Source organism: Ceratotherium simum, chromosome 31 (genome assembly GCF_057802395.1).
Source record: "Ceratotherium simum simum isolate JZ-2026a chromosome 31, ASM5780239v1, whole genome shotgun sequence".
Taxonomy (NCBI): domain Eukaryota; kingdom Metazoa; phylum Chordata; class Mammalia; order Perissodactyla; family Rhinocerotidae; genus Ceratotherium; species Ceratotherium simum.
Genome location: NC_141930.1, coordinates 6,756,836 through 6,828,924, shown reverse-complemented (window position 1 = coordinate 6,828,924; position 72,089 = coordinate 6,756,836). Strand labels below are relative to the sequence as shown.

The following is a 72,089-nucleotide window of genomic DNA, read 5'->3' as shown; positions in this document are numbered from 1 at the left end:
AGCCAGGCCAACAAGGCTGCATGCTGTATGATTCCATTTATATGATATTCTAGGAAAAGAAAAACTATAGACAGAAAGTAGAGTACTTGCTGTAGGGAGCTGAGGAGCTGGGAAAGGGAGACGGAGGAAGGGACTTGTTTGCACAAGGGCATGTGTAACCTTTGGAGTCATGAGAAATATTCACAATCATGGTGGTGCAAACACAACAGTACACGTTTGTCAAAGCTCATCAAAGTATACACTTAAAACTGGTGAATTTTATTTTATATTAATAATATCTCAATAAAGCTGATGTTATATATATATATCCCTATAAATACTCTGGAATCTGATGCAAAAATTAGTATTTCTTCCTTTTAAAGAAGAAGGGGAGAAGGAGGAAGAAGATAGACTTTTTGTTCCTATTTAAAAGAATGGCCTCTGGGGCATGCTCTAGCGAAATGACAATGAGTGACATACTTTCTGGTTCACTCAACATGGCTCTGAATGGTTCTTCTCATTTCATTTTGGAATTACAAATTCTTCTTTGTGTTCTTCAGTGACATGTTTTCTGGCTAGGATTTTTTTTTTTTTCATTTAAATAGGGTTGGGGGATGGTCAGGGGCCATGAGAGGGGAAGTGAGCTGCTGCAGGGTTATGCTGTTTCTATGAAATGGGAAATGGAGAGTCAAGGATTGTCATGGTTTGTGTGGTTAAGTCGTGAATGGAACTTACGTGCCTTGGCCTGATGTGTCCCTTACACGTTTAGAGTGTCCCCATCATGAATCCTTCATTTTCACAAAAGTCCCAGTATATGGTGATTTGGGTAGGAAACTGTGTTTTATCCCAAGGATTGTAGGTGAGTCCCTTTGGTCTATTCACACTCATAAGTTGGGCGGGAAATCCTTCTAAGAGTGAATCTCCTTAAAGTCAGTGCTATTAGTAGATATAATCATTTTAGGTCTTTGAGTAAAGTTTGCTTGTGTTTTGGCTTCAACCTGACTAAAGAACTGAATAACAGATGACAGACGACAAAATCAGGTTCTGCCTCTTAAATTTATTTTTTGGGTGATATTTCTCTTTAATTATCCCTGTTAAATATTTGTACCTATTTAACCTAAGTTAAGTAGTTGAAAATCTGACAGGGTGAAGGAAAATGTAAAAGTCAACCCAGGGTAGATGTGTGGTGGCTAAGTCAGACCTTCTCTGGGGTATTAAGTTCCTCTCTCAGCCCTTGTGGGTATTTATTCCCTAAGACAAGGTGTACCACCCTAGAGTTAACGGTAGCAGATAAGGGTATGGCCACTTGAAACCAGATATATCTTCAGCTAAATTAGCCAGGCTTACGGTAGCCCCCTCTTCTGTGAAGGAAGCAACGAGAAGACTTGTATCCTCTTTAGTCTTCTTTTGTAGCTTACACATATCCATATATGTGGAAATTATTTTGATTATGTTTGTGATTCTCATTTGAAAAATGATCAATTTTCCTCTTAAGCCTTAACTACATAGGGAGGAATGTTATTCCAATCGCAGTCTGCTTAATTTGAAGGGAAACAGCTATTTCTAACCATTGCTAAATCCCATAACTGGCTTCCAAGATTGGACTGCACCCAGTCCAAACTCTACCCAAGCTGGGCCCGTTCTGCCATCTAGTGACCTCCTTCCTGAACTACACTGGTAGGGCATTACCTTGTTTGGTCTGCTCAAGCCGGAGAATTAATTTTAATTTAATGAGTCATGTGATCAGTTTTGGCCTTCACATCCTTTCATTCCTACCTACTATCTGTGTGACCTTGGTAAAATTATTTACTATTTCTGCAACTCAGTTTATTTATCTGTAGAATGGGGATAAGGACCTACCTCCTGTGATTTTCATGAGGCTCAAGTGAGATAACATATGGAAAATGCTTAGCAGAGTGCCTGGCACAGGTAAATCTTCAATAAAGATTTGATGTTGTTATTATATTTATAATAATAACTATAATTATGCAAGTTCAGAACTGAAAACAAAAGTAGGCCAAAGCATGGGAAATCAAGTAGTGGATATATGAGGATTTCAGAATAAGTTAAGTATATAACATTTAAAGCTTGAAAGAGGATTACGTTTATGTAGGCTTTTTGTGTGCGCTGCCAACAAATGCATTATTGCAATTATGCTTGCCTCATTCCAAGTCTTTCTCCACTTCATACTGAATATTCCCATCACAGCAGACAACTCATTACTCCACATGCATTTTAATGCCTTTCTTCCTCTTTCTGGAATATTCTGCCTCACATTTTTACACTTCACAATCCTTAACTCCCAACTCAAATGTCAGCTTCCCGCACACACTTCTCTAGTTCTGTCAAGCGGAGTTAAATCCCATGTAGCCCTTGCTCTCATCTCTATTAGAACGTTTGACACAGACAGGCTGCCCTGGAGAGAATCGGGAATCGGGGAGCTGCATAACTAGAGCATGAAATGCCCGCTGTGAGATAGTGTGTATTATCTTTGTATCTTCTCTCTCCCGACCCCATGACTAACACAAAGACTTCACACAGTAGATGCTCCATTGAAGCTTGCTGAGTTGAAACAAAAGCTTAGCTAATATCGTAGAGCTACTTTTTAAGAAGGCTGAGTGACTCATAGAGGCTTCTAATGTACATTGGACTAAATTGGCCTAACGGTTTGAGTTGGCAGGGTTAATCCATCAAAATATGCTTGTGGATTAAAAAAATTAAGTAATATTTTTATAATAATAATAGATTTCATTAAAGAACATTTAGAAATTACTAAAAAATGAAAAAAAATTTATGGTTCGACTACCCAGAAATTATTAATATTTGATGTATTTTTTACAGTGTTTTGTCTGTACATTATTTTTATTACATGGTTGTGATCCTTATCTATTTGCAGTTATATACCTTGATTTTAAAATTTAATATATTGTAAGTATTTTCCCATTATACTATATGCACATTAAAAACATAATTTGAAAAAGAAGAATCCCACTGAATAAATGTGCCATAGGGTATTTAACATCATTATATTTTAGGCATTTAGCTTGTTTGTAATTTTTTTTGTGGTTATATGTAATAACACAAAGTAAATCTTTGAGCATAAAGGTTTTCCTTTGTCTAGGATTATTTGCTTTTATGAGTCCCACAAGTATAATCCCTATTGACTTTCTTATTATAGTAAGCTCTGATGGACCGAGAATTGGAGTATTTGTAATAAACTGAATGTCTTCTCAATAGAAAGGTAACCAGAAAATGGGTTTTGACTTGTAATAGGTCCAGGTCACCATCATGACCTTTGACGGCCCAGATCTTATTAAAGATGTGAAGAAAGGCTTTAGAAGATTGGACTGAGCAAGCACAGAAAACATACTATTTTCTAAAACGATTCCCTGATGTTAAATTATTTCCTTTATTTTTTATTGTTTGTTTCTTTATGCATCCATGTGTGTATGTGTGTGTGTATTTTGCCATTTCATTTTATAAGTGAAATACTTGGGCCCAATGTGTGTTCGCTGACTTCATATTCTTCCACAAAGAATGATTCCTGGATTTATTCATTTATACATTTATTAATTCACTTTACAAATATTTATGGAATTTTACTCTATGCCAGTCACTTCCACTAGTGTTATCTAACCAGACATTAATGAGACACATTCTTAAAAGGATGTTATAACTTAATGAGAAAAAGACAAATAAGCAATGTCATTGCCATATGAAACTTACCTTAACAGAAGTAAGAATAGCATGGCTTTGGGAGCAAATGGAGGACTTAAGTCTGTCTGGGGTAATAAGAAGAACTCACAAAGGAACTTATACTTCAGTCTTGAATGAGGTAGGAGTTTAACAGGTGGGCTTCAGCAGAATTTGAGTCAGAGAGGCCAACAAATTCATAGACGTGAAAGGGAATGTCACGGAAAAATTGAAAAATTCTTTGTGCCTGAAGGGAGGGCTTACATAGAAGGAAGGAGCAGGAAATCATGCTGTAAAGATAGAATGAGGCTAGATTATGAAAGGTTTTATATTCCAAGCCAAGAAGTGTGTATTTTTATTGTAACCTATTAGGAGCCATTTAAAATTTTCTTCTTGTTTTTTTTGTTTTAAAGCAAAGGAATGATATTAAAATGATAGCATTCAGTAATTCATCCCAGGCATATTACTTGAGAAGCTTACATGAGAAATTTTCACAACAATGCTATGAGACAGTATAGTTGTTTTCTTAAATAATATGGAAGTCGAAAATGAGGCTTGGAGAAGTTAAGTAATTTGTCCAAAGTCACACAGCTAGTAAGTGGCCAAACTGAGATACAGACCTGAGTATTGTTGACTGCAGAGCCCGGCCTCTTAACCAATGCGGTCTATTGCCTATTCAGAGTAATATTTTAGAAAGATCACTTTATATTCTTGAGGGAAGTGGTTTGCAGTAGAGAGAGCGAGCCCATTTGTGCAGTTAATGCAAGAATACAGGACGGAGGTGATGAGGGCCAGAACTTGGAGGGAATAGTAGGGGCTGAGAGATTAGAAAAGTAACAGCTATAGGAATGAGGCTTGGATAAACAGAAAGTCACTGCAATCACTTCCGGAAAAAATGGACAAATTTCACCAAAAAAACTGAAAATTTCCCCATTTATGGCACCTGTCTTTTGGGGACTGTCTATCATAATGTTCTAGAACAAAGTTATTCATCTCTGATTGGTCTTGGATAGTGATATGTCTTCCCAAAATCTGGCATAATTTAGTTTTTAACCACAGGATTGTCTTTAATAAACAGAAGAATTGTGTTCAATGAAGGTTATTTATTCAGCCATCTATTCAACACATTGCTGGATTCTGGGGCACACAAAGATGGACAGACTAAAATCCTTCCCCCCAAAACCTCCCCAACAAGAAGGGTTGGTGAGAGTAGCACAAAATGATCACAACGCTGACAAAACGTACCCAGTGTCCCCAGAGGTGTGGACAAGGCATCCTGCGAGTCCCCAGGGAGGGGAGCGCGCTTCTGGTTGTGGCCTGTGGGCGAAGTCCTGAGACAGTTTCGTGGAGGAAGTTTGTGTTTAACTTGGACAAGGGTTTGAGGTGAATGAGAGTGATGAGTTCCAGGTAGAAAGACGAGAATCATCAAAGAAGCCAAAGAAGGCAAGTGTGGGTGTGTTGGGGGGAAGGGGTGTGATCCAGCTTGGCAGGGGGCAGAAGGCACATGTCTCTGAGGAGGGGGAGGCAAGGCCAGAGAGGGGCGAGGAGCAGCATGCCGAAGCAAGCCATCACAAATCGTAGAGCAGGCTATACGATTGGCACTGTTCTTGTTAAAATATTAACTTAGAAGGACTGTGAAAGTGAATTCTCTAGATGGAGGGACATTTTTTTTTATTGAGAATCACTGGGTTATAAACCTGTCACACCTCAAATATCCATTCAGTCTCAATGGCACTGGGCACATTACAGATGTGCAGTAAATGTTTGTTGAATGAATGAATGACTTCCATCCTTCCCTGTATGTGTATAATAGAGAAGGAGACCTGACCTGCTTATCAGCAAGTACAGGTCTCCCGGAGAAGTGGCCCAGAGTCAGGGCTACGCATGAACTCTGCAGTCAGGAGCGGCTCGATGACTCACTGAGGACAAATGGTCAAGCCTCTCTCTTGGGGCCCCATTTCCTCATTTTAAATTGGGAACAAAATTAGGACCTACCTAGTAAAGTTGTGACATTTGAAAAGCCTGGCATATAAAGCACTACACAAAAGTCAGCTATTATCCGCGAGATGTTAGAATTCTCCTTTAGCAACCAGAGCTGTTTTCTTAGGCTTCTGGCACCCATAAACCTCCCGAAAGATTATTCCACCTTATCCTCACATCTGCCCTCCTGCCATTTTATTTCACTCCTGGAAATGCATCAAGCAAAGACTCAGAAACATAAAAATCATCACTTTTCCTTGCCCTAAGTGATGGAAACCCTTCTCACACGGCAGGCTTCCGCGGGCACCTTCTCTGGCTGCCTGCTGGCTCCTGTCAGCTCTTCTAGCATGCTGCCCAGGCCATCTGCTCTGCGCCACAGCGGGCCATATGGAATGTAGCCCCCACTTCTTTGGAACTGCCTAGCTTTTTTCTTCTGTGGGTTTTTTTCTTGGCTGTACTTCCCAGGTCTGTGGAATGCAACGGCTGCAATAACAATTCCGTTATCTTCCATCCTTGAAAGGAGAGCCAATGACTTAAATTTTATTAGGAGACTGTGCCTCTTAACACTCATGTTAAGTAATAACCAAAAACCTCACTAAAAGCACTGTGACATTTGTGACACAGGATAAATAATTCAGAAATCACGGTTATATAAATCTTTCCTACAATGGTCCCTGTTCTCTACAAAGGGAATAATAATACATCTTCTTTCCTTCTTTCCTCTGATACTTTAAGCTGCAATTACCTTCTGCCAAGCTTCGCACAGCAGGCACAGCCATGCCGGGATGATTAGCTCTTAACCGTTTCAGGTTATTAGCTGTGCAGAAAATTATATGCAAACCAAGATATGGTTTGGCTCCTACTGTGTGACAGTCTCAATGAGATTTACAAATATCAAGGAGATTTCTAAGCTCTCTGCAAAACTCATAGCAAAAATGCTTGTCTGTTAAAAGTAGGGCTTAAATTAAACCTTAATCGGTTTTCAAAAATAACATTTGAGGATTTTGTCTAAGTAAATAAACGTGTAGGATTGCTTATTTAAAGATTTTTTTTTAAAGGAACAGATTTTTCTTAAAATGGAGTAAAGGTGAACGGATGCAATCTTAGCTGATTTTCAGCAAAATCATGACATGAGACAAGTAAGTTTTCAGCTGCCATAACGTCCTTTTCACCCTTCTCTGTTTTTGTTCCCACTTGTAAAGCATATTTTTCTACCATAAGAAAAAGTATATTAAAACACTAGGACATTGGTATAAATTAATTTAAAAATGTCAGGCCTCCGAAGATAAAAGAATTACACGCTTTACAAAAGCATCCCAGAGGAAGAAATAAGCAATTAACCTTCATTCTCACCATGGGATAATTTCCTCCTTCCCTTCCTTTTCTCTTAGGCAGTGATTCTACTTCCATAAGAAACAAAAGCTCTTTTCCCTCCAGTCCCTTCCAGAACAACAGAGTCAGCATACTTACATTCCTATCAGCCTTGTCTTTCCCAAAGCACTTACCATACATTGCGCACAGTATAGTTGCTTGGCTCCTGCTTAATGAGCTCGGATAGAAAGCTCACGTAACTGCATCTTGTTCTTTGCATGCTCAGTTGGAAGCACCTTGCCTGGACCTACGAGGTGGGTGAAAATGAATTTGTGTTGAAGGATCGTGTAAAGTCCATCATTTACTACAGAACAGAGAACCTTGTATGAACGAAGCCATCTCTGGAGTTAATTGCTCCAAAGTTAGATCTTACATTTGAACTCAAAATAGTTTCCTTACAGTTTTGTGTTTACACACACTTTAACATTCTTAAACTTTTGGTGGCACATTTTAAGGGATTAACAAAACAAAACAAGCTAAACAATTCAGCAACAAGTACAACCTATAGCTAATGTTTTGCAGCAAGGTGTCAAGGGGTCAGGGCAGACTCCCCAAGATGGCATGGGCAAGGAGGTGCTTTACCCCACCCCACGGGCCACAGAGTCTTCGTCAGCAACCCCCTTGCTGCAAGCCACCCCAAGTAACGTACAGTTTAAATAAAAGCTGGATCTAGCTATGCAGACTCAGTTTACATGTCTCCTACCTTCACCTTTCAAGCGGATAACCAACCTACGTAGAAATTCAGTAGTCACCACCAGTCAAGTTGGGATCCACTAACACCTGTCTCATAATGCCTTAGCATTATGTCGTTCTGCCTTGCCCAGGCTCTTTTATATGCTCAAGAGGCATCCTCACATTTGACTAAACACTCTCTTTCTTTGGCACTAATCACTATGCTTGCCTTTTACCTGCGGCCACCTGTACTCTTATTCCGTACACACTGCGCCCTCAGTTCAGTGTTCTGGCAGACAGCCGTTGCTGTAACTGCATGAATAGCTGTAGTAAATAAGAGGGGAAAGGTGGGTACGCTGTGACAGGTCCACAGCACTCCGTGACCTGACAGGCCATGGAAGCTTGGTCAGCAACCGTGAGGAGAAGTCAGTGGCACCTGAGACCCCCTCAGAATGGAGGCCCCTCAATTTCTTTCTCTTGATCCTTCATATCTCCCCAACCCAGGGGCAGATCCAGATTTGGGGGGCTTGAAATTTATACAATCTGGGAGTTCTTATTTATACAAAATAATAAAAATAATAAATACAGAATTAGCTATGAAAATGAATCTTTATTTCAATTGAGGAAAAAACACAACAAATTACACATTTTAAAAAGCTGACATATACCCCCCAGCATCACAAAATCCACAAAAAAATATAATTATTCAAATTAATTAACTGCCAGATGCAACTCTATAATAATACTTTCCTAGCATTTTTGGCTGCATACTCTTTGAATACTTTTTTGTTGTTAAACTGAGGTACAATTGATATACACCATTATACTACTTTTAGGTGTACAACATAATGATTTGATATTTATATATACTGTAAAATGATCACCATAATAAGTCTAGTTAACATCTGCCACCATATATAGTTACTAAAATTTTTTTTTCTTGTGATGAGGACTTTTTGTTTTATGTGAGGAAGATCAGCCCTGAGCTAACATCCATGCCAATCCTCCTCTTTTTGCTGAGGAAGACCGGCCCTGAGCTAACATCTATTGCCAATCCTCCTTTTCTTCCCCAAAGCCCCAGTAGATAGTTGTACGTCACAGCTGCACATCCTTCTAGTTGCTGTATGTGGGTCGCAGCCTCAGCATGGCCGGAGAAGCTGTGCGTCAGTGGGCGCCTGGGATCTGAACCCGGGCCGCCAGTAGCGGAGCTCGAGCACTTAACCGCTAAGCCACAGGGCCGGCCCCTGATGAGGACTTTTAAGATTTACTTTCTTAGCAACTTTCAAATATGCAATACAGTATTATTAACTATAGTCACCATGCTGTACATTACATCTCCATGACTTATTTATTTTGTAACTGTAAGTTTGTACCTTTTGATCCCCTTCACCCATTTCACCCCCTCACCCCTCAGCTCTGGCAATCACCAATCTGTTCTCTGTGTCTATGAGCTTGGGTTTTGTTTTGTTTTGTTTTGTTTTAATTCCATATAGAAGTGAGATCCTATAGTATTTTTCTTTCTCTGTCTTAGTTCACTTAGCATAATGCCCTCAAGGTCCATCCATGTTGTTTCAAACGGCAAGATTTCACTCTTTTTTATGGCTGAAAAATATTCTGTTGTATATATATATATATACACCACATCTTTATCCATTCATCCATCAATGGACATTTGAGTTGTTTCCATGTCTTGGCTATTGTAAATAATGCTGCAATGAACAAGGGGGTGCATATAGCTTTTCAAGTTAGTGTTTTGTTTTCTTCAAATACCCAGAAGTGGAATTACTGGATCATATGGTAGTTATATTTTTAATTTTTTGAGGAACTTCCATTCTGTTTTCCATATTGGCTGCACCAATTTACATTCCCACCAGCAGTGGACAAGGATTCCCTTTTCTCCACATCCTTCCAACACTTATTATTTTTTGTCTTTTTGATAATAGCCATTCTAAAGGTGCGAGGTGATATCTTATCATGGTTTTGATTTTCATTTCTCTGATGATTAGTGATGCTGAGCATCTTTTCATGTACCTGCTGGCCACCTATGTCTTTGGAAAAATGTGTATTCAGATCCTCTGCCCATTGTTTAATTGGATTGTTTGTTTTTTTGCTATTGAGTTGTTTATAATATTTTAGATATTAACCCCTTATCAGATATATGATTTGCAAATATATTCTCCCATTTAGTAGGTTGCCTTTTCATTTTGTTGATGATCTCCTTTGCTGTGTAGAAGATTTTTAGTTTGATGTAGTCTTACTTGTTTATTTTGCTTTAGTTGCTTTTGCTTTTGGAGTCAGATCCCAAAAATCGTTGCCAAGACTGATGTCAAGGAGCTTACTGCCAATGCTTCCTTCTAGGAGTTTTATGGTTTCAGGTCTTACATTCAAGTCTTTAATCCATTTTGAATTAATTTTTCTGTTTGGTGTAAAATAGTAGTCCAGTTTCGTTCTTTTGTATGTGGCCGTCCAGTTTTCCCAACACCAGTTATTGAAGAGACATTCCTTTTCCCGCTGTATATTCTTGGCTCTTTTGGTTACTTCTTTATATGACAAATGGTAAGATTTCTGGGCATTTCCATTTTACTCAAGTAGTGACCAATTTCAAATACTCTTGCATTGACAACACTCATTACCTAGTTTGCTATCAGTACCCCCTTTGTAGTAGCATATTATGAATCTTATGTTGGTATAAAATCAATGTTGGTATTTCCTATCAAATCAGCAAGAAATTTATATCTTTTTTCAGTGTGTTGATATAATTTACTTCTCTTTACTAATTTGATTATCAAATAATCCAAAAGCTTATTCATTATTTCTTTTCAAAATTTATCTCTTCATTTTAATTAATTGTGGCTCTTGGTATGATCTGAAATTTTAAAATATTATAATTAGCTTCCAGATGTCAGAATAATTTCTCATCTTTATTGCCTTTGTTTCATATTCTGTTAATTTTTATCTGAATTTTCACTATATTTATTAATAAATGTAAGATAATAAAATAAAGTATTCTTCATATTGATCTAATTCAGGAGTCTGTAATTTCTTACTATTTTATTGAAACCTGTTTCCAAATTACAGTTAAAATGGCATACGTAAACTTTATCAACTTTTTGAATAAACTTATTGTGTTGAAGTTAATTTTTAGTCTTCAAAATGTATGTTAGATTCTTGAACTATTATTATTCCCATGTTCTAAGTCTTGAATAACTTTATAATGAGCATATTATCTTATATCTAGAATTGTTAAAGAAACATACATGTTGTTAAAGAAAAATCCAAGTGACATGTCTTTAAAATGCTCCATCTGCAAGAGTATAAACACAACAAAACAATGCTGCAAAATTTAAAATAGTCAACAATTTCAGGTACTGCAAAGGCCTTTTTTTTTTCTGTCTACCACAGGAGATTAAGTGAATGAGCTGCAGTCTGCACACATTCTCCCATTTATTAATATTTTAAAGAGTGCTTACAGCCATTTGTCTTCACCATTGTCATATGCTAATCACTAGTAAGTAGTTTATGTGCATTACTTCTTTTTATTTCCACAACTATCCTATTAGTTGCGGATATTATGACTATTATTATCTCCATTTTACAGATGAAACAGTGAGGCTTGAACGTGTATGTAGCTGGCAAATGATTGAGCCAGAAGTCAAGCTCAGAAACTCTAAATCTGGGGTTCAGGCTCCTGACTGCTACAAGATTCTGCCTTCTTTGATGGCTGTATTAATATAAGTGAAAAGAAGATTTAGAAGGAGGAAATGTTTGCCCTGAAGTACCTGAAATATTTGCATAGCCTTAGCTGGGGTTTTTTTGTGGCAAGAAAAACACATTTTGCAAAGCTGGAAGGGTCCCTATTTTTCCCCAGTACCTGTTGTAACGAGTGATTGGATTGTAGCAGCTCTTTTTAGCCCTGAGACCTGCAGAGGGCGCACATGGGCTTTCAGCTCTTACACTGTTTTGATGGCTACTCCAGACACAGCTATAGGTTATTGGAGGGCCCGTGGTATCTTGGATCCTGCCCCTGACTGACTGTGCCCTCTGTTGAATTATATCACCAGACTGGGCCACAGGCTTGTCATCTATAAAATGAGAGAGCTACACTAAATGGTCTCTGAGGTCTCTTCCAGCTCTAAAATTCTGTAAACCTCAACTGCAGTGCCAGTTGAAGTAGGAACATGGGGTGTACCTTGTACCAAAGAAGTTTATTCATCTTTAGTTGCTGAAGTCATACTGTTTAGATATGGAGTCATAGTTCAAGGCAGAATACATAGTAAAAGACAAATCAAACTATCCTCTCTTCTCAAATATTCCGATTTATTAATTATCCACAAAATTAAAATGAAGGGGCTGTGAGATTAATATGCTTTGTTGTATATGAGTAAAGATATTATGGGAGATACTCAATATCACTGATGAAAAAATAACAATAATGATGTTCTCACTTTCATTCATATTGGTTTATTGCAACGAGATATATAACTTCTGTAAATCCAATTTAAAAAGTCAGTCATTATGCAGGCATGTTTACAAATAAATGTTCCTGACTAAGAATTATAAATGACCAATAAGCGCATGAAAACAATATCACCAAGAATAAAAGAAGTGAAATTTAAAGCAGAGAAATACAATTTTCTAGCCCTCAAACTGATAAAGATTGAATGGAAGTGTAATTTGGCAAAACTTTCTAAGGGAAAATATATATTTAGAATTTTGTATACTCTTTAACCCAATGTATTCTATCTTCAGAAATTTATCCTAAACAAATAATCACACTGAAAACTACAAAACATTGCTCAAAAATTTTTTTTAAAGACCTAAATAAATGGAGAGACATCCTGTGTTCATGGATTGGAAGACTTAATGTTGTTAAGATATCTATACCACCCAAAGAGATCTACAGATTCAATGTAATACTTATCAAAATTGCAATGGTATTTTTTGCAGAAATAGAAAAGCAGATTTTCAAATTCACTGGATCTCCAAATAGCCAAAATAATCTATAAAAAGAACAAAGTTGGAGGACTCACACTTCCTAAATTCAAAACTTAACTATAAAGCTACCACAACCAAAACAGTGTGGTAATGGCATAAGGACAGACATATAGACCAGTAAAATAGAATCAAGAGTCCAGAAATAAATTCATACATCTATGGCCAATTTTTTTAAACAACGGTTCCAAGACCATTTAAGGGGGTGTCTTGACATGAGTACAGCCGTGTTTGGCCGTTCCATTGACCTACAGCCACCAGCACAAAAAGAAATATAAAAGCTGCTTTCTGCGTGGTGGGAACTGGCCCTTCTCCCACGGAGAGAGTTGCAAGTTGTAACATTTCAAGGCTCTTGGAGCGTCGCAGCACGGGATGGACTGGCCATCTGTGCTGGGCTAGGATGATAACCAAAGAGAACAATGCACGTACACAACTACTGGGCTGGGACGTTAGCCAAGGGGCTCAGTGCACGTACACCACTGATAACCATTTGTGCTTGGGAACACTAGATGCTTCCTCTGCAAACTCTGTGACTGCTTATATAAACTGCTGGAGACTGAGACCTGGTGAGAGTTCCACCTGTGGAAGGGACGCTTTGCCCAGGACGTGTGATTCCCCCCCAGCCGTGTCCATTGACAGGACTCTCCCGGCAGTGGGGCGCGGATGTTGTGAGTAATTGATTTACTGTAAAGTAACTGATTTGATGTGTTCTCTTTTCGGTGAACCTGGTGTTTCTCTTTCCGGTTGATTTGTGTCATTTCCCTTCAGTCGATCTGGCGTTTCCCTTTCCGATCGATTTGATGCTTTTCCCTCTTATTATATGACCTATTTGGATCTGCTGCTATCTCAGCCCATGTGGGTGTTTTCCCTTTCCAGTCGAGCTGGTGTTTTTTCCCTCTTATTATTTGACCTATTCGGATCTGTTTGCGGACTATCGCCTTTACTATCCTCTATATAATAAAATATACCTTCAGTCCATTTGTTTGGAGTGGAAAGTGTCTTTTACATCTCCGATCGAATCCCCAAACCTCTCATAACAGGGGGGAACAATAGTCTCTTCAGAAATGGCTCTGGGACAACTGGATATCCACATGCTAATGAATGGATTTGGACCCCTACTTCCCAGCATATACAAAAATGAACTCAAAATGTATCAACAACCTAAATATGAGCTAAAACCATAAAACTCTTGGAAAAAAAGTAGGAGTAAATTTTCATGACCTTGGATTGGGAAATGGATTCTTAGATATGACCCCTAAAAGCATAAGCGACACAAGAAAAAATAGACGCTTCGGACTTCATCAAAATTAAAGACTTTTGTGCACTAAAGGACATTATCAAGAAAGTGAAAAGACAATCTACAGAATGTGAGAAAATATTTCCAAATCATATATCTGATAAGCGTCTAGTATCCAGAATACGTAAAGAAATGTTACAACTCAACAACAAAAAGATAATCCATTTAAAAAACGAGGAAAGGACATGAATAAACACTTCTCCAAAGAAGATAATACAAATGACTAACAAACACATTGAGAGATGTTCAACATTATCAGTCACTAGGGAAATACAAATCAAAACCACAGTTAAGTATCACTTCACACCCACAAGGATGGCTATAATTTTAAAAAATGCAAAAAAATAAGTGTTGACAAGGATGTGGAGAAATTAGAATGCTTGTACATTGCTGGTGGAAATGCAAAATGGTTCAGCCACTACAGAAAACAGTTTGGCAGTTCCTCAAAAAGTTAAACATAGAATTGCCATATGACCCAGCAATCTGTTGCTAGATATATACCCAAAAGAATTGAAAACAGGTACTCAAACAAGTACATGCATATGGTGTTCATTGCAGCATTATTCACAATAGCCAAAAGGAGGAAACAGTTAAATGTCAATCAATGAATAAATGTATAAACAAATGTGGAATATTTATACACTGGAATATTATTGAGTCATGAAAAGGAATTAAGTAGTGATGCATGCAATAACATGCATGAACCTCACAAACATGCTGAGTGAAAGAAGCCAGACACACAAGGTCACATATTGTATGATTCCATTTATAGGAAATATCCAGAATAGATAAACCCAGACACAGAACACAGATTGGTGATTGTCAGGGGCTGTGGAGACAGGGAATGAGGAGAATGCTTCATGGGCAAGAGGTCTTACTTTGGAGTGATGGAAATGTTTTAGAACTAAATAGAGGTGGTGTTTGCACAATACTGTGAATGTATTAAACACCACTGAATCTTTCACTTTAAAATGGTTAATTTTATGTTATATGAATGTCACCTCAAATTATTATTTTTTTAAGTTAGTAGAGACTATCTTTGGCTAGTGGTGTTATACATGACTTCTTTTGTTGTTTATCTGATTTAAAAATTTTAACAATAAAAAGTATTGTTTTAATAATTAGGAAAGAATTATAAAAAAAAAATTAATCCTCAACGACCTCACAATTTAAAACTACACTTTAAGCCAGCTGGAAAAAATGGCTAAGAAAAATCTAGACATGTTTTTACATACTTTGAGAAAAACACATCTTTAAAAAATATATTAAAAACACAATGTTTGTAATTTTCATATCTGTTCATTAAAAATTAAATTTCTTTCCATGTATTGCTTCCCAGAACTCGTTTTTTTTTTTTTTTTGGTTTAAACAACACACATTTATTTCTCACAGTCCTGGAGGCTGGGAGTTTGAGATCAAGGTGCTGGCAGATTCAGTGTCTCGTGAGGGTCTGCTTCCTGGTTCATGGATGGCCGGCTTTTCATGGTGTCCTCACAGGGCAGAGAGCAAGTAGGGTCTAGTCTCTTCCTCTTTTAATAAGGGCACTAATTCCATCATGGGGCTCCATCCTGTGAGGTCATCTAAACCTAATTAAATACCAGAGGCCCCACCCAACACCATCGCATTGGGCATTAGGTCTTCAACATAGGAATTTTGGGGGACACCAACATTCAGTCTATAGCTCGAAGGTTCTTAAGCAGGAGCTGGACTCCTCAGCTTGGGCCTAGTAATTCCCATATCTGGAGCCGTTACTCATCTGGGTCTAGTACTGCTGTTTCTTTCTTTTATTGTGGTAACATTGCTTTATAACATTATATAAATTTCGGGTGTACATCATTATATTTTGATTTGTGTGTAGATTACATCAAGTTCACCACTCAAACTAATTACAGTCCATCACCATGCACATGTGCCCTGTCACGCTTTTCGCTCTCCTCCCTCCCCCCTTCCCCTCGGGTAACCACCAACCCAATCTCTGTCTCTATGTGATTGTTTGTTGTTGTTTTTATCTTCCACTTGTGAGTGAGATCACACGGTATTTGACCTTCTCCCTCAGTCTTACTTTGCTTAGCATAATACCCTCAATGTCCATCCATGTTGTCACAAATGGCAAGGTTTCATCTGTTTTTATGGCTGAGTAGTATTCCATTGTGTATATATACCACATCTTCTTTATCCATTCGTCCCTCAGTGGGCACCTGGGTTGCTTCCAAGTCTTGGCTATTGTGAATAATGCTGCAATGAACATAAGGGTTCATATATCTTTACACCTTCATGTTTTCATGTTCTTTGGATAAACAACCAGCAGTGGAATAGCTGGATCGTATGGTAGTTCTATTCTTAATTTTTTGGGGAATCTCCCTACTGTTTTCCACTGTGGCTGCACCAGTTTGCACCCCCTCCAGCGGTGTATGAGAGTTCCCTTCTCTCCACATCCTCTCCAACACTTGTCTTTTCCTGTCTTGTTAAATATAGGCATTCTGATGGGCAGGAGGTGATACCTCATTGTAGTTTTGATTTGCGTTTCCCTGATAAGTAGCGACATTGAACGTCTTTTCATGAGCCTGTTGGCCATCTGTATATCTTCTTTGGAGAAATGTCTGTTTAGATCTTTTGCCCATTTTTTAACTGGGTTCTTAGTTTTTTTGTGGTTGAGATGTATAATTCTTTATAAATTTTGAATATTAACCTCTGATCTGATATACGGTTTGCAAATATCTTCTCCCAATTCTTAGGTTGTCTTTTTGTCTTGTTGATGGTTTCCTTTGCTGTGCAGAAGCTTTTTAGTTTGATGTAGTTCTGTTTGTTTATTTTTTCCATTGTTTCCCTTGCCCGGTCAGACATGGTGCTTGGAAATATGCTGCTAAGATCGATGTCAAAGAGCGTACTGCCAATGGTTTCTTCTAGAAGTTTCACGGTTTCTGATCTTACATTCAAGTCTTTAATTCATTTTGAGTTAATTTTTGTGTATGGTGTAGGATAATGCCCAGAACTCTGTTAAGCCAAATAAGAAGAATGGCAACAGAAAAGTTCATAGACTTATTACAGAGCTAGTGCTTCTGGGCGGAAAGGAGAGTTGGTGAGAAAGGATAGGTTATTAAGACATAAAATGTCAACTCAAATCTACTTTTATAAAAGAAGCAACTAGCCATTTAGAGAATGAGAACAAAGTCCATTTCACAGCTGTCTTTGTTTTCCTCCCTTTCTCTGCTTGATATAGAATTGAGAGCAAGTAAATGCACAATACTGTTTTTTGGCTTTAATCATAAAACTATTCCCTGAGGACTTTAGCTGTAGCAGTTGAGTTCTAGTTTGAAAAAATTAGAGCAGCAATAAAGGAGAAGGATCTGCACTTCTCATTGCTTCTAATTTTCTTCTGCAATGAGTTTCCTGCTTAAATGTGCATGCAGTGTGCCCTCTTTCCTTATGGGAAAATGTGTGCAGCAGCAACACTTCCAGGAGCCCAGCTTCCTTACGGTGTTCAGTTTGCTCTGTTGGGGAAACATACATCTAATTTGTACCAGCCCAACCCTAGTGTGGCCAACATTTGGAAGAACACGGAAGAGTGCTGTTGAAAAGATGAATAGATCAGAGAGTTTTATTTTTCTTTTTACGAGCTATTTAAAAGAAAACCATAAATATCTAATAAAATAATTCGATATTGCAAAGGAAAATGATGGGTGAAAGTGTTTCCCAAAGTATGATTTGCTGACCACCTGAATCAAAATTTCCTCAGGTGTTTGTTGAAAATACAAATAGCAGGTCCAACCCTAGAACTACTGGAACAGACTCTGTGGGAAGTGAAACTACATTTAAAAAATAAAATACAACATAACCCACAAACACACACATTCTAAGCCAGAAGTTGATGAACTAGGACCAGGGGACCAAATCCAGCCCACTGTCTGTTTTTGTAAATAAAGTTTTATTGGCACACATTCACACTCAGTCTATGGCTGCTTTTGTGCTAAGATGGTGAAGTTCAGTAGTTGTGGCAGAGACTCTATGCCCGTAAGTCTTAAAATGTTTACTATCTAGCCCGTTACCGAAAAAGTTTGCCACCCCTGACCTAAGCCAATGCCTCTCAAACTTGAATGTGCATACGAATCACTCAGGAATCATTAGAGAAAGTAGGTCTGGGGTGGGCCTGAGATTCTGTGTGGCTCAAATCTCTCAGGTGCTGCTGCTGCTGCTACTGTCTTGTAGATCACATTTAGTAGCAACAGTCTAGAGTTGTGGTTCTCAGAATATGAGAAATGCAAATTCTTAGCTCCAACACAAACTTACCGGATCAGAAATGCTGCGGGTTGGGGCTGGCCCAGTGGCGCAAGCGGTTAAGTGCGGGCGGCGGCCCGGGGTTCGCTGGTTCAGATCCCGGGTGCGCACCGACACACTGCTTGGCAGGCCAAGCAGTGCTGTGGCGGCGTCCCATATAAAGTGGAGGAAGATGGGCACGGATGTTAGCTCAGGGCCGGTCTTCTTCAGCAAAAAAAAAAAAAGAAAGAAAGAAAGAAATGCTGTGGGTTGGACCCAGCAATCCATGTCTTATCAGGCCCTGCAGGTGATTTCTGTTGCATGCCAAAGCTGGAGAAGCACTTGTCCAGATTATCCCGATGCAGGCTAAAACTCAATAACCACGGTCTTTGGAGAGCCTGAAATTATATGCTTATGTTAGATTTCATTATCTTTGAATCTCCTAAACACAGTATATGTTTGTTGATCCTAATAATCGACAGAGAAGGAGACACTCTATGAAATTGCCACTTAATATCATATTATTGATTTCCTTCTTATATATTCAGAATGACAGTCTCAAATAGATAAAATTTCAGGGCCGGCCCTGTGGCTTAGTGGTTAAGTGTGCGCGCTACGCTGCTGGCGGCCCGGGTTCGGATCCCGGGCACGCACCGACGCACCGCTTCTCCGGCCATGCTGAGGCCGCGTCCCATATACAGCAACTAGAAGGATGTGCAACTGTGACATACAACTATCTACTGGGGCTTTGGGGGAAAAATAAATAAATAAAAATTAAAAAAAAAATTTCAAATGTATCTTCATTGGCTTGTTCCAGTTTAATTAACATTTTACTGTTGAGGGGGTCTTCTATTTTGTAAAATAGCTTCAAGTGCCATGTCATTTCTAAAATGATCAACAGAGGGAGCTGATGTTATAATCCTAACCCTTAAAGATAAGGGTAATTTTTCCTCCTTATTGGCTGAATCAAAGAAGGAATGGCCTCTTGACTCATCCTTTAGAAAATACTATTGTTTGGATGTATAGTTTCTACTGTCCATGTTATATACAGCTATATACAACGTCAAACAGCTTTATATGTTCACAATGAGTGTAACCTGTAAGCAATTCTATTCAATTACTTTCAACATGCACAGACACCCTAATATGTTCAAACAATGTTGAAGGTACAAGATATTACTAACATACAGATCCTGTTCTCATTAAACATAAGCTTCTGGGGAGAGGGGTGTTAACAGAAGCATGTAAATAAATCTAATAATACAGAATACAATCCCTTACCAAGATCAGAGGGGAACTGAGACCAACATGTAGATGCTTTGGCGTTTCCTAGAAGTGGCCATTTGGGTACACAACATGTGTAGTCACAGGAGGAACTGAGTCGTGTAGCTCTGAGCTGAATGATGTCCTTTACCATAGCACTAGAAGAAGTACAAACTGTCAACTGTAATTGTCCAGGACAATTGCGAGCAGGACATAATGTTTACAAAACACAATGGAACATATTCTCAGGGGTAAAGGACCAATACGCAGATGGCGAGTGAAGTATATTAGATCCCTGCCTTTAGCTTCAGGAAGATATAAATGGCTTTTGACTGGCACGGATTCAAGATGTGGCTTTGCTTATCCAGTCCTACAAACTAATGTTAATAATATAGTTGAAGGATTGAAACAAAGATAATGTATCAATTTGTCTTAGCAAGTGACATTTTTCCTGATCAAGGAAACTATTTTATGGCACATTCTGTACTATATGAGCCAAGTACCTAGTACAGTGGAGACTCAATAAACCTTTGCTGATGTATAAAGAGATGGATGGAGAACTGAATGGCTGACTGGATTGACAGAATAAAGAGATAGCTGAGGTCTGATGAGGATGTTATCAGTGGGAATGAAAGAAAAAGACAAACCGGAGAAACACTGTCTAGGTAGATTCTCGGGGTTTGATAATTATTTGGATTTTGGGATATAGAAGTCAGTGGATACAAAAATGACTGATGACAAAGGGATAATAATGACTTGAACAGAAATAAAAGAATCAGAAAGCTAATTGAGCTTGGGGGTTGCGTGTCCAGAGATGAGTTTTACTTTAGACTGTGAGAGTTGGAGATGCTACACCATCCAGGATGTGAGAAACAAGAGGCTGTTGGTATTGCAACTTTAAGGTTTGGAGAGAGGTTTGGAATAGAAATAGAGATTGGAGTTATCTTCAGAGAGATCTCAGGATAGTTTAGATACATGATAAAAAGAATATATTCAATCACAAATGTACTAATCCATTCAATAGGATTTATCAAAGACCTAATATGTTCCAGGCACTGGGCTACAGGCTGAGAACAATGGCCAACATTTTTGGAGTCCTTATTACATGACAGGCAATGCCTGGTGCTGGGCTCGGAGCAACGAACTCAGAGGAAATTTAGATCCTAGTGGGGAGAGACAGAATATAAAAGTAAAATGTATACTGTTAGATGGTGAGAGGAGAAAAGTAAGCCTAGAAAGAAGCCAGAGAATGTTAGAGTTAGGGGTTTCAATTTTAAACAGGGTGATCAGGGAAGGACTCACTGAGAAAATAACTTTTGCACAAAGACCAGATGCAGGTAAAGGAACAAGGGTATACGGAGAACAAATGTTCCAGGCAGAGCAGCAAGGAACACTAAGTGCAAAGGTCCCGGGGTGGGAACATGCCTAGAGCACTGGAAGAATGGCAAGAAGGCTGGTGTTTCTGCAACAGACTAAGCGGGGGTAGAGGAGAAGGAAAGGAGGTCGGGGTAACAGGGACCAGCTGGGTAGGATTTGTAGGCTGGTGACGTGACTTTGGCTTCCACTAAGAGGGAGATGAGATCCTACTGGAGGGATTTTAGTGGAGGTGTGACAAGATATGACAAATTCTAATAGTATCACTCAGGCTTCCACTGGGAAAAATAAAGTAGCCAGAATAGAAGCAGTTACAAGTCTAGTTCAGATAAGAAATGAGGGTGACTTGGGCCGGGTTAATGGCAGCGGAAGTGGAGAGCAATGGAATGGTTGCCTTCTGGACATATTTAGAAAGCAGAGCCAACAGGACTTGTTGACTGATTGTGGTGCATGAAAGAAAAGGGAAATAGAAGATGACTCGACGTTTTTGCTCTGAGCAGTTGGAAGCCTGGTGTCATCACTGTCTGGGATGGAGAAGCCTGAGATGGACGTTGTTGGGAAGGAGGAAGGACCAGGAATTTTGTTTGGACACGTTAACCATGAGATACCCCTTAGACAGCCAACTGAAGTCATAGAGGAGGCTGTTTTATGTACGAGTCTGGAGGTCAGGACAGAATTTTAAGCAGGAGATATAAATGTGGGAGTTGTCCTGTACAGATGGTGTTTGCAGCCTGAAGTGGATGAAATCATCAAGACAATGGGTGTGGATAGATAGAAAAAGAGCTTAAAGGCTTTAACTTTGGAACTTTCAACATTTAGGGTCAGAAAAAATTACAGGAACTGGTGAAGGAGAGGCCTTCAAGAAGTTGATACTAAAGGAAGACACATATGGGAATAAGTGTTAAGTATGTTTGTACTCATTATAGAGGGGGTTCAAAGGAGACAACGAGGTCAAGTCTATCAAAGTAGTGAAGGGTCAAGAAAGATTCGATTGAGAAGGACCCACTGAAAGTGGGGTGAGGAGGTTCCAGACAAAGAATGAGATTAACAAATCCCCCTCACTGTGGTAGAGGAGTTGACAGCAATGACTCTGGAGCCATACTGTCTGGATTAGGATCCTGGCTCTGCCACTCACTAGCTGTGTGACGTTGGTCAAGTCACTTAACCTTTCTGAACCTCAATTTTCTTGTCTATAAAATGGGGATAATAACAGTTCATATAGCATAGGGTTGTAATGAGAGTTAAATAATTTAATATTTGTAAAATTCTTAGATTACATAGCATGATATATGCTATAAAGTATCAGTTAAATAAAGAAATTCATAGAGATTTGGAACCGAATGGAACAATTTGGAAATTATAATGGTTAGAGTACAGGGTGAGCAGGGAGAAGAAATAGTGAATCATGAGGCTGGAGAGGCCAGTTGGGGCCAGCTCCTGGAGGCCCTTCATATTCTAGTGAGGAATTTGGACTTTTTCTGTAAGCAATTGATCAGATTCATGTTTTTGAAACACCATCCTAGCAGTAGTGTGAAGGTTACAGAGTGACGAGGTGAGGCTAGAGGTGAGACATGGGTAAGGAGAGGGAACTGAGATGGGATGAAGACAAAGAGCGGGAGTGAATGAACCGGAGTGCATTACGAAGATAAAATTGACAGGGGTGGGTCACTAATTGGATGTGAAGAGTAAGGAAAAAGGGAAAGACTCGAACGACTCCCAGGTTTTCAGTTGTGTTACTGGTTAGCTAAGAAGGAATATGGGCAGAAGAACATGTGTCTTTAAGGAAAGACAGCACTTTTGTTTTGTGAACACTGGGATCGAGGACTTCTGACAGTCAGGCTAATATGATCAGGCACTCTGGGAAGTGGAAGCGTGGAACGCAATCTGATATATGGCTGCAACCTCAGGAGAAGAGTCCAGGCTGGACACACACATTCAGAAGTCAGCATCGTGTAGGTGGTTGTGGGAGTCACAAAATTGGAAGAGATGTCTTAGGAATAGTGTGTAAAATGAGAAATCCAAAGCAGAGCCCTGTAAAGCATCAACCCTTGGAGAAGAGACAGCTGAAAAGGAGACAAAAATGGTATAGAGGTAGAAGAAGACAGAAAGTGTGGCTTCTCAGAAGCCACAGAAAGGAAAATATCCAGGACGATGAGGACTGAAGACCCAAATGCTGCAAACAGAAAGATCGGGGGCACGAGGACAAAGAGATCTCGTTAGGCGTGGCAATTATGAGATCATTGGCCCCTCACCATAAATGTGAAGTGGTGAAAGAAGGCCAATTACGATGGGTGTAGCAGACACAGTTGGTGCTCCTCCCACACCCCTTCGGCCCACCATTCCCACATCTGCTGATGGCTTCCTACTGCAACCACTGCTACTTTCTGCCTTTGCGGCCAGCAGGAGCTGGCCGGAAGTGCTACAGAGTTCATGCTCTCAGGAACAACCCTCAATGATCCAGGATGAGAGCTGATTAGTAAGTTCCCCAGTATTGCCAGCCCCCCAAGGAGGCAAAACTCTCAGACATGTTCTACATAGTTTCTCAAATATCCCCAATGAGTCAAGTCACAGTTTCCCCCAGCAATACCCTAGGCACTGACACATCCTGTGTTGGCTCTTTCCCTTCCCTGACTCACTTCCCCATTCCCCTAGCTGGGATTCTCTCCCAAATAAGCTACTACCATCAAGTTCTTATCAGAGTCACCTTCTGGAGGTGCCTGACCTCAGACATTTGGTAATAAAAGTTATAGGAAATGAAGATGAAAACAAGTTAGAATATTTAAGATAGGGCAGTAGCTAGAAGGTGGCATAGTGTCAAGAGATTTTTCTTTTCTGTATATCATAGGAGAAAATCAAGCAAGTTTATATATTGAGGGGAAAGAGCCTATAGGAAGGGGTGGAGGGTGTAGGATGAGTGAGGAGCTCAGCGAGCAGTGTCCCTGGGATGGTCGGAAGGCAGGTGAAAGCACAAGGTGGGTAATAGTGGAGGAAGAGGGGCACCTCTTTACTGAGGAAGAGGAAAGGAGAGATGGCAGTCGCAGCAACAGGTAAGAGTGTATTGCGTGTATGTTCCAGGGGCCAGAAAGCAGAAAGGGGGCTCATTTGCTCAGGGTGAAGGAGATTAGGGTGAAAGTATAAATCTATTGAGCAAGAAAAAAGATGGAGACTAACGGAATGCCTTCATTTAGGTGGTGAACGGAAAAGAGAAAAACTGAGAGAGGCAAGTCAAGAAGCAAGTAATGCAGTGCCACAGATACGAAAGAAGGGACAACTTTAAAGGAGAAAGTGATCAAATTCTCCAAGGCTGTAGAGAGGCTGAGGCGATAAGGGGAGGGTTTGGATTTGGCCGTTTCCTGAAGGATCATCAGTGATTTTGGAGAGAGGAGTTTCCATTGGGTTGATCAAATAGAAGCCATCCACTCAGAGGATAAAGGAATAAATGGATAAGGGAAAAGATGGAGAGCAGTAAACAAGAGAGCCCTTGATTGGAGAATAGTTCCAAAATGTATATTCACATCGATTTAATGGTGAAAGAACCCCACAATGTTTCCAGGTACACCAAGATGCCTGTATTCAAAACCCATCAGCTACTGCATTGTATTATATGAAATTGCCTGGATTTGACCTTTTTTTTTTTGCCTGAGGAAGATTCGCCCCGAATCTGTTGCCAATCGTCCTCTCTCTTTTTTTTTTTTTGCTTGAGGAAGATTGGCCCTGAGCTAACATCTGTGACAATCTTCCTCTACTTTGTATGTGGACTGCCACCAGCGCATGGCTGATGAGTGCTGCAGGTCTGCACCCAGGATCCGAACCCACAAACCCGGGCCGCGAAAGTGGAGCATGCCGAACTTAACCACTACACCATGGGGCCGGCCCCTGGATTTGACCATTTTTAACCTACGAACATGGCAATTTTATATGATTCAACCCAATATTCAAAAATATCATGAGTTAGGTTTCTTACTGACTAGCAGTCAGATTCTCAGGTCCTTTACTTCTAAGTCACTTCTAAGTCTACAGAGACTCTCTGAAGCATCAAACTGCCAAGAACACTTTGTGGTACACGAGACACATGGAAGCAGGATAATTAAAACTGAAAAATTATTAATTTCATTTTTAGAGTTCACTAATAATATATGCTTTATTTAAAGAATAAAAATTTCTGTAATACAGTATTAGAAATAAGCAGCTTTCTTTTTGCTAGATTTTCACAAATATTCTGAAAATAAAAATCTTTCTCTAGATCCATCAGTTTTTACTTCAAGTATTTTTGAGAATGAAATAGCTATAATAGAACGAAACAATGAGTGGTAATTTATCTGCTAGAGACATCACTGAGTGAAAGCAACTGTAGTGAACTTGATTATTTTGGACCATACTGCTTGCTTCAATAATTTTTTCTCAAATTTAATTGGTTTGAGGCCAATGATGAAGGGCATGTAAAATGCAATTAACAGACAAAAAATATCTCTTGTGATTTGATATTAAACAGAAGTGATGGAGTGTAACATTAAAAAATGGTATCAGAGGTGCACACTTTGCATTTCACTTTAATTATATCAATTTTAGATTCTGGAACACTGTAGTTTCACACATGTTTAATTAAATTATGTCAATGTCAATACTTTTAGGTCAAAAAATTTTTTGGAGGAAGTTTCAGAGACAGGTAAGATGGAGACAGTAAGTTTTTGACTTTATGGCTACTGGACCAGAAAAAGCTCCTGAGGTCTCTTTTACCCGTAAAGATCTGTGGTTGTAACAGGGAGTGATTTAAATGGAATGCAAAGCCCCTAAGACAGACGACATCATTTCTAATAGACTTTGGGCTCACGAAAGAGAAAGTGGTCTGTATTAATTCCACAACTCTCCATCCCCCATAAGTAGTTTCAGACTGATGTATTTTTTTGAAAATGTACAAAACAAACAACAAACAGAGAAACTAATGAAATCTTTTTTAAGAATTAAAGGATTAAACCATTTCTTTTTTTTTAAAGAAAAATTGAAAAGCTCTAATTATATCTTTTGTAAAGATAAGAAACTGCAGCTTTAAGATAGTAATGCTTAGGCTGTGTGCTGCTGGCTGTACAGCTGACGTCTGTCTAAACTGCCCTATAAGATGCCACGCACCAGATCCTATTCCACATACTCCTTTCAACGGATTATAGGCATATGTAGGAATTACGTATTGTCTTCCCTTGACCCTATTTGTTAATAGGAACGCTCTTTTTGCCGTTCCAGTGCTCATTTCCTACTCTCCTCTCCACTTTGTTCTTTTCCAGAAGCAGTTCATGGTAACAGTTCAAGGGAGAGTCACCGAAGGGGTCTGAAGTCCCCATATGGGGGACATTAGTTATATTTGTAGTACCAAGTCAGCCATAGGCGCATTTGAGTGGCTTAGATTCTGAAGAAACCATCTAGGATCACAGAGAATACCAACTCAGACATTTTGAGACAGACTAGTTATTTGCTGGGGCCTAAAACTATGCTTTTGGAACATTTTGAATGGGTAAAAACCTTAAGACCAAAATAAAATTTACATTTTATATTGGTTCAGTTTATTTACTTTGTTAGCAAATAAGTTAGGTAATTCTATTCATAATAGTTACCACCCACGAAACAATATGTGCCATTTGTAATATACACATATGTGATATAGTCCCCATTTAAATGGATATTATGGTCCTCCTTTAAAGATGAGGAAGCAGAGAATGTAAGTGACTTGCTCACGATCATACAACTAGTATGTGGCGGAGCTAAAATTCAAATTCAGTTCCACCCGGCTCCAACTTCCACACTTTTTCCACCCCGCCATGCAGCCTCCAAAAAGAACCTTCAGATATTTCTTGGTTACATATCACTCTCGCAGCTGTCAGTGTAACCTTGTATAGTGGAAGATCAAAAGTTATTATGTGGCCCCCTCAAAATCCACCTCCCTAATTGGTGAACTCAACCAACTCTAGCTGCGCTCAGCTGACGGGTTAAAATCGACAAAGGAAAAACTACCAAGTTAGATATCCCTGAATGAATTAAAATAATTTGAGGACTATTTCATAAGCTAGGATGAATAATATATGCAGAATTTTATTGAACTGGTACTATTTTTTTCCCTACATACTTAAGACATTTCATAGTTCTTTCTCTAATGCTTATATTTTCTTTTTAAAAATAAACATTCGGGGCCGGCCCGTGGCTTAGTGGTTAAGTGCACGCGCTCCGCTGCTGGTGGCCTGGGTTCGGATCCCGGGCGCGCACTGACGCACCACTTCTCCGGCCATGCTGAGGCCGCATCCCACATACAGCAACTAGAAGGATGTGCAACTATGACAGACAACTATCTACTGGGGCTTTGGGGGGAAAAATAAATAAATAAATAGAATTATAAAAAAAAATAAAATAAAATAAACATTCTTAATTAAAGCCTAACACTAGACAGAGAAGAATGCACAAATCTTAAGAACACAGCTGGGTGACATATCACGACATGAACCCATTGGTGCGAGCCTCTTCCAGACAGAAAACTTTGCCAGCGCTCTGAAGCCCCCTCCTTCCCTTCCCAAGGACTCCTCTTTCTCTGCTTCCCAAGAAACTATCGTCTTGGCTTCTAACATCATAGATTAGTTTTACCTATTTTTGAATTTTTTTATGAGTAGAATATTCAGGTTTTTAATCTGTGTGTGGATTCTTTCACTCAACATCGTGTTTGTAGAATTCACTCAAGTGCTGCGAGTAGCTGTGGCTCTTCCGTTGTCATTGTTGAATGCTATTCTATCGTGTGACTACACCGCACTAAAAACCCGTTCCACTGTTGATGAACATCTGAGCTATTTCCATTTGGGAGCTCTTACAAATAACACGACCGTGAACCTTTTTGTACATCTCTTGGTATAAATGTTCAACTTTAGTAGATAATTCCAAACAGATTTCCAAAGTGGTTGTACTAATTGCCAATCTTACTAGCCATGAATGAGGGTTTCCATTCTACATTTTAGTCCTACTTTTTTTTTTTTTGAGGAAGATTGGCCCTGCACTAACATCTGTTCCCAATCTTCCTCTTTTTCTTTTTTTCTCCCCAAAGCCCCAGTACATAGTTGTGTATCATAGCTGTAGAGTTGTAGCTCTTCTATGTGGGACGCCTCCTCAGCGTTGCTTGATGAGTGGTGAGTAGGTCCGAGCCCAGGAGCTGAACTGGTGGACTCTGAGCAGCCAAAGCGGAAAGCTCGAACTTAACCCTACGCCACCTGGCCGGCCCCTTAGTCCTACTTTTTGATGTTTGTTAAAAAGGTTAGGAGCTCAGAGGAAGCATTACCTCTGTCCTAGTGCAGCATAGGGATTTTATATATTCCACCCAGGATGACTCAGCTGTCTTCTTGGACTCTTGTCTTTGTGACCTACTCCCTAGCTGCAAGTGTTAGCACTCTAGCTGAGAGTGCTTTCTGGAATTTGCTGTGAACTGGGACAATTTAATAACATATGGCAGGGCACCAGTGTGATGATCTCATCTCAGAGTAACCACTTTAAAATCATCTTAGTATTGTTGATTCACTAGTCTGAAAAGAGCAATGTCAAAGTAAGCCATTTAGAAGGTGGAGGCACATTAAGCCTGGATGCTGTGCTGCAGTCACAGCAAAAATGAAGGCTGAGGTCTTTTTAATGTCTTTAATGTTTCTCATAGTGTTTGGATGGAAGTTCTGAAGATACCAGAGCTTCTGCAAAGCACCGCTCTAGAAGATAGTGTTAATAGAGCTGACAACAAGTGCTAACCTTCTTTTTTTTTTTTTTTTTTGTGAGGAAGATCAGCCCTGAGCTAACATCCATGCTAATCCTCCTTTTTTTGCTGAGGAAGACTGGCTCTGAGCTAACATCTATTGCCAATCCTCCTCCTTTATTTCCCCAAAGACCCAGTAGATAGTTGTACGTCATAGCTGCACATCCTTCTAGTTGCTGTATGTGGGACACAGCCTCAGCATGGCCGGAGAAGCAGTGCGTCGGTGCGCGCCCGGGATCTGAACCCGGGCCACCAGTAGCAGAGCGTGCGCACTGAACCGCTAAGCCATGGGGCCGGCCCGGTGCTAAACCTTCTGACCCATCTCTTTTAAGTAGGTCAAAACCTTTTATAAAAGTTTCTTAAAAATCCTAATAATCTTATTTCATAAACTCTTTCAAGCTATACCTACTCTTTACTTAGTTAAGAGAAAAGCTGTGAGAGATGATCATTTACCTTAGATAATCCTGGGTACCAGGGACAATTCCACAAATAAGTTTGCAAAATGCAATAGATCTATTACTTTAACTTGTCTTTGAAAAGTTCAGTGAGAGTGTGGAGATGGTGTGGAGAAGAAAAGAGAATGACATTCTTGAATTTACTTGTAAGTAATATATATGTACCTATAATTCTTCTTCTTGCTGATGGTGAAGAGAAACTAAACAAGCGAGTTAAACTTGCAGCCTTCAAAGAGAATCTCCCATCCTTGGTTCACGTCCCTTAAGTAGATGAAGAGGAAAAGGTGATGTAATCTCTGAATAATAAATAGAAGATTAACAGAGGCTTAATCTCCTCGGTATTTCCAGTACCCAAAGTTTCTTTGACCACAAAATCCATTCTCAGCCTCTTGGTTGTCTTTTTATATTAATTACATGAATGGTCACTAATCTCTAATAGAGCATCAATATTCTTAATTACCTTTTCTTCAGCCCATGGAATCATGTGCAGAATGGCACGGTCATCATCTAGTATCTGGTGATAGTAAAAAATCCCCCAGTAACCTGAAAGTGAGGTTTTCATGTTCAAATTCGCTGGCGCTGTCCTCTTGCCATTTGCTTTCAGGGGCATCGGTTGACTTAATTGATTTATCTAATACATTTGGCATAGACTCTGGCAAAATTTTCAAGAAATGGTAGAAATCTCCAGTAGGTGGGAAAAAAGAAGGAAAGCGAGAGTGAGGTTAAGGAAGAAGGACGAAGCGTGAGAGAATGGGAGTGCCCCTTGCACATCTTCACAGGTGTAAGTCAACACAGGTGTAATCGGTAGGTTTAAAGAGTGGGGCTTCTCACTGTGCAAGCAGAAATCAGTGTCCTCCCCTCCCCCAGCTTCTGCACAGATTGGGAAACCTCCAGTAGGGAAAGGTGGAGACTCTCTTCCCGCCTCCACGAGGCTACCTCTGGCTGCTGTAGTGCTGAGGAAGAGAGGAAAAAGAAAGGGTAGAAGTCTTATTTGACTGCAATGGTTTGATCTGAAACTTATTGACATCTGATACTAAATTTAAATGTATCTGAAATTTATTTTGTACTTAGTGAATATTTAAAACCCATTATTTTTTTCATGAGATGTTACTGTGGATTCTTTGGAGAATGGCATCCCGCAATCACTGAGAATTTCTCACTCGCAGTTTCCTTGACTCAAGGAACTCTTCCCTCTCTCTGCTCATAACACTTCCTTCCGCAGGATCTTGCTGGGCAGAAGGGGGCTGGGCCACAATAATAAAGATTCTATTATGAAATTTGCCCAGGAGTCTGAGTCTGAAAACAGTCAATGGTATATATTTGAGTTTTCAACCGTTATATTTCAGCCTTAAATTAGATGACAAATGATTAAAGGACACAATTAGGGCTTTTTTGTTGTTGTTTTTGTCAATGCAGCTTTCTTTTGAGGTTGTTCAAGAAATGCTCTGTGAAATTAATATATACATCCTTGAAATTTTGATATACTCTGTTCTCATTTTCCTTTTTCTTCCTGAGGAAGATTTGCCCTGAGCTAACATCTGTGCCAATCTTCCTCTATTCTGTATGTGGGTCGCCACCACAGCATGGCTGACAAGTGCTGTAGGTCCGTGCCTGGGATTTGAACCCATGAACCCTGGCCACTGAAGCAGAGCATGCTGAACTTAACCATTATACCTCAGGGACGGCCCCTATTCGGTTCTCATTTTACAGATGACAAACAAAAATCTAAGTTTATACAGTTATTTTGTAGCAGAGTAAAGTCTAGAAAGAGGGTCTCCTACATCCTAGGCCACTGGTCTTTCAACTATACCATTGTGCCTTTAGGGTGGATACTTAATAAAATTATTGTTTTATGAGTGACGCTAGTGTTTCTTTGCCTGGCCTATCTTAAAATATTGAAACGTAGAGTTATGATAGAGACAAAAGCTGCTCTAATTCGATTTTTAAATAACCTTTTTAAAATAATCTTTTTCAATTCAAATGAAGACAAAGGGGAATTGAGGTCACAAAGATTATGACATTTTTAAAAAAAAATTTCTCTAAGAATCCTAAAAGACCCTGTTACAGTTTAAATAGTGAGCAAATTGTGTTTGTTTATATGATACACATTGTTGTTATATATATGGTTCCCTGAGAAACAATTAATTGCATAACTAACCATAGTGTTCAATTTCCCATAGCTACTTAAAATCTATACATTTGTATTGTTATAATCATCAATTATTAACTATTATTTTCATAGACCAACTATGAATTGACAGAAAAAATTTAATTTTTATGCTAATCCTCCTCTTATTTTTCATTTTACTATTTCTCTCTATGAAGTATGTTTTAAAATACTTAAATAATTACTGAATATACTTCATTCAGGCAACAACTGCAGTTGTATTATGCAAATAATCTAATTATGTAAGTAGAGTGGAAATGACTCTTTTTGGAATGTTTTGTGATAGTATGGTGAAACAAGTCAAAGTCATTATTATTTGATCCTTCCTAGCCTCTAGCTTATCCTAAATTGAAAACGTTATTGGAATTATTTTTGTTTTTCACTATTATTTTTGCTGTAATTGATACCTCTCTCTCTCACACGCACACATATACACACATACACACATAATATATATTTTATAGAATTTTATGTATAGTTCTTTCTTTCTTTCAAGTATTTTATATATAATATATTTGGGTCTCTAGGCAATTTTTTATGTGGATGAAATATTATCATCAAATACTTATAGGCTTTATGGGACCACCATGGGAGAATAAATGAGCAGACAGTCTATGTTATTTCAGAGGGTCAAACTAAAACCAATAGCCAGAAATTACTGGAAGCAGATTTCAGCACAATAGAGATAATGGCATTCTCCCGATTAGAACTATTAAAACATGGAATGGGCTTCTTGGTGAGGAAGTGAGGCCTCTATCACCAGAAGGATTTAAGTAGAGTTGGATTTATTTGTATTGAGGGAATTTTTTTTTTTTGTAAGCCATAGTAGTTATTTCAATGATAATAGCGATGAATCTAGCAGGTCAATTCTTTTTTTTTGTTTTTTGTTTTTTTTCATTTTGTTTTGTTTTGTTTTTTAAAGGGGATCTTCATGGGCTTTAGCTGAAGTAGAAGACACCTATAATTCCTCCAAACTCTAGGATTTTAAGATTCCCCTTTAATTCTGAATCCAAGTCCCAAATCCATATTCAGAAATGAAACTATGTAACTTTAAAGAATTTACTAATAATATGTCTGCTCAAGTGACAGCTAATTGGGCCAAGATCAGGTCTGACCAGAAATTACTGCCAAAATACGCAATTAAAAATTACATGGCTGGGTGTGGGCGCCAGGGATCAAGTTTTGCTTCTGTATATGCATTAGTGACTCCAACTAGCTCGGTTCCCTCAGAGCACCAAGGCCTTAGGCTTCAGGTTGAGAAAGATTAGCGTGAGAATGAACTAGAGCCTGGCCCTACAAAACGAGAGGTGCCAACAGCTCAGCAAAGCTTAAAGCAAAAGGAAACCTATTACATTTTTCACAAAATGTAGTGTCACTATTCGTGTTTATTGGAAAGGGATAAATATAAGGTCTGCTGAATTCCGAAGTGATTTTTATTTTATTCGTTTCCAATTATGATTTATATCCCCACTTGCTTTCAAGTGAGATATTAGGCAGTTATGATTTTTTGTTCCATAACGGAGCCAAACTTTTGTTTGTGTAAATATATCTCAGAAATAATTATGTCAACCCAAATGCAAAAATACAATATAATGTAAAGATATTCAATTTGAGAAAAAACCTTTCTTTTCATTTAGTAAATGACATAAAGTAACTTTCATATAGTAAGTAACATTCAAAGGGACGGTAGTAAATGACATTCTTTCCTGTTACTGGAAGCTGGTCCTATTCTAGAATAGTAGAGGAGAAGAGAGTTCCAGGATATATTTCAGTTTAAGTGATTCCTTGCAAGACTGGTTTGGGTCTGTGGCTCCTCAGAAGGTTCATTAAATACATCTATCTGTCTTTCTAGACTGACTAGAGTTTTTATCACTTGTATGAGGTACTGATACTATAGCTGCAGAAGTGATAATATTTTATACCATGCAACAAATACAATAAAACTCCTCATAACAGAGCCATAATCTTCCCCTAGGAACCACATACGGTTTCTACTGAAAGTCAAGGGCATCAGAGTATGTGTGGTAGAAATCTCTGAGTCTCTTCTCTCAAAAGAGGATGTCAATGACATGAGAAAGAGAACACAGCAGGATTTGTGGTCCTTTACAAGCCGGCCCTGGTAGTCTGGTGGTTAAGATTCGGTGCTCTCACCACTGCGCCCAGGCTTGGTTCCTGGTCAGGAAACCACACCACCCACCCGTCAGTTGTCATACTGTGGTGGCTGTGTGTTACTACAATGCTGAAAGGTATACCACTGGGATTTCAAATACCAGCAGGGTCATTCACGGTGAACAGGTTTCTGCGGAGCTTCCAGACTCAGACCGACTAGGAAGAAGGACCTGGCCACCCACTTCCAAAAAAAAAATTGGCCATGAAAACCCTACGAGTAGCTCCAAGCACCAGAAGTTTCTACCCTGTTGTATACAGGGTCACTAGAGTTGGAATTGACTCCAAGGCACTAACAACAAACTGGGGTGGTGGGGGATCTCTGTTTTGATTTGTACAGTGGCAGATTTTATTATGCAAATTGTGTATCTTACCATACATCACAACCTTAGGATCAACCAAGTTTCAGTTTATGAACTAAATCATGCCAGTGTGATGAACTAACTCTAAAACATAGGGAGAGTCGGGTAGTGATGTGGGTTGCTTCATAATATCGAACCCAGAACTTCTCAGACAAGATCTTTCTAATCTGAGCCAGGTTTACCTCAGGTGGCTTTGCAGCATTTGTCACATTAGTTTTAAACAAGATGTATCCATTTAGTACATCCACCTGGTTCCTGTCAGAGAGACGGCCTGTTCTAACAGACAGACAGACAAAAAGCTAGAGTTTCCAGATATAATTGAAAGCAATAGGACTATGTACCGCCTCCCCCACCCAAAGACTCTGTGGTATCTTCTTCGAAAATTCACTTAATATTATAAAGATAAAATGACATTGTCTGATATTTTTCAAAGCCATTTAATACTTGGGAATTTTCAGAGTGTGCTGAACTAAAACAGAAAAATTTTTCATAAATATTGGTTAAAAAAAAACAAATGCAGTTCTTTAACTGGTATAAGCTTAGGTAACAAACTCCTTGAAAATAAGGACTAGGTCCTATTCCACAAAATTATTAGACGGTCTAAAAATGTAGGCTGACTTGAATCAAAGGAATCTGTTATCTGTGGACAGCTCTGCTTGCCCTCCATTTGTGGGCATGCAGAATAGTCCACACGTGACATATTTGTATAATGCCATGAGAGTAGGGAAAGACTGAATATGGCCCCACAGCATGTCTTCCCTCCTGTACAGCAACCTTCAGGTTGTACATTAGATGATACTAGAGTGCCATGATAATGCCATATGTGAAATTTAGGCTCTGGAGCTGCCTGATAGGTGAGAATTAAATTTCACAACTCTTCATCCAACATCATTCAATTTGAGACACTTGGAGTAAAAGAGAGCACTGTTCATAATTACACCAGGACAACAAGCATAACTCCGACCTGTCCAGGCAAATTGGGACGCATGATCACAATATTTTGCACTATGCAAAAAACTGTGTGCTCAATTCTACTAACCACCCAGGGCAGAAAAGCCGTTAGAAACTCCAGCTTTGTCCTGAGGGATTAACTATGTATTTTGAGGCTGCAAGATAAGTGACAAGATTTGAGATTTGTGGCACAAATTTTCTTTATCTCACCTTCGAAAATAGACCCAAACCAAGACCATGGTTGCCGTCAATGGTAACACCCACTCAGCCTCCCAGTTCCTGTATGAAGTCACAGCATTTAGCCAACCTAGAAAACAGAATGTGGTTCACTGGAAACTCAAATTGGTTTTCCATTATTAACAGTGAGTCACTTAATTGAGAAAGTATTGCTGTAAAAGGAGAAATTCAGGAATACAAGAGGCAAGACAGCCTGGGGAAATGTATGGGAGAGTAAAACAAACCTTTCACTACACACTAATGAATTTATGTATTGAAGTTTGGTCAATGCAGAAGGGAACAGGTGAACAAAAAGCACCCTGGGGTGTGTACGGGTGGGTGAACAAAAGGTCTCTAGCCTGCCTCCTGGCTCCTTTAGAGGAGTGCACCGAATCACCTCGATGATGTTTTTGCAGCACTGGACAGGCTTCTGAGGGATTATAGAGTGGCTCTTCCCACCACCAAGTGAAGGGGACCAGAGGTAGGATCTAGAAAGCGTCTTCAGTTGGACTTAGGTAGATAAATAAATTCTGATGACTCTTCTTAAAAGCTAATTCAGGCAAAAGGGAGCTATGGGACTCACCCATCAGGATAAATGGCTCAGAAGTAAGCAACCCTGTGGTTTTGTAGATTTGATATGAAAAATCATTCATTCCTGTGGATAAATATCAATAAAGCAAAGTGATCAAATGGTGTTTGAATCTGGGGAAAGAACAACAAATCACAGAATATCATATGGAAGGTGGGACTGAAAAATGGGCAAGTATATAATCTGCAAGAAAAGAATTTGGCCTTTTCCAGTGGAAAAATCTTGTTTGGAGGTTTTTTTGTTCTTACAATTTTTATGAATTTGTCTGTATGTTTGGGGCTGGGGCGACCCCAGACTTTGTATATAATATAATGTACATCACGAGTGGTAATTTCGTTGGAGGTGGGCTTGAGGAGGTTGGGGTTGCTAGGAGATTTATTCTGAGGCTGTGTTGCCTGGTAAGCACAGTGTTCTTACTAAGATTTTGTGTTTACTGGGGTGGCTTTGTAAGCATCCTCCTGTTCCACTTCAAGCTGCCCCCTTAGGTGTTGTGTTTTTAGAACTGGAACATTTTGAGCACTGCCCACATGAGGCATGACAGGATTAGCCCAAACCACATATTTCTGCAATCTGTTGCCATGAGCTAATGACAAATATAATATCCAATAATACAAAAGTCTGGACAGTAGGGAGATCTATGGAAGTAAGGGAAACAAGTTGATCTTACACTGAAATGAGCCATTATGCCCTCTGCCTTATTTTGAAACCAATCACCTTTAATTATCGTAACTTTTGCAATGTCTCGTTTTCCCTCCAGCTATTCTCACATCCAGTCATTTCGCAAGCACATATTAATGATGGATTATTTAGGCAAATGGAAAGTTTTAATGGTGAGCCATTTGCAGTCATGTTGTATAAGAATCAAACTGCTTTAAGTAAAAGAACAAAGTTCATAAAATAACTCCATATGTGTAAGTGCTTTAATAAGAAATAATCTTATTTCCAAAAACAAAATCACCTTCCACTGATGGATGGCAGCTTGTGGCTGGATACATTGAAGGATCTAGAACTTAGTATTCAGGGTGTGACTTAAGCTGCATAGCTCCCAGACCTTATTCTCATCTGGGAATTTTTGCTGCTGTGGACAACCGACAAGAGGCAGATCCAGGCTTTATCTACTTACTACGATTTTCTTTTCGAACTGATTCCAAAGGAGATTTTCTTAAGGAAGATCTGGTCTTAAGTTGGGTAGGCAAAGCATGTCTAGAGCAAGACAAGCCAGGAAGAGTCAGGGTCAAAAAACTGGTTATAAAATTTAAGGGAGAAACTAGGTTAAACACATATATTATCCACCCCTACCTCATTTGAAGCCTCCTATCATGCTTCCTGGTGAGGAGACAGAAAAATAGTTGCCTCAACCTAATTAGAAAAAAAGTCCAAATGTTGAGTAAGATAATTTCTAGAGTTTTCCAAATTCCTGTCTTTTCTATATATTTTTATGCAGATATAATCAGAAAATACTTAAGCACTGAGGTGCAAGTCACCCTGACGTGGCAGAGTCACACGCAGATTGTTGCATATTTTACAGCTGTGCCACTCAAAGCATGGTCCCCAGACCAGTAGCACAGACACCACCTGGGAGTTTGTTAGAAATGCATGATCTTGTGCCCTACTCTGGACCTACTGAATTAGAATCTGCATTTCAACAAGATCCCCAGGTGATTTGCTTTTCTCCCCCCCTTTATTGATTAATCTGGGCATATAGTTAGAGAAGACTCGATTCTGCGGGCATGGATTGCTTTGTGCATTCTCTGCAATGATTCATTTAACGTGGTGCTCTCTTTCTCTACCAACTGCACACTTCTTGGCCACCAATGCTTGCTGTCCTCAGGAAGTGATTATATACTAACATCAACTTTGTAGAAAGCACATTTATCTACACAAACTGTAACTAGGAAGCTGTCTTTAAATAAAATTACATAATACACACCAAAACTATGTGTGTGATTGTGGAATGTGAAGCTGACAAGCTACTAACACTTATCAAACAAAACCTAAGAGAAATATTCTGTTTTACCACTAGATGGAAATAGAGTAATTTTGAGTATATTTTTCAGGGCCATGAACTACCGCAGAGGTACTTCATAAGCCAAAAGGGACCTAAGAAATCATTTAGTCTAATTCTTTTTTTTTTTTTTTTTTGCTGGGGAAGAATCACCCTGAGCTAACATCTGTGCCCATCTTCTTCTATTTTGTATGCGGGTCGCTGCCACAGCATGGCCACTGTTGAGTGGTGTAGGACTGTGCCCGGGATCCAAATCTGGGCCATCGAAGTGGAGCACATGAACTTAACCACCAGGCCACAGGGCTGGTCCCTCATTTAGTCTAATTCTTACCTCCTTAATTTCATAGATGAGAAAACTGAGGGTCAGAGAGATTAAGTAAAATTGTATCTGTTTTACAAATGGCAGTGCTCTAGAGCCACTGGGGGAAGAGTTGTTAGTAATTCTTGATTCTTAACCATTTTCGTCCATAAGAACAATGTGTTGTTACCCTCCGGCATGAAGACATGGTGTGACACTTACACTGCTCTGTGCTGCTACTAAAACCAGTGCCCAGCACAGTTACTTACGTTTGTAAGGATAGGCTGGGACCAAACTATTGTTCCTTACATTCCCTGTATTGTAATGTAATTAATCTTAATCCAGTGATAATTCTCCTCCTTTTTTTCCAATGAAGGGATACTCAACCATCCCATAAAGTCATAAAAGACTTTAATCAGAATTGTTTTCACAACATTTTTGGTTTTTACACCTCATATTGGGTCCAAGTTAAGTAGCCTGGAACAGGACTTTAGTTAGCAGTTAGATCTTGAAATCTATTACCATTACTCTCTCTCTTTTTTTTTTTTGTAAGGAAGAGTGGCCCTGAGATAACACCTGTTGCCCATCTTCCTCTATTTTGTATGTGGGACATTGCCACAGCCTGGCTTGATGAGTGGTGTATGTCTGCACACGGGATTAGAACCTGCGAACCCCAGGCGGCCAAAGCAGAGCGTGTGAACTTAACCACTACGCCACAGGGCTGGCCCCATGCATTACTCTTAAATAAGGAAGAGGTAATAGGGCACATGTGTACGGTGATGGATGGTAATTAGTCTTTGGGTGGTCAATATGATGTTGTCTACACAGAAATCAAAATATAATGATGTTCACCTGAAAAAAAAATTAGATCCTTTTGCAAAAAAAAGAAAGAGAGAGAGGGAGCGAGGGAGAGGGAGAGGGAGAGAGAGAGAGGGAGAAAGGAAGGAAGGAAGGAAGGAAGGAAGGAAGGAAGGAAGGAAGGAAGGAAGGAAGGGAATCTGAATTTAGGGCTTGAGGAACATTAGAAATCATCTACCCCAATCTCTTTCTATACATACTACAGATGAGAAGCATCAGAGAACAAGGGGTTAAGTGTGTTGCCCACAGTAGCAGAGCAATCACCATGACCTTCTCCTTGGTTCCATAGGAGACACTAACAGGTATTTTGGCCTATATCTTTCTGTTTTGTTTGTTGATGCCTTTTAACCACAAAAGGATTATTTCCACTTATCACATCAAAGAGTGTGTTTCAAAGTTGTCTTAGGTAATGCCTCCGGTTTAAAAACTATTTCTGAAGTAACTTAAGTATTTAGTACTGTAGTACCATTCTCCTTTTGTTATTGCTGTAACGTGTTGCTTATGATAATCTAAAAATTAGGATTCCAGTACGGAATCCTGGCTACTATTACCATGTTCTATACAAAAACGGATAAAACATGTTAAATCAGCACATTAAGAACTCAAGTGCAAACACACAGGAGCTGCCTCTCTAGGAGGGGGGCGCTGCCTTAGGTGTCTGGAAGAAAGCACTTGCATCACTGAGCAAATGGCACACTCAGCCACCCTCAGAACATGCACGTTTTCTGAGCAGCGGAGCCTCAGGTGTGGGAAAGGCAGGCCCTTAGTGGCACAACTACATGGCCTGAGTCACTCAGTATTAACATGGTATCACAAGGAAACTGGAGTCACCCTAAAACTAAGGCAAGGACTTGAAATAAAAGGGGTACAGTGCAGGGAGTAAATGTCCTGAGGCACACCAGGAGATGACAAGCCAACCTCAGATTTCAGTTTGTTAAGGATGGTACAAGAACGAGTATCTTGGTATGGTGCAGGGGACTGGAGCCTCTACTCTCAGCTCCCCCGGGAGCACAGTGAGCTAGACGCAGCCAGGTGTGGTCCTATTTCACAAGGTCTTGAGTGACAAGGACCTGGACAGGGATACTGGTTCTCCCACTCGGTGAACTTTCTCTGCCTTATTTCAAAAAACTGGGATAATGCTCTTGAGCAAACATTTAGAGGATTGAGCAGAATTAATGGACATATAGCGTCCAGGAAGCACAGCATCTAGCACAATAAACGGACCTCATCTCCATCAAGGCGGCTGGCCTCTCTGGGGGGCAACTTCTTCGCCTCCACCCAAGTCACTCCCACAGGGACCCAGGAGCACAAAGTAAGACATGCGACAAATACACCTGGAAAATTATAACGTTCTACACACAAATGTCGGGTATTATGATGAGGAAAGGTGAGGAGGAAATGTGCTGGAGTCTAAAGACTCGAGTCTGAGAAGAAGTTGTGGAGGGCTCACTCAGCTGGCAGTAGAAACTAGCAAGAATTCTTGAGTGGGAACATTTAATAGCAACGACAGTCACTCGAGCTGAAACCTCCTATGGACTTTTAGTTTGGAAACCGAACTTCCTGGGACACCTCCACCCACCCTGCGCTTTCGGATAAAATTGTCTAACTCAACGCAGGTACATACTCACCTGAGTCAACCAAACCAGGCATCAACCAATTCCTGCGGCCCCAGCCCAGCGAGGGCCCATCAATTCCTTGGGGTATTTTGAATGGAAAAGGGCGGCGGCTGGCCGGGGAGGCGGGCGGGCCCCGCGCTGGCCCCTCTGGGCCCCCGGGTGTGCGGGGGCGCGGGGACGTGCAGGGCCCGGCGTGCGGGCGGCGCGGGGCGCGCCGGGCGAGTCTCCACTCGCTGGAGGCGCCGGCGGGGCTCCTGCGGCGCGGCAGGTGGAGCCCCGGGAGCCGGGCCCTGGGGCGCGCGCGGGGCGGGGCGGGGGCCGGGCGAGGCGCGCTTCCCATTGGCTGCCCGGCGCCGCCCCGCCTCCCATTGGCTGCCCGGCGCCGGCCCGCGCGCGCACCGCCTTTATAAAGCGCGGCGGTGCCGGGGGCCCGCACGCCGCGCTCCCCACCGCCGACTCTCCTTTCCTCGCTGCGCACGCCGCCGGCGCCCACCATGGCCACCATTCAGCAGCTGGTAGGAAGATGGCGCTTGGTGGAGAGCAAAGGCTTTGACGAGTACATGAAGGAAGTAGGTGAGGCTTCCGGCCCGGCGGCGCCTGCAAAGTGGCGTGTGTCTGTCTGTCTGTCCCTAGTCCCCTTCAGCGCGCCGGGCTCAGCGTCCGGGCGCGCTCGGTCGCCTGCCCCCAACCTCTGTGCGCCTCTTCCATCCTGCACCCGCACCACGCGGCCCGTGGGTGCCGGGCTGCGCTGCGCCGCGCGGGCAGGCGGCCGGGAGAGCAGCGTGCGCGCCGCCGCCGAATCCCGAGATGTGCCGCGTGGTCCGCCCGGCGCCCTGCTCCGGTCCCCTCGCCCACGCGGCGACCCCCGCGCTGCTTCCTGTGCGCTCCCCCCTTCCCGGCCCAAGCTTCGAGCCCCTCCAGGCGGCGCCTTTAGCTTTCCCACGTGTTCTTGCCCACCGCGCAGCATCCCTCCTCCCGCCACCAGCCTGCCTCTCCCGCTAGCCCCATCGCGGCTGCACGCGCACTGCCGCCTCTTTTGTTCCCAGACGGCGCGCCGGGCCCCCGCCCTCTTCCCCACGGGGACGCGGTGCCGGCGCGCGGTTTCCAGCAGAGGCCCTGAAGGGGCTGCAGCTTCGGCTCTCATTCCGCTCTCGGTCCCGTCTCCCCCACCCCCGGGTGCTCTGCCCGCGCTCACCGGGTGGGCCGGGCCCTTTGGGTTGGTGCAGATCCCCGAGGAGCGTCGGGGCATCCTCACGTCCAGGTCCCAGAGGGGCGCTCGGAGGCGCGGCGCCGGCAGCGCTGAGCTGCTGGCCTTGCCCCGCTGGGGGGCGGCAGTGGGCGGGTGGCCTGTGGGAGGAGCGCGACGAGGCCGAGGGTGCCCGGGGGTGGCCGAGCGCGGCTGCATCTTGAGTGTGAGGGGCAAAGAGGCAGTGAGTGGACGTTGTTGGCCAACCGCAGTCAGAAACCGCCGGGCCCTCCTGCAGCTGCTTTCTAACGGCACCCAAGATGGGCGTGGTCCTGCAGAAGGCCCTTGACTTCTTCAAGCCTTCCAAAGGAGCCTAAGTCTCTCTCACTCAAAATTGTGCATTATTTTCTATTATTGTCCTTTCCTAAGCCGGTGACAACGATTGCCTGCTGGTTGACACATTGGGTAGATTAGCAAAGAAAAATGGACCTTTGTCGCAGGCCCCTAGGAAGTGGGATGGAGTAGCCTACCATGGGTCCTATCTGGAAGGGGCCTTCCAGCCCTAACCAACTGGGACTGTGACGGTGCTCTAGAAGACGCCATCTCACAAATGTTCACATGGCTGCTCTCTGGGGCACAAGTCACTGCAAAGACCCTCTGTTGAAACCAAGTCCCTGAGGCACTTCAGAAGCACTCCTTCACTAGCCTTTATGCAAGATGATGACTGGGTAATGCTGGTTTTATGGTGAATTTTGAGTGTATTTATGATACTGTGAGTAAAACTGGAAGACAGTGTTTTTTTCTTTGCTTTCACTGTAAACCTAGATCGAGATGACTCTGGAAAAAGCTGTTGACTGCACTCATGTCCAAGAAATGCAGCATCTGTGTATGTTCACCTGTGTGAGCACCAAATAGAGAATGCCATTTCTCTGCCCATTGAAGGCGAATGTGTTTATAGGATGGCTGGTTTCCAGGGTTCTAGAGTCATGAAGGTTGTCAAGGCTCAGTTCATTAGAGAACAGTCGAAGTGTGGAAAGAGCAGAGCCCTTTATTTGTCCAAAGTGAGAATAAATAATGACTCAACCAACAACACAAGGCACCAACCCTGAGCTGGCAAAAGAAAAGGCTCCCAGGGGACATTTCAACCTGGCTGAGTGTTCCTTATCAAGCCAGTTACTCTGCCTAGGTTGTAGTCTCCTCATCTGTGAAACTGGGATTTAGCCTAGATCTAAGTTTCCTTCTAGATGTTAACACCAAGGGGAAATACACAGATTATAAATTAAATATATCAATATGGTAATTAAGTTACACAGCTATAAAGTGTTTTCTATGATTGAGGGTAAGGTTTTTTCCATTTAATTACATCAGGATTGTGCTATTCTTAAAACATTGTTCTATTTGAGTATCTCAGGATTGATTTCTGTTTTGTGTAGTCTGTTACTCAAATATTTATCCAGGGCCTTTTGTGTGCCAGACTATGTTCTGAAGTCATATAATACAATGGTTGGCAGAAATGAGAAATCAATTTTAGAAGTCTGGATTTCTTCCCTAACTTTCTGAAGGCCAGCAGAGCATGGTGGCCAAGAGCTGAGATTTGGAGCCAAACTGCCTGGGCATTGGCTCCCAGCTCCGTCACTTTCTAGCTGAATGAGCTTGGGTAAGTTTCTTCAGTGCCTCACTTTCTCACGTGTAAAATGGGGACGGTGCTATGCGCCTCTCACAGGGTTGTTCTTGTAAGGTTTCCGTGAATTAATATATGTCAAGTGCTGGCACCTGGTGAGCACTGGATATGTGTTTACAGTAGTTATTGATAAGTGAAAATATGCATAGCATAGTAATTACAGTTGAATGACTACTTTTATTGTGTAAACTATAACTCTGGTCTTCCTGTTGTCTAACATGATATAACGTTCTCCAGGAGTGGGAATGGCTCTGCGGAAAATGGGTGCAATGGCCAAACCAGATTGTATCATCACTGTTGACGGCAATAACCTCAGCGTAAAAACTGAGAGCACTTTGAAAACAACACAGTTTTCCTGTAACCTGGGAGAGAAGTTTGAAGAAACTACAGCTGATGGCAGAAAAACTCAGGTTGGTCATGCTTATATTATAAAATCACACATTTCTAGAATGATACATTGTATTAATAACATTCTTACTGTTTACAGGCAAGAACTTAATGAAAAAGTCTCAAGTTATTTTATGAATTGAGCTTGGACAAATTAGTGAAAGTTCCAGCTTCATAACTTTGTCTATTTTATAAAAGTAGTTGAAGGACCAGAGAGAGAATGAGTGTCCCTTATGTGTGTCTAGATTGAAAAACATAAACTATTATGAATAAGATGGGTACGGGTTAATGAAGTAGACCAGAAAGGAGAAGATGGAAAAATGTTGATCGAGGAGGTTATGAGTCATGGAAACTTTCTTGTAATGTATTTTGGGAGATTAAGAAGTGTACTTTATTTTTGCAGACTGTCTGCAACTTTACAGACGGCGCGTTGGTTCAACATCAGGAATGGGATGGGAAGGAAAGCACAATAACGAGAAAATTGGAAGATGGGAAATTAGTGGTGGTAAGTGCCAAATGACTTATGTCTTACTGGGTTCTTGTTTGTCTTCATAGTTCATGTCTCTGTTCTCTGTCACTGATGGTGAGGAGAACTAGGTGTGGGATAAAAAAATGCAAAATAACAAGTTAAATGCTAGAACACTAATAACTAAGAAAGGCCTTTGTGGGGCTAGAGAGGTGAAGTGATGTGGCGGAGGACGGAGACGGAGCTGGGTTTAGTCCATGCTGTGCTTCTCCGTTAGAGTATAATCTTGGCAAGCCACCAGTGCCCTCTTGGGCATACATTTTTCTATTTCTTTAAAATGAGGAATAATATTGACCAAGATTAGATGAATAATTTAGATGTCACAGATCAGTACTTTAGTTTTCAGTGAAGCATACACACATCATAAACAAAAGAGCAGGTTCTAGCTTTCCAACCCAGGAATCCTGAAACGCATTTTCTTCATCTGTGAAGTACATTACAGGTTTTGTAGGATTCTGATCTCAGCATTTAACTACTACAATTGCTCTGGGGTGCAAGGGTAATCTAACTCTTTAATATCGTTCTTTCTCCTAGATATGCGTCATGAACAATGTCACCTGCACTCGGGTCTATGAAAAAGTCGAGTAGAAATTCCATCATCCTTTTGGACAGGAATTAGCTGTGAGGATGAACAAGCTCAGTTCAATGAGCAAATCTTCACATTGCTTCTTTTTTTTTCATTACGGTGTACAATTATCTTTATCACAAACATTTTGCATGCAACAATTTCAGTGTGTTGGTGTAATTAGGATTATCCCTTTGGTTAGTAAATAAATGTGTTTGTGCTATACCAGTGTTCTATGCTTTTTTTAACTTTACAGGAAATTAGTGATGACTTTTAATAATTCTGAGTTGAATAAATTCTGGGATAGTCTTAAGGGTACTATCTTGAGATTAAAGTAATTTATATGTAGAGCTACTTCTGTGGCAGGTACGCTACCAATGATCTAAGCTTGCCCTACACTGTTTGAACTGTGTATCAACTCAACGATCTTAAGTTTCTGGCAGAGACTGTTCTCATTAAAAAATAGCTATGTAAACTTTATAATTTAAATATTAGAATAAAGGTTAAGTTGCCATCTTTGACTAATGATCGTACTTTTCATGGTATACTTATAACTATTATTTAGGAATTCTGCCACCAAAAATTCATTTAATAAACTTTCTGAGAACCCACCCTGTGCCAGGCAGTCTTCTAGAGGTTGAGGTATGTCTGAGCTTGAGGACAAATCATTGCCCTCACTGTGAAGAGAAACACTCCTAGCTGTGGAAGAACACAATGTGCTCATGAACAAAAGCTGTAAAAGCAGGACAGCTCTAAAATACTTCTTGTGTGTGAATATAAAGAATAACCAGAATTCTACTGAACTCCTGTTCTATTTCTCGAACCCAAATACAAATATCTGCAGTTCGTACTTGGAGAAATAGCTTGTAGGCGCTAGGCTAAAGCTTTGTATGCATTATCCTCAGAACAAAACTTAGAGGAGCTGATGCCGTTATCTCTATTCTGCAACTAAGAAAACAGGTGTTTGACTAGTTAACCTGTTCCCGGACATAGGAAATAGCAGAGCTGGATTGGGAATCTACATCTCGTCGAGTCCAGTCAATGACTGTTCAATCATTCTGCAACAGTGCCTCTTCTTGGCTTGTATAAAGATCCTGAGTCTCAAGTCCCTTAATGCAATAATTGAGACTTTTCTGAAACCACCCTCCATGCACTGAAATGTTAGCCTGTAAGAATCTGAAGAATTACTGAAAGTCAGCCATCAGTAAAAGAGTTTGACTCACTGATACTCTTGCCCTGTGTTGTGCAATCTGTAGCCATGAGCCACATGAGGCTGTTGGACACTTGAAATGTGGCTAGTCTGAGCTGAGCCGTGCTGTAAGTAAAATACACGTTGGATTTCAAGGACTTGATACAAAAGTAAAATGCCTCTTTTTTAAATATTATTACATATTGAAATAACATTTTTGGATATAGTTGGTAACCTAAATATTATATATTCATAAAATTAATTTTATCTGTGTATTACGTTTTTTAATGTGGCTAGGGAAAATCTTAAAATTACATGTGCTGGCATTTTTGTGTCCATGTTTTTTTATCGGACAGTGCTGCTCTAGATTTTCTTTTCTATTTGAATTTCCATCTTATTTTAATCTCCATTCTCGAGTTCCTCTTTATCCTCTTTTTCCACTTCTAATAATAGTGTACATTGACATGACTTCCTGAGCTAAACACTGGGCCAAGTACTTGAAGTTTTGTAATTCTCAGAACTGCCCTAGATGATGTGTATTAATTATTTTTTTCTGCATTATTTAGATGAGAAAACTAAGGCTCAGAGTCTAGGTAATGGTCCCAAGCCATAGGTACAATTCGGAACAGATTGGAGCACAAGTTCATGTGACTATAAAACCTGTGCTGCTAGCCACCGTGTTCTAATGCCCATACTGCTTTAGTTTATGGACTGAGGAGTATCTCTTGAGTATCACAGTAGGCTCATGTTTCTTTTGTGGGGCAACTGTTGACATTTTTGGAAAGAGAACAAAATGCTCATGGAACCCCTCATTCTACCCCTAACACCCCATACATTTCCAGATGTCCTGTAAGGGTGTGGTACCATGTTTAGTTGAGAACCACTGGGTAGAGCAATGATTCTCAGTCTTATGTTATTTGGTGTCAAGTAAGCCCTTTCTGCTAAGCAATCCTTTCATGTAGATTGACCCCTTATCAAAAGGTATAAACTAGTGCCTTCGTTGAATATTTTTATTTTCTCTTAACTGGTAGTATGCTGGAATGTGTTCTGTTTAGTTTCTACAACACACAGGATCTCTTAGGAGATTCACTTTTACCACAGAGCTATCAGATCTCCTGTTTTCTATTCTTTGACACTTTGTTGCCGATAACCTACTGGACATTTCCCTGTGGATGTCATGTTTAATTTCAAACTAGTTTAATCTCCCTAAAATATAGTGTGATGATGTAAGTGCTTGGGCTTTGGAAGCAGACAGTCCTGGAATCCAGTTCTGTGTCTACCCGTTAATAATGATGTGACTGGGGGCAAGTTACTTAACTTCTGAACCCTAGTTACCTTCTTTGTAGAAAGATGCAACACTGCCTGACTCATAGAGTTGTTAAACATCACATGAAGTAGTGCATGTAAAGCACGTAGCGCAGGGCCCAGCACATCGTAAAGGCTTCGTGTCTCCCCAGTCCTCCCCAGTGGAACTCTCTGTGATGATGGAAATGCTCTAACATCTCTGTCCAATACGGTGGCCACTAGCCACGTGTGGGTGGGTATTGAGCACTTGAAATGTGGCAGGTGCAACTGAGGAACTAAAATTTTAATTTTTTTAACTTTAATTAATTATGATGTAAATTTAAATACCCACATAGGATTAGTGACTGCTGATTTGGACAGCACAGGATGCTAACCTCATGTTTTCCAAAATCAAATTTCTTCTTCTTTTTTTTTTTTTTTGCTGAGGAAGATTGGCCCTGGGCTAACATCCATGCCCATCTTCCTCTACTTTTTTATAGGGCACGCCGCCACAGCATGGCTTGACAAGCGGTGCGTTGGTGTGAGCCCGGGATCCAAACTTGTGAACCCCGGGTCCCGAAGCAGAGCACGCGCTCTTAACTGCTATGCCACTGGGCTGGCCCCTCAAATTTCTTGTTTTTGATTTAAAACCTACTCCTCTTGTAGTATTCACGATATCAATCCATAAGAATGTCATTTTTTCTAATTCCCAGGCTAAAAGCCTGGGAGTCATCAATTCCTATCTTTCTTTCCCATACCATATCTAACCCATTAGCAAATTATTTCAGCTTTACCCTCAGAATATATTTAGAATTCAATTACTTTTCACCTCTTCCATAGATACCACCCTGGTTCAAACACCACCACCATCTCTCCTCTGCTCTTCGTGTTTGCATTTTTATTCTCCCAGAGCTATCATTTTAAAAAACAGGTTAAAATACGTACTCCTCTGTTGAGAACGCTCCACTGGCTTCTCATGTCACTCAGAGTAGAAGCCAAAGTCTTTGCAGAGGTCCTATCTGATCTCGCCTATGTCCCCCAAGCCCCCCACATCCCCTCCTGATTTCTTCTCCTACCACTCTCCTCTCAAACATTTCCCTCCAGCCACTGGCCATTGTTGACACAAGTGTGCTCCGCCTGAGGGCTTTTGCACCTGTTGTTGCCTCTGCCTGTAACAATCTTCTCTCAGCAATCTGCAGCCCAGGCTTTCTCACTTCTTCAGGTCTTTTCTCAAATATCACCCCGGCAATGAGTCATCTCCAGACAACACCATGTGTAATAGTTACCACTCCTCCCCCGTATTCTCTATTCCCCTCTGCTGCCCCTGACCTTATCCCCAATCCTTTACTTGGTTTTTTGTTTTTTAAACAATTTTTTGGTTATTTTTTGTCCCTCCCGCTGGACAGTAAGCTCCATGAGGAACGGACTTTGCTGTTACAATGCTCTCTCTCTATCACTCAATTCGGAAACAACCTGCCACACAGAAGATGCTCAATAATAATTTGTTTGTTTCACTACAAGTAAGATGGTTTAACATAAACCCTCACCGAAGGAGAATGTACAGACGAGCAATGACTGAACTTTTGGATCCTGTCCTCAAGCTCTGCGAAGGCATCAATCATTCTCTTCAAACAAGATCTGAGCCTGAGGATGAACGATTATGGTGAATCACGACTGTGAGATCTTTGTAGGGAATATGAGGCTTCGTTACATGCTAGCATAATTTTGTTGCATTTATTATTAGCTTATTCAATGGTTTCTTGAGTCTTAATCTCTTCAACTGTTTTATCAAAATTCTGGTATTTGAAATTGTGCTACGACCATAAAAGGGTTGAGAACCAGCTATTTAACACCTCGGTTTTAATGCTGCCAGCTCGACTTAGGGTATTACTCAATTCTTGCTGCTTATTAATCAGTGATTATTAATGTCTGTTGTATTTTAAATTCACTTTTAAGTTTATGAGAATAATTCTGGCTTTCCCCTGGGTTCCGTGTCCTCACTGTTCTCCTTTTTTAGTGTTAGAATTCACTGCTGATGGTGGGTCATGTGTGATGTGGGTCAGTAGGGAGAACTGATGAAGCTGGTGAACCGGTTTAAAAAGCTGAGTGACACGTGTTTCGAAATGTCGTGAAACGCAGGGAGGTATGACTCGTCTCTGATCCCACAGCAACTGGAAAATAACTCAAGTCTTATGACATCTGGTCTGCCAGGCTCTGTCACCAGATCATAAGTGTCGACTGAAATAAAGAGTCGACATTAATAATAAATAAAGAATAAAGAGTGACATTAGTGAAGGAGTTTATTCAATAATCAGTGTGAGGAGTTCAAACCCCAGAGAAACAGTTCAACAGAGGCTCTGGTGAAACTGCTCTGAGGGGTGTGTTTAAGTGCAACTTATATCTCTTTCACAAACAGTGTATGTGCAGGGAAGAGGAAAAATATCTTACAACCAGATTTCATATATGTCAAAGAAAAGAGATAGAGTATATCTGGTCTTTTCTCTAGATTATACATTGAAGGTGACATAAACAAGAATTCCTTGGTTATACATCAAACAAGTTCAGAGATGCCGACGTTATCTAAGTGCGGAGGGAGGCAAGGACCAGGGTTGTCAATTATTCCCTCAATCTCCAAGAAATGCAGCTGGGAAATGTGAGAGCAAGTTACCCTTTATCTCTTCCTGCTGTGGATCTGTCCACTGGCGTCTTCAGTCATGAGGTGTGGGGTTGCAAGGTCATTTTGACACAGGCTGAAGATGGCCTGCATGGCTGCCTCACAGGACAGAATGGATTTTATTGTACAGACTTAGAACCCATGCAGTTTGCTCGTTAGATTTGCCTGTTAGGCCAGGGAGAGGGGTCCCCACAATCTGTCCACATAAGTGAACATTTACTTAGGATCAATTCTGTTTCCCCCTCGCCTACCTCCTTCTCCCACACTACATTGAAAATGCCTGAAAAAAGAATCACAATACTTTTAAAAGAGCACTTTTTTAAAGTGCTAGTGACACATGATATGGTGAAAAAGATAGAGAGCAGGGTCAGGGTCCTTTTTCATGAAACGGACATTCTAGTGTGAGAAGACAGAACATACATGATGAAAACAAGTGGCGTCAGGTGGTAAATGCAGCAGGAAAAAAATTAAACCAACTAGTGTGATAAGGAGTGAGTCGGGTTGAAGCTGCATTAGATGGATGGTCAGAAAGGCCAATGTTTGCACTGAGACCTGAATGACGAGCAGAAGGTAGGCAAGTGACATTAGGGGGCATAGTGTTCTAGGCAGAGGGGTGATAAACAAATGGCAAGCAACAGGATATATTGGAATGTATGAGGAAGCCATTTGGTGTAAAACTAATTCAGCCTGACCTTGCTGTTCCAAAAGGGCCTGACATGGCCATTGAGCATGCATTATATATCTGCTTTAAGCATTTACTATGTCCCAAAGACAAGAACAATGCCCTTAAGATAAAGTAACTTCTCCCACATCAGCATTTCCGTAAGGATAAGCATCTCTCCCTAGGCTAGGAATTGATTGCTGAGCTCACTCTGTGACCATCCAGCTTGAGACAACAGACCTGCTACCTACTGTGTCCATCAGGGCAATGTCGTGTCTACTATATAAGGGGCATTGCAATCATATGTGATACATGCTCTTTGATGGTATATAACTGCTCTGTACCTCCCACTTCTTGGGAGTGCTCCATTCTTTTGTGAAAGGATTCTCCCGGGCTATATGGTCCTCACATTTGGCTCATAATAAATTCAACTCAATTTTGATTTATAGATTGCTTATGGATTATTTGTATCGACAGGGGTTAGAACTACAAAAGCCCTGTGGAGACAGGCAGAGTGGCAGAGTGACAGAAGCTTCTTGAAAGAAGAGCAATGTGAGACAAGAAGTAGTCTGGGATTTGGGTAGGAAAGAGAGCATGTGGGGCCTGGTGGCTGCTGGTGAGGGATCTGGGTTTATCTGAGGGTCAAGGGAAACCATGGAGGGTCTCAAGCAGGAAAAGACAGATGACTTTTAAAAAAACACCCTAGTTTCACTTTCAGTAATGGAAAACTTATATTTGGAATAACTTACTAAAAACAACTGAAAATACTGGATAAAATATTTTTAAAAATTTCCTTAAAGCGATAAAGAGCTAAATAGTGAGGAATTCTATGGCCTAGATCTGGGAATCCAGAAAGACAAGTTCAATTGACAGGGCCGGTTCTGCCCTGGAGCATTTATTTGTGGGTCCAGAAGAAGAGGCTGAGAGTCTGAGCAGTGCTTTTGGCCACAAAGGAAATGATTGGCCTTTGTCTGATGGTAGATGGGCTGACTTCATCTTCTATTGTCTTAGGAAAAGAGTTCTTAATAGTTGAAAATTTAATTATGAGGACGTTCATGAGAGTGCTCTTTACATTAGCACATAACTGTCTAGAAACGAAGGATTGGTTAACTAATCACAGTATGCCCATACAATAAAATACTAACGGGCATTTGAAAAAATAAAAAGCCTACCAAGAGCTTGGAACAAGCTTCAAAATGCACTGTAAAGTGAAAAAAAAAAAAATCTTGACTACAAAATATTATGTACATGATTGTCTCATTTGTGTGATATACATGTGCATATATATCACACAAATAGAAAGATATAGAAAAATGTTAACAATGGTTATCTCTTGGGATTGGGGTGATGTTTAATTTTTTATTTACTTGCTTATCTATCTATAGCAAGAAAAATGCAAAAACATTTTGATGCAAATAGCTTTATTTATATTTTAATGATAAATAGTTATGTTAGAAAGCACGACAGAAAAGTACAAAGAAGAAAATAAATAGCCCTGAAAGTCTCACTTCCATAGAAATCAATATTAATATCTGGTTATGATACATTCAAATAATTCTTTTCACATTTATATGCATATAGACCCAAAATATTGTATACATGGGATCATACAACATAGTATTCTATTGGCATTACTTGTTTTTTTAAAGTCAAAGAAATATAGATTCACATTGCTTTTTTAACTTCATAATATTTAACTTTACTTCAACTCTATTATTTATTTTATCAATTTCCTATTGATAAATGTTTAAGTTTTTGAAAATGTTTCAGTGTTATTAACAATGGTTCAGTGAGCATTCTTATACATTGATGTAATAAAGTCATTTAAAAATATTTTTGAAATATTTACCCTTTAGTTAGGGCCCCATAGCATGCACTCAGCCTTTCTTATAACACAGGTCCAGTATTGCATGGCTGCAGACAAAGCTGATCTCACAAAGTTGTAGGATGTATTAGCAGCTGATTAAGGAAACTTCTACCTTACAAAATATTTTGCCCCCAAGAGGCGCTTTACCTACTTTAGCAAGGAACACATTTTTTTTCCTTTTTATAATGACATGTCTAAAGGGAGGGAAATGTTGGTTCTCAAGTCAACCGTAAAGGACCAATTTAAGGACCAATATTTTGTATATGATGGAACGATTTTGCCCTTTCTGGTTTGCTGGGCTTCGTGTTAGGCCGTGGTATTTACTTGGACACAACTCCAGGGGCTCCGTTCTCCTTCTCATCTGTGTAGATGGCCCTGCTAGGTCGTGTGTAACCTGCGTGGAAATGCCACCGAGGCCCTGGTATTTGGTTTAATTTGTTTCTTGCTTGGTTGGTTTGTTGGTTTATGGATTCTCTAACAAGATCATTACTAAAAGAAATACAAGGGAGAAAAATTCCAGGGCTATGTTTCAGAGTTTCAGAACAATGGCGATGAAGACAGTGTGCACACAGACATTTGGAAAAAGTTACACATAAGAGAACAAAGACTTCTTTCATGATTTAGACAGAGTTGGTTTGACAAAGGTTTTCAGCAAATCACACAACCAAATAGAGAAACTAAGCTTGCTGACTCAAGTCTCTTGCACTAACCACTAAACTCAGCTTCCTCCCCTGGCCATGCAGAGCAGAAGCACAGGGAGAAAAAAAAAATGCCACCCTTCCCGGAACAGGCAGACTTTTGGAGAATGGCCAGTTCTGGAGGTTGACCTGAATAATGCTTCATTTTACGAGATGGGAACCACACCCAGAAACCTTGGAGAGACCATCATGACACAGATGAGATAATTTCAAAGCTTTCTGATTTCACGTTGAAATGATTTCGCACACCAGTAGAACGTTCTGATAAGATCTTAAATTATTTTTTCTGGAAATAGGCAGTAATTCTAGTATCCCAGAAAATTTAAATCAATGTTGATTCTGTAGGCGTGGACAGTTGATGGGGAAATAGTCTCAGTTCCACTTACCAGGGGCACAAAGACATATATTAAAATATAAAATAAGGCACCAGAGCAGAATGAGGCAACACAATGTTAATGAAGGCAACAAGTCCAAGAGATAATTTCATAAAAATGCCATCAGAGTGTTTGCCAAGTAGAGGCTAATCACATTACCTCTATCATGTCTCTTACTTCATTATATCTGGAATCTGTACACCTCCAATCATTCTTTTTGGATCTAGGAGAAACACTTCCTTTATACCAAGACAAAATTTATATATACCTTATATATATCATTAACAAATCAGTTCTCCCTTATCATATTAACTTTGATTAGTTAGCTGGTGAGGTCTTTGGGTCCAATCCCCATGTCAACATGTCTGAGATGGATTAATTGATTCATTCATTCATTCACTCAATTCAGCAAATGTATGTTGAGCCCCTACAATGCGGCAGACATCGTGCTAAGGTTGGGGCATACAGAATTGCATAAAGGTGAGAAGTCCTTGCCTTCGTGGAGTTTAGAGTTTGGAGGGAGGGATGGGCAACAAACAAAAACTCATGTAATTATTATAGGTTCACGTAGTTGTGAAGGACTGAACAGGCTGCTTGATAGAGAGGAACAGCAGGAACCAATAATGGGAGCGTTAGGGATGGCCTCCATGGGGAGGAGAAATTTAAGTTGAAACCTGAAGGAAGAAAAGGAGCCAGGCAGGAGAGAAACAGTGGAGAGTGCTTCCAGCAGAAGGAGTAACAAAGTCAAACAGCCAAGAGAGCAGGAAGCTGCTTGGTGTGCGGCCTGACGGAGCACGTGGTGGGGAAAGACAGAGCTGGAGAGGGTGGGCGTGGGCCGGTCCTGCGAGGCCTTAGAGTCATGGGAAAGATCAGGGATTTCATCCAAGTCTGCTGGGACATGCCTGGAGGGTTTACAATGAGACAGAGTCATAGTACAAGGTAGACACTCATATTTCAATCCCTTGGACCAGATATATTTTTTAATTCAGAATTTGTTTTGCATTTTAGAAAGTTAATATACTGCATATATGATATCCACATAGTAACCGGTATATTATATAACTCTCCCAGAGGCAGCTGGAGGCAGTACCTGGTAATCACACACATTAGTGTATTTGCAATGAAACATGTGAATATTCACACAAAGTGGGACAGATAGACACTATACACAGCCCTGCATCAGCTTACCTCCGGCTCTCCTGCTAAATGAGTTCAGATCCAGTTAGGTTTGCCACCAACTATATTATGAAAAAAAAATCACTTTTCAGAGCTTTTTGGATTTTGGGTTGGTGGATAAGAGATTATGGATTTGTAATTATCCTCCCTTCCCCCAATTATTATGACTAATATTCATTAATTCATTGATTCAGCAAAATTTTTTGAAGGCTTTTACATGTGCCAGGTTGGGTTCTGAATGTCTAGAAATATGTTCAACATGAAAATATTCATATATTTTTAAAAAGAAAACCTAGTTTTAGAAAGATAGCTATATAAGATTGAAATGTTAATTTTCTACCACTATAGTAAAATATTACTGACAACAACAAACCCCGATAAGCTAGCACGAAGCGTCTCGGAGTGTAGGCTGACTTAGAAGAGTCTGGCACCAGGTTTTTGGTCAGAGGACAGTGAGGTGCTAGAATCTACAATGGGCTTCCCTGAAACTCCTTTAATGTGTTACTGTCCGGACCCATTCAGAAGTTCCTGAAGCCCACATTTGTTTTTGATAGTTAAGGGAATTTATCTGCCTGTGATGAAATATTTGTCGTGCAGAATTTAGAGGAAATAGGGCACGTGAAACCAAGAGGATATTTTGGATAACCCTTGCTCCAAAGGAGTTTCAGTACTGTTCTTGCAGTGGTGACAGATACTGAGATAGGAAATTTATATGAATAATTTCATTTAATCCTGAAAAATGAGGTAGAAACAAATATTGTTTCCTTTTTCCAAATCAAGAAACAGAGGCTTACAGGCAATTTGAAGGGGACACTGGAGCTGCACCTGTAGAGAGCCAGGCATGTCCAAAAGTGTGCCCTGCGCCTGGTACCTCGCCACGGGAACCCCCCCCCTCACCCCCCGTCAGGATCCCAGCATCAGGCGGGGACAACTCTGAGATGTAACGGACCCTCCAGCGTTGCCCTGCGGATCAGGCTGAGCCGGGCCTCTGCAGAACACTGCCAGAGATCACACTCTGCCTTGGTTTCCCCCTCTTCCCGCTCCTGCTGCCTCTCCTCCCATGCCCTTACAGGTCTTTACAGAGCACTTCCTTTAACAAATTGCTTACACAAAAATTCTTGCCTCAGGGTCTGCTTCTGGAGAACTCAGAACAGCCATGCTGAGCTCCGGGGAATTCCTGACCCATGGAAACCATGAGAGATAACACAGCGATTGTTGTTTAAACCAGGGATCGGGGTGCATATGTGACAGGCAGCAACGGGTAGTCAGAATTCCCTGCAATACTGCAGGGGATGTATACAGCAGGGATTTCTCCGGCCCTTCCTTGGAGTGATCCATGCCTGAATTTATCCTGATTAGACAGACACATTTTCCAGACATGGGGTTTCCCTTCTTGCTGCAGGACTTCCAATGACACCACTATCTAAGGGTCTGATCTGCTGAAACAACATTGCCTCGGGTCAAGGGACCCACTTGATGGTAGATGAGGTGTGACACAGTGTACATGTCCATGGAATCCACTGGTCCTACCACGAACCACCTCACTCGGAAGATTCTAGCCGGAGAGAGCATGGAACGGTCTCTTGAAGGCAAAGCTAAGTGCAGGGTCCTGTCCTTCAGGAGGTGGTGGGTACCACAGAGTGACAGCCCTTACGTACCACTGGGTACCCAACAGGAGGAATGTAGAGGGGCAGGAACCAGAGGCAGGAAAAGGAGTGGCCCCGCTCACCATCGCTCCCGGTGACCTACTTCTCCTTGTTCCTTCGGATGTGTTTTTACAGTTTCTTTCTTTCCCCCTGCTTTGGTGTGCTTCCAGCAGCCGCAGCTGTGGCTCTTCTGGGGCAGACCGTCCTCGGACTACTGGAGGCATTTTACTTGCACAGGCAGAGGGCTGGAGAGGCCTGAGGTTTGTTCCCCTCCTTTCCCCCCAGTGCTGCCCAGCGGAGTGCGGCACGTGAGCACAGCTCCCTGGTGCAGATTGGGACAACTCAAGGGGGAACTTACCCTCTGGACTTCCCCTGCAGGACCAGGCTGAGCCTGAGGTCTCCTCCTCGCTGGCCTTCCTCTCCTCCCTTCTGCTCCAGAGGAAGCTGACTCACTTTCCAGAGTCAGCAACAAAATAAATGGTGGAATCAGGACCTAGGGTTGCCATATTGAACACATAAAAATACAAGGCGCCCACTTAAATTTGAATTTTGGACAAACAGCAGATAATTTTTTAGTATAGTATGTTTCATGCAATATTTGGGACATACTTATATTTAAACTTATTCATTGTTTACCTGCATTTCAAATTTAACTGGATGTCCTGTATTTTATCTGGCAACCATATCAGGACACTAGCCCAAGTCTAATTCCAGTACCTATGTGGTTTTTAAAAAATTAATAAATCATTTTGAATCTGTAAAAAAATTCAATGCACATATTACAAAATGCAAAAGATTATATAGTAAACAATGACTATCTACGACCCCTGTGCCCAACCAGTCAGGTCTCCTTTCCAGAGGCTATCACGGTATTTCTGGTTTATCTTTCTAGCAACATTCTCTGTAAAAGCAGGCATAATTATACCTGCATCTCTGTACTTTGCTTTATTAGTTTAACAGCCTATCTTGGAGATAGATCCTTATCAATGCATATGGAATTGACTTGTTCTTTTTAATAATTACACATTTACTTCAAAAAGGTTCAATTAATTGTCGTGTGGATTATCTTCAGTCTTTTGCTTTTATAGATAACCAAAGTCCAGGCTATGTTGTTTTATTCAATTTAAAGGGAATCCAGAGTCTAAGTGTGAAAATGCAGATCATCAGATTGAGCTGCTGAAAGCTCCTAATAGGACCAAGGAGAGAGAGAGGTGACTTGACGATAAGTAGAGCAAGGTCCAGCAGATGCTATCTCTGCTACCTGACATTTAAAATTATTCTGCCCCTGATAAGAATGCTGGAATTCTTTGAGCGGATATTGTGGACAGATTGTGGGGACCCCTCTACATGGTCTAACAGGGAATCTAACAAGCAAACTGCGTAGGCTCTAAGTCCATACAATAAAATCCCTTCTGTCCTGTGAAGCAGCCGTGCAGGCCATCTTCAGCCTGTGTCAAAATGACCTTGCAACCCCACACCTCATGACTGAAGATGCCAGTGGACAGATCCACAGCAGGAAGAGATAAAGGGTGCCTTGCTCTCACATTTTCCAGCGGCATTTCTTGGAGATTGAGGGAATAATTAACAACACTGGTCCTTGCTCCCTCCACACATAGCTAATGTCAGCATCTCTGAACTTGTTTGATGTATAACTGAGGAATTCTTGTTTATGTCACCTTCAACACATAATCTAGAGAAAAGCCCAGATATACTCTATCCCTTTTTTGTTTGACATATGTGAAATCTAGATGTAAGTTTTTTTTCTTTTCATCTTCCCTGAACATACACTATTTGTGAAAGAGACATAAGCTACACTTAAACTCGCACCCTCGGAGCGGGTCGCATCAGAGCATCTGCTGAACTGTTTTCCCAGGGTTCAAACTCCTCACGCTGATGATTGAATAAACTCCTTCACTAGTGTCACCGAGGCTCTCTATTTCAGTCGACGATATGAGTACGTGTTTGTACGTAATCCTTTACAATAACTCCCCAAGAAAACTAATAACCATTTGCCAGTACAAATATCGTTATCACTCATGAGAGGAGTGGAATTCATGGCGTTGTGCTCAATTTCATCTGGAAGCCAGCACATTTTCTAAAGGATGTGCTTGACACTGGAGTGCCTGCTGCTAAAATCCACAAAGACTAGAATGTGTTCTAAAAAGGCTGTTTCTGGGATAAGCAGATGGGCCTATAAATCAGTAGCATTCCTTTCTAGAAAAGCAGTCTCAGAGAAAGTGGAACAATTGTGAGGTAGGTTCCTGGAAGGTCGTTTTGCTAACATGTCACAGAAGGGAAGATTCATTACAGGGAAGGCAGACACGGGCCCAATTGCTCAGGATAGAGATATGTGATGGGTTTGGGGATCACAAGAAACTGACAAGAGCTCATAGTCTGGTATGTTGTCAAACAGGGGAGTTTTTGCTGGCTGACAAGATGGTGGGGAAAATGGGGTGATAGTGTGGTATGCATGAAATTACTATTATAGACTGAAATTTTATTTGAGGCAAGTCTCATTGGGTTAGAAATGCTCCCTGCCCTCAGTAGATTTACCATACAATAGACTGACATGGAAACAAAGATGCTATCTAAACATACACAGGAATCATTTTGAACAGAATTCATATACGACAGTATAATACATAAGTAATATACGTGGTTTAGATTTCTTTAAACTCCCTAATTCTCTGCTAGTCGAGTGTATTGAACTAGGCCCTAAAATAAGCCTCAACAAAGGCAGGCTAACGGAGTAGTTCTATGGTAAATTTATTATTTGAAAAAGGAACCCTAGCAGATTAGGCCGCATCTCTTTGCCTCTTTATTTTTAGCACTCTTACATCAAAATATCTGCTGGTACAGCACAGCAGATATTCTCTGAACTGTGTGCGTGGAGTGTGTGCTCTCACGTTTTTGTTTATGCGTTAAACAAATATCACAGGAACTGGAACAATCTGTGCTCCTCGAGTCCAGGAATCTTCTCAGCCACAGGATTTACTTGAGCACTTCCTAAGAAGTGCTGCTGTAAATACACAAGCCACACCACCCACCGGCAAATAGTACTTGAACGCCACGTGAATGAGTCTCTTGAATGAATGGGAAGGGGCTAGAGTGCAAAAAACAGAGTTTCTTCTAAAAACAAACAAATAAAACGTTGATTTTTTTTCCAGACATTGGCTAGAAATATTAGTCTGCTTACCCTTCTGTTTCTTATTTCTTACTGTTTCCAGGCTACCTACACTTCACTGTTTCCTCACCAGGTAAATTTAAAAATGGTAAAAACAGTGAAAATAATCTTTATTCCTAATTCTCACCTTTCAATCTTCATTAGTCCACGAATTGGCTTTCCTGTTCTCATGGGTTGGCAATGTAAGGGAGGAAAAAGTTTTCTGTGCTCCTCTGAGGGTGCCTGGCTGCATCTGAAAATTAAACTGGCAAAGATAGAGTAACAGGAGAAGAACACACACATTTTGTTGAATTTTTACATATATGAGAGCCTTCACAGGAGAATGAAGACTGGACGAAGTGACCAGAACAGGAAGCTTTTAAAAAACTTTTAGGCAAAGAAATGATAAATTTGTGAATAATTGACAAGACAAAGAGTTTGGGCTAGAGGCAGCAAATGGTGAAGAAGTAACTAGGAAGATAAGCGTTGGTTTAACAAGGTTTGTTTGCAGATTCTTCTGGTGCCCTCTCTGAGCTGATAATAGTCGTCTCCAGTAAAAGGAGAATTTATTTCCTGCATTTATGCAGAAAAGGAGGATCTTTTTCTGCATTTACTGCTTCTTAATTGCCTTCAGCCCAAAATAATTTTTATGTCAAAAATGTATATTTTAGGGTGACATATTCTGGCTTTCTTCAGCAAATAGGTGTCATGGAATCAATTCCAAGCCCACAAGGACTTGGAAGGACAATTTTGTAGAAAAATCCAGGAGAAAGAAATATAGAATCTTAAATTTTCAGGGCTAGAAGGAACCTAAAGAGAATTCAACCCCATATCAGATATTTGAATCTCTCTGGAAATGTGTAGAGTTGTTTAAAAGCAATTTCTAGCTTTGTGAACATTTAAGTCCTTAAACCTACTCTCTTCCCACCTATAAAACACTAAATTACCAATTCCTAACTTTCAAACCAGTTATGTTTAAAAATGTCATAAAATAACATTGTACTTATCACATAAAACTAACATTATATGTCACTGTCTAAATTAAATTCATGATTTATTTATTTTTCTTTGAAACAGTATTTCTTTCTTTTTCAAGATAATCTTCTGGTATATTTTTCTATTTTCTCTTTTCTCATCTCAGTGAGAAAACAGATATCATCTCTGTTTTCCTATTCTCTTCTTGGTTCAAATCTCAAAGGGTATTGAACTGGGAACTTGAGGAGCGAACTGGGAACTTGAGGAGCATAATTAGCAGAGAAAATAAAACAAGAAGAAGTAGAGAAAATAAACTATTAAAAAAATCAAATTCTGAAGCCGGAGGGGACCTTAGTTAGATATCATCTGGTAAAATATCTTCATTTTATAAGATGAAGAAAGAAAGACCCAGAATGTTTGTGTGACTTGATACACAGACGGTGAACAGTGGAGCCTCTGCTGGGTCCCGTGCTCTCGATTTCCAGACTTCCTTTATCTACGGCCTTTTCTCCTTCAGGCATTCAAGAGAAACTTAACACATAAGGGTATTTTGGCTTCTCTTAGTTCCTGAAAACTTGTTTACTAGACATTGGATTCTGAGAACTTGATTTCTTTCTTTCTCTCTCTCTTTCTCTTTGCCCAGCAACTAACTCCAATTTAAACTCTTTGGCTTCAAAGCTATAGGAAATCTGTATCCACTGAGCCAATTCTCAGACAATTCTCTGTGTCTGGAAAGGATTCTAGAGTCTCCCAGTTCTTGGCTATTTACAACAATGAAAGGGAATAGTAGTATAGGTAATTCAAAATGATAGATAATTCTTGAGAAGTTTCAAGCTAATTTAAATACAGAAATTAATAACTAGGTTAATGTTAATGGGATCATCCTTCTTAGGCAAGGCATAGATACCAGAATGTTTAGGGCTTTGCTTTCAAAAAGAGAGGACTTACATAACTCCATCCAACACCATCCCTGCAGCTTGTAAGAGACATTTTGATAAGAGCAGCTGATATTCTAGAATATTCTTCAGATAGAAATATAAGCAATTGGTTATGGTTTGTTTCAAAAGATGGAATATATTCAATATATGTAGAGAAATGGATAACAGAGCTGATAAACCTTCTGTGATAAAGTTCCTAGGATGGATTTCATTGGGAAATGCCAAAAAGTTGAAAGAGGAACCAAAAGGAATGGTCACTTGTAACCACTTCTAGAAATATTATTAACAGGGCTGTCCTTGTAAACAGTAATGCTCATTCCCACCTGTCCTCTCCAGTAAATTATTTTTTCAAATCCATTCGAACTCTATGCATCTCCTCTTTTTATTATTACTATCTTTCTGATTCTCACTGTTTTTTAAGAAGGAGGTAATCTACTGTTTTTATTGAAAAGGAACCACAGATTCACATCTCTTCTCTTTGGAGGTTTTTTAAGCTAGACTTATCAGGAATAATTGAGAGTTTAGTTTTATTGGAAACATTTTTTTAAGACTGTGTCAATATATAGGAAATAAAAAGATGTTGACCTGTCAGTTCACCCATCCTCAAGACCAGTGTGGATCTGCCCGACTGAGCCGCAGCAGGTGACAGAAGTTCCCTAATGCTTGTTTTCTGTACTGTTGGATGGGAAGAATACAAATGCATGAAGTTCCTCCTCATTCTCTGTAGATGGCATATTTCCAGATTCTTTAGAGTCTTTCTCTTTTTCAGGATCACTTCACCCCTTGTATTTTCCGATTTCTTCAAATTGATTCTTCTTAAGCAGGGATCTCATAACTAAACACCTTTATGGGTAAGTGTTCTGCTAAAAAGCAGTTCTTCCTTTATCCACAGCCTTTTCTCCTTCAGGCCATTCCCACTTTCTCTTCCTTAAATATCCCACTGCCCAATTTTTGACCACTAGGTGTCATAAGTATTCACACAAATGCCTCAAAGGTGTAAAAATAAGCTTTCTCTTAAAATGAGCCCCTGAACATCTTGACTTGCCATGTGCAGTCTTATATCGCTTGGCCCCACATATTAGCTCCCATTTACATGTGATTCACACTCAGAATAGAACGTTCAGAAAAAGTCACAAAATCAAAGAAAAACAAAAATTGAAATCTTGGTGTATGAATGGTTTGTCAAAGGGGCAAATCTGTGTACCTTGGGATTCTGCAGGACTAGTTCCTTCTAGACCCCGTTATACAGAATTTGCAGACTGCATTTTAATTCAGATAGATGGAATAACTGTTCCATTTAGCTTTTCTTTGTATTGCAAGTCAACCAGACCTATACACATCTTTCACTGATTTTTTTTTAAAGAAGATGACTATATTTAATGAAAAGATGTAGTTGATCTCTTGGTATTCTAAGTCAAAAGACTAAGTAAAAAGACTATTATTCTAAGTTAAAAGACTAAGTAAAAAGATTCTAAGTAAAAAGACTGTTATTGCTCTCACCAAGATGAAAAGGAAATTAGCTTAGTCATTTGGATATAAAAGCAGTGAAAATCTTGTATTTTTAAAGTAGCTGTCGCCTTACAAGAAATGCTAAAGGGAACCATTTAAGTGGAAAAGAAAAGACCACAAATAGGAATAATAAAATTACCAAGAAACAAAACAAAACAAAACAATAAAATCACTGGTAAGGGCAAATGTATGGTAAAGGTAGCAGATCAACCACCTATGAAGCTAATATGAAGGTGAAAAGATAAAAGTAATAAAATTATCTATTTCCATGATAAGAGGGTAACAGATACACATACACAAAAAGACGTTAAATATGATATCTAAAACATAAAATGTGGGAGGAGAGGAGTAAAAGAGTAGACCTTTTAGCAAGAGGTCAAACTTAAGAGACCATCAACTGAACATAGATTGCTATATATGTAAGTTATTATATATGAGCATCATGGTAATCACAAACCATAAACCTATAATAAATACACAGAAAATTAAGAGAAAGGAACCCAAACATAATACTAAAGGAAGCCATCAAACCACAAAGGAAGAGAGCAAGAAAAGAAGAAAGGGACAGAGAAGAACTACTAAAACACCAAGAAAAAAAGTAACAAAATGGCAATAAGAATATTCTTAGAATAGCTACTTTAAATGTCAATGGACTAAATGTTCCAATCAAAAGACATAGGGTGACTGATTGGATGAAAAACAAGACCCAATATATATGCTGCATAAAAGACACGTATTTCAGACCAAAAGACACTCACAAACCAAAAGTGAAGGGATGGAAAAAGATACTTGATGCAAATGGCAATGAAAAGAAAGCTAGGGTAGCAACTTATATCAGACAAAAATGACTTTAAAACAAAAACTGTAACAAGAGACAAAGAAGGGCACTACATAATGATAAAGGGAGCAATCCAACAAGAGGACATAACGCTTGTAAATATCTATGCACCCAACATAGGAGCACCTAAGTAGATAAAGTAATTATTAACAAACATAAAAGGAGAAATAGACAGCAACACAATAATAGTAAGGAACTTTAACACTCCACTTACATCAATAGATAGATCATCCAAACAGAAGATCAATAAGGAAACATTGGCCTTAAAGGACACAATAGACCAGATGGACTTAGTAGATATATACAGAACATTCCATCCAAAACCCAAAGAATACACCTTCTTTTCAAATGCACATGGAACATTCTCCAGGATTGATCACATATTAGGCCACAAAACAAGTCTCCATAAATATAAGATTGAAATAATACCAAGCATCTTTTTTGACCACAACGGTATGAAACTAGAAATCAACTATAGGAAGAAAATTGGAAAAGCCACAAATATGTGGAGATTAAACAAAATGCTACTGAACAATTATTGGGTCAATGAAGAACTCAAAGGAGAAATCAAAAAATACCTGGAGACAAATGAAAATGAAAATACGAGATGCCAAAATTTATGGGATACAGCAAAAGCAGTTCTAAGAGGGAAGTTTATAGCAGTACAGGTCTACCTCAACAAATAAGAAAAATCTCAAATACATAATCTCTAACAGTACACCTAAAGGAACCAGAAAAAGAAGAACAAATAAAGGCCGAAATCAGTAGAAGGAAGGAAATAATAAAAATTAGAGCAGAAATAAATGAAATAGAGACTTAAAAAACAGTAGAAAAAATCAATGAAACTAAGAGCTAGTTCTTTGAAAAGATAAACAAAATTGACAAACTGTTAGCCACACTCACCAAGAAAAAAAGAGAGAAGGCTCAAATAAATAAAGTCAGAAATGAAAGAGGAGAAATTACAACGGACACCTCAAAAATACAAAAGATTATAAGAGAATGCTATGAAAAGCTATACACCAACAAATTGGATAATCTAGAAGAAATGGATAAATTCTTAGAATCACACAACCTTCCAAAACTGAATCAAGAAGAAATAGATAATCTGAATAGACCAATCATCAGTAAGGAGATTGAAACAGTAATCGAAAACCTCCCAAAAAACAAAAATCGAGGACAAGACCAGCTTCCCTGGTGAATTCTACCAAACATTCAAAGAAGACTTAATACATATCCTTCTCAAACTCTTCCAAAAAATAGAAGAGGAGAGAACACTTCCAAACTCATTTTACTAGGCTAGAATTACTCTGATATCAAACCAGACAAGGAAACTACAAGAAAAGAAAATTATAGGCAATATCCCTGATGAACATAGATGCAAAAATCCTCAACAAAATGTTAGCAAACCAAATTCAATGACATTAAAAAGATCATATACCATCATCAAGTGGTATTTATTCCAGGGATGCAAGGATGTTTCAATATCTGCAAATCAATCAATGTGATATACCATATTAACAAAATGAAGGATAAAAAATCATATGATCATCTCCACAGATGAAGAAAAAGCATTAGACAAAATTCAACATCCTTTCATGATAAGAGTCTCAACAAACTGGGAATACAGGGAACATACTTCAACATAATGAAGGCCATGTATGACAAGCCCACAGCTAACTTCATACTCGTGGAGAAAAGATGAAAGTTTTTTCTCTAAGATCTGGAACAAGACAAGGATGCCCACTTTCACCACTTTTATTTAACACAGTACCAGAATTCCTAGCCAGAGTAATCAGACAAGATAAAGAAATAAAAGGAATCCAAATTGGAAAGGAAGAAGTAATACTATTTCTGTTTGCAGATGACATGACATTATATATAGAAAACCCTAAAGACTCTACCAAATAACTATTAGAACTAATAAAAAATTTAGTAAACTTGAAGAATACAAAATAAATTTACAAAAATCAGTTGCATTTTTATACACTAACAACAAACTATTAGAAAGAGAAATTAAGAAAACAGTACCATTCACAACTGTATCAAAAAGAATAAAATACTTAGGAATAAGTTTAACCACGGAGGTGAAAGATCTGTACACTGAAAAGTATAAGATGTTGGTGAAAGAAATTGAATATACAAATAAATGGAAAGATATTCCATGCTCATGAATTGGAAGAATTATTATTGTTAAAATATCCATACTGCTTAACGTGATCTACAGATTCAATACAATCTCTATCAAAATTCCAATGTCTTTTTTCATGGAAAGAGAAAAAGTAATCCTAAAATTTGTATGGAACCACAGAAGACCCTAAATAGTCAAAGCAATTTTGAGAAAGAAGAATAAAGCTGGAAGCCCACAGTTCCTGACTTCAAACTATATTACAAAACTATAGTAGTCAAAAGAGTATGGTATTGGCGTAAAAACAGACACACAGATCAACGGAACAAGAATAGAGAGCCCAGAAATAACTCCATGCATATATGGTCAATTAATTTATGACAAAGGAGGCAGGAATATACAAGGGTGAAAGAATAGTCTCCTCAATAAATGGTGTTGGGAAAACTGGACAGCCACATGCAAAAGAATGAAACGGGACCGCTATCTTACACCATACACAAAAATCAACTCAAAATAGATTAAAGACTTGAACACAAGACCTAAAACCATAAAACTCCTAGAAGAAAACATAGGGGGTAAGCTCCTTGACATTGGTTTTGGCAATGATTTCTTGGGTTTGACAGCAAAAGCAAAGGCAACAAAAGCAAAAATAAAAAGTGGGACTACATCAAACCAAAAAGCTTCTGCAAAGCAATGGAAACCATCAAGAAAATGAAAATGCAACCAATAAAATGGGAGAAAATATTTGCAAACCATATATTAAATAAGGGATTAATATTCAGAATATACAAGGAACTCCTGCAACTCAATAGCAAAAAAACAAATAATTAAAGAATGAGCAAAGGACCTGAATAGACATTTTTCCACAGAAGACATACAAATGGCTAACAGGTACATAAAAAGGTGCTCAACATCACTAACCATCAGGGAAATGCAAATCAAAACCACAATGAGACGTCACCCAATACCTGTTAGGATGACTATTACCAAAAAGACAAGCGATAACATATGTTGGTGAGGATGTGGAGAAAAAGGAACACTTGGGCATTGTTGTTAGGAATGTAAATTGGTATCACCACTATGAAAAACAGTATGGAAGTTCCTCAAAAAATTAATACTAGAACTACCATATGACCCAGCAATCCCACTTCTGATATACAATAGAAATAAAACCATTATCTCAAGAGATAGCTGTACTCCCACGTTCATTGCAGCATTATTCACAATAGTCAAGGTATGGAAACAACCTAAGTCTGTCATTGGATGAATGGATAAAGTAAACGTGATATAAAATGAATGGATAAAGTAAATATATATATATATATAATTCAGCCTTAAAAAGATGAAAATCCTGGAGATTTTGACAACATGGATGAACCTGGATGAACTTATGCTAAGTGAAATAAGCCAGACAAAGACAAATACTGTATGATATCCCTTATATATGGAATCAAAAAAAAAAGTCAAACTTAGAGATACAGAGAGCAGAAAAGTGGTTGCCAGGGGCTGGGAAGTGAGGGAAACAGGAAGTTGGTAAAAGAGTACAAACTTTCAGCTGTAAGATGAATAAGGTCTGAGGATCTAATGTCTAACATGGTGACTATAGTTAATAATGCTGTATTGTATAACTGAAACTTGCTAAGAGAGTAGAACTTAAATCCTCTCACCAAAAAAAAATAAAGGGGGTAAATATGTGAAATGATGGATGTGTGAATGACTCATTGAGGGGACTCCTTTCACAATGTATACATATATGAAATCATCACGTTGTACACTTGAAATACCTTCCAATTTCATAATACCTCAATTAAAAAAAGAAAAAAAAGTTGTCAGTGTTTCTTAACCTTCTTTTCATTATCGATCGCTTCCTTAAGGAGCCATTTTAGGCATTTTTTTCCTAATCAACCTTACCCTCTATAAAACTTTAATATCGCAGATATTCTATATATCTGTTTGTGTTCTGTGGCCCTTTAGAAGGCCATAAACCATTGTAATATCTAAAAAAAATTTTCACCCCCCCCAAGAACCAATTTTTGCTAGTGGGTCACATTGTCCCTATTGAGAATGCATGGGTTAAGTGAACAGCTCTGCTTTCAATGTCATCACAATTAGTGAAATAGTAAAAAGAACACTCAATTTGTAGTCAGTTGACTATGGAGGATTAGAATACAACTCTACTTTGTACTATTTCTCTCTCTTATTTTAGAAAAATTATTCAATTTCCTTGAATGTCAATTTTCTCCTGTATTAATAGAGTAAGGTTAAAATAATAAGCAAACAAAGAAACAGGATGGAAAATATCTTATCTGCCTGCATCACAGGGCTGTTGTGAGAGTAACTTTTCCTGAGATAAGTTAATTTATCAGGATGGGACTCACCACAAGATTGCCAATCAGATCTGTCTTCACAAAACCAGTCTTGATAGAATTAACATCGAGAGAACTTTAACTGTTTGCACAGTAGTAACAGGAATATGGCAATGAGCTCTGCATTTCGGTTGAGCAAGCAGCCAGATAATAAGTTTCTTTATAAAGCAGACTTTGTCTAGACATGAGGGAGAACTCACGCCTAATGGAGGAAAAAGTCACAAAGGGAAACCTCGGAATATTTTCCCCTTTGAAACCTTGAAAACACTGTCAACCATGGCTTGACTTCAGTCAAGCCATCAAGGACTGGATTAGGTGACTGCAATTCACACCTTCTTTCTATTTAATCCATTGCTTTTCTGTAATGAATGTAATTATCATTAGATTACCTAAGATTTCAATGTAAACTTTTATTTCTAACTCTAGTTTATTAAGTATAACATCTATACGTTGGTCTTATAAAATGCATTTAACTTTTAACTCGCCACAACTTCTGAAATACACAATTTGTTGAAAAATAATAACACATCTGACATTTACTGAGCACATAGTACATGCCAGGGCCTGGGCTAGGTGTGTTACAATCATGGTTTCCAATCTCTATAGTAACATGTAGGGTGAATATTACACACTGTATCAATTATCTATTATAGCAGCAGACATTTTATTTACTCCCAGTTCTGTGGCCATTTGGTCTGAGCTCAGCTGGGCAGTTGTGCTTGCTTGGAGTCACTCATGAGGCCACAGTTTGTGGGCAGGTTGGCTGGCAGCTAGGTGGTCTAGCGGGCCTCTGCTAGGATGGCTGTCTCAGCTCCATGTGGTCTCTTCTTCTCCCACAGGTCAGCCTGGGCTGGTTCTCATGGCTGCAGTGTCCCAAGAGGGCAAGAATGGAAGTTACAAGGCTTCCTGAGACCCAGACTCAGAACTCACACATCGCTTCTGTTGCATTCTACTGGTCAAAGCAAATCACAAGGCCAGCCCAGATCTAGGGAGAGTGGAAATAGATTCCACCTCTTGATGGGAGGAGCTGCCAAGAATTTGTGGCCATTTTTAATCTACCACACACACTCTTACAGATGAATTATTTATTTATTTTGAGAAATCACCTAGTAAACTCTTTTTTTTTTTCATTCACTATCTTCAACTTAGCACAATGAAGAGGTCAGGTAAGGAAATAAAAACTTGTAATAATTTCATGCATGCAGTGACCCAAATAAAAGAAAAAAATCTTACTGTTGAAATCTAAACGAGCTCTGAGTGTTAGTGATAAGTCAAACCAATATATTTGGGGTATAAGCACTTCCCCCAAATGTTGCTTGTGTAAGGGACAGTGAATAAGGCTGGACTCAGAGCAGCGTGGAGGGTTAGGTGATGCTTGGCGCTCTGGAGCCTTGCTTGCTCTGAGCGGAGGCTGTGTGTTAGGTCTACCGGCAAACTAGAAACCACTGGTCATGGGCTGTGTCGGGGCCTATAGCTTTGGTACAGCCCCCTCACCTCCTCTGTTTCCAGAGCTGGTAAAGGGATGCTCTCTCTGCAACTTGAGCAGAAGGATGGGAAATAGTCTGTCAAAAGAACATAGGCCTATGAGGGTCAGGAGTTTTTCCTTTGTAGAAGGAGGAGACAGCCGAACACAGTGGACCTTAGAATTGCGTAGATCTGTTATGCTCTCTGCTCTATCATTTTTAACATTTTCTAGCTTTGGGACTTTGGGCAAATTAATCTCTCTAATTCTCAGTTTCCTCATTTTCAATATGGAAATAATAACTCAGAGGATTTTTGTCAACACTAAATAGTTAATGGCCTTAAATTGTCAAGTATAGTTCATGGCATGAAGTAGATGCTTATTGCATGGTAATTATGAATAGAAGTAAATTCAGTTGAATTTTACTTTCCATAGATAGCTTATGTTGTCTTATGGAGCCATATGTGATATTATTGATTCAAAAAATATTTATGGTGCCACATACACTGCTAGGTTTTGGGGATATGAGAATACAGCATCAGGGTCTGTGGTCTCATGGAATGCGTAGTCTAATTTCCTCACTTCTCAAAGTGTGTCTAAGGACCAGCAGCATTGACATCACCAAGGAGATTTTTAGAACGGCAGAATCTCAGGCTCCATCCCAGACCTACTGAATCGGAATCTGCATTTTAACAACTTCCTCCACACAATTCCACTGCTCTGCTGAACCTTAAGTGGAGTCTATGACATTTTATTCCACTTGGTACCTAAAGGTGTCCTGGGAACGTTCTTGCATTTAAGAGGGTTGTACGTCTGAGATACAGAACTGAAAATGTAGAGATAACAAGCTAGAAAGAGTTTGGTTTTAACCACTTTAATTTAGCAGAAAGAAATCAAGTGAGAGCTACAGGCTGAAGTGTTAAAGAGAAAATGACAATAAAAGCAAGGGAATGCGGGGCAGGCCCCGTGGCTTAATGGTTAAGTGTGAGCGCTCTGCTACTGGAGGCCCGGGTTCGGATCCCGGGCGCGCACCAATTCACCGCTTGTCTGGCCATGCTGAGGCCGCGTCCCACATACAGCAACTAGAAGGATGTGCCACTATGACATACAACTATCTACTGGGGCTTTGGGGGGAAAAAAGGGGGTAAAAAAAGGAGGAGGATTGGCAATAGATGTTAGCACAGGGTAGGTCTTCCACAGCAAAAAAAAAAAAAAACGAGGATTGGCATGGATGTTAGCTCAGGGCTGATCTTCCTCACAAAAAAGAAAAAAAAAAGCAAGGGCATGCATATTCTACAATCCTGTCCTGCTTCCTCAGTTGTGGAGGATATGCTTTGACATTACCAACCCCACCGAGTCCTGCACCCCTCCACCCCCAGTCTTGCTATATTTAGGGGATTCTTGTAGAGTGAATTATATGACTAAGGCACTTTTCACTGCGGGACATAGAAGGAGCTTTCACTTGCTGAATGTGCCCACGCCTGGGTCCTCTTAAAGACTGATAAAAATCTTTAACATCACAGTGATGTGAATAAAGTCATAGAAAGAAGGCTCTCGCATTTACTAAAAACACAAATCTCCAAGGGTGTGGAAGAAACTACTAGTTGTCCCCCAATACCTGTTCTTGCCTGCTGAATAATAGAATTACTCTTTTTAGCCTGAAACATAGTTGCCCAGAATAGAGATTGCATTTCTCAGCTGCCCTTGCAGGGAGGTGCGGCCATGTGGATACGTTCTAACAAATGAATGAAAGGTACCAGAGGCAAAATTCTGGTCTATGTAAGAAATCATTTCTCGCAGGTATGTAGACCATATAACGCCATATGGAATGACACTTTTGGGAGGTCATCTTAAATAGATGAACAGATGAATGGTAGATGAACTTCTTGGCTCTTTCCTACTTCCTATTGATTGGAGAGTGGATGTGACAGCTGAAGCTCCAGCCTTCCTCTTGGACTATCAAGTGGAAGACGTGTTTAGGATGATAGAACACAGCCTAAGGGACCAAGGCCCCTGAGGATCAGAGTCACCACTCTAGTCCTGAAGTGTCTATTTATGGTCTTTGTTCACATAAGATAGAAATAAATTCCTATTTTGTCCAAGTTATGGTATCTTAGTGTCATGATATTCATAGCCAAACCTAACTGTAGCTAATCCAGACAGCTTGCTGATATATTAAGTAATGAAATCAAGATTAAAAAGCTCTTGACAGACTGAGATGATAGTCAAAACTGTTGTGAAATAAACTGTAAATGCCAACATTAAAAAAAATGTCCATATGTAGAATTAAGGAGAACAGGCTACAGAGTAGTTTGAGTGTGTGTTGGGCAGGGGAAGTTGGCAGACACTAATTTCATATGGGTGAACAGCGTAATGAGGCTGTTTAAAGCTAAGCCACATTAGGCTAAGTTAATTGTGCCCAGACCAAGGGAGGTTAACACTTTCAGTTTTCTGCATTGGCATAGCATATTTGGAG

General features: G+C 40.0%; 2 protein-coding genes across 7 annotated transcripts; one reads left to right on the top strand and one right to left on the bottom strand.

Annotated features, from left to right (window-relative positions):
• Window positions 1-12,128: 12,128 nt before the first annotated feature.
• On the bottom strand, window positions 12,129-41,680 carry LOC147913011 (uncharacterized). 6 transcript variants are annotated; one of them, XM_087420399.1, is made up of 7 exons: window positions 40,336-40,460; window positions 36,846-36,905; window positions 36,670-36,749; window positions 35,541-35,612; window positions 34,952-35,048; window positions 29,261-29,356; window positions 12,129-18,636 (listed from the first exon to the last, which is right to left on the bottom strand). In XM_087420399.1, exons 2-6 carry the CDS (start codon window positions 36,848-36,850, stop codon window positions 29,296-29,298), a joined length of 315 nt encoding a protein of 104 aa, XP_087276525.1. In that variant the 5' UTR covers window positions 36,851-36,905; window positions 40,336-40,460; the 3' UTR covers window positions 12,129-18,636; window positions 29,261-29,295. The 6 variants fall into 6 exon arrangements, 4 of the variants coding, with proteins under 4 accessions (XP_087276525.1, XP_087276526.1, XP_087276524.1 ...); XR_015549230.1 differs by lacking the exon at window positions 36,846-36,905; XM_087420400.1 differs by lacking the exon at window positions 29,261-29,356.
• On the top strand, window positions 40,753-44,893 carry FABP5 (fatty acid binding protein 5). Its single transcript, XM_004427143.2, has 4 exons — window positions 40,753-40,896; window positions 43,428-43,600; window positions 43,981-44,082; window positions 44,638-44,893. The coding sequence occupies exons 1-4, from the start codon at window positions 40,818-40,820 to the stop codon at window positions 44,689-44,691; spliced, it is 408 nt and encodes a 135-aa protein (XP_004427200.1). The 5' UTR covers window positions 40,753-40,817; the 3' UTR covers window positions 44,692-44,893.
• Window positions 44,894-72,089: the final 27,196 nt, after the last annotated feature.

Coding starts and splice junctions, on each gene's coding strand:
- LOC147913011 (XM_087420398.1), bottom strand. Junction 35,613..36,669: donor AGTTCGAAAAGAAAATCGTA/GTAAGTAGATAA, acceptor ATTTATCCACAG/GAATGAATGATTTTTCATAT. Junction 30,049..34,951: donor GTTTGGGTCTATTTTCGAAG/GTGAGATAAAGA, acceptor TCTCTTCCTCAG/CACTACAGCAGCCAGAGGTA.
- FABP5 (XM_004427143.2), top strand. CDS start 40,818: ATGGCCACCATTCAGCAGCTGGTAGGAAGATGGCGCTTGGTGGAGAGC. Junction 40,897..43,427: donor CGAGTACATGAAGGAAGTAG/GTGAGGCTTCCG, acceptor AACGTTCTCCAG/GAGTGGGAATGGCTCTGCGG. Junction 43,601..43,980: donor CTGATGGCAGAAAAACTCAG/GTTGGTCATGCT, acceptor TTATTTTTGCAG/ACTGTCTGCAACTTTACAGA.